Source organism: Macrotis lagotis, chromosome 2 (assembly GCF_037893015.1).
Source record: "Macrotis lagotis isolate mMagLag1 chromosome 2, bilby.v1.9.chrom.fasta, whole genome shotgun sequence".
Classification (NCBI taxonomy): Eukaryota; Metazoa; Chordata; class Mammalia; order Peramelemorphia; family Peramelidae; genus Macrotis; species Macrotis lagotis.
This window is the reverse complement of record NC_133659.1, coordinates 240,508,228-240,580,316: the sequence shown is the minus strand read 5'-3', so window position 1 is coordinate 240,580,316 and position 72,089 is coordinate 240,508,228. Positions and strand designations below refer to the sequence as shown.

At 39.1% G+C, this 72,089-nt stretch overlaps 2 protein-coding genes and 1 pseudogene across 6 annotated transcripts; 1 reads left to right on the top strand and 2 right to left on the bottom strand.

Moving 5' to 3' along the window:
- The first annotated feature begins 17,481 nt into the window (after positions 1–17,481).
- ACHE (acetylcholinesterase (Yt blood group)) lies at positions 17,482–33,322 on the top strand. Of its 3 annotated transcripts, none has more exons than XM_074225382.1 (5): positions 17,482–17,667; positions 19,824–20,887; positions 21,232–21,716; positions 22,255–22,424; positions 33,063–33,322. In XM_074225382.1, exons 1-5 carry the CDS (start codon positions 17,598–17,600, stop codon positions 33,077–33,079), a joined length of 1,806 nt encoding a protein of 601 aa, XP_074081483.1. In that variant the 5' UTR covers positions 17,482–17,597; the 3' UTR covers positions 33,080–33,322. The 3 variants fall into 3 exon arrangements, with proteins under 3 accessions (XP_074081483.1, XP_074081482.1, XP_074081481.1); XM_074225381.1 differs by lacking the exon at positions 33,063–33,322 and adding an exon at positions 23,196–24,604; XM_074225380.1 differs by lacking the exons at positions 17,482–17,667; positions 33,063–33,322 and adding exons at positions 18,090–18,240; positions 23,196–24,604.
- On the bottom strand, positions 24,636–58,761 carry SRRT (serrate, RNA effector molecule). 3 transcript variants are annotated; one of them, XM_074225376.1, is made up of 20 exons: positions 58,704–58,761; positions 50,510–50,660; positions 35,068–35,196; positions 33,855–34,001; positions 33,425–33,613; positions 31,520–31,689; positions 28,656–28,834; positions 28,415–28,513; positions 28,184–28,301; positions 27,884–28,053; positions 27,662–27,723; positions 27,469–27,547; positions 27,129–27,317; positions 26,618–26,791; positions 26,364–26,517; positions 26,026–26,219; positions 25,467–25,623; positions 25,140–25,262; positions 24,916–25,048; positions 24,636–24,829 (listed from the first exon to the last, which is right to left on the bottom strand). In XM_074225376.1, the coding sequence occupies exons 1-20, from the start codon at positions 58,738–58,740 to the stop codon at positions 24,754–24,756; spliced, it is 2,730 nt and encodes a 909-aa protein (XP_074081477.1). In that variant the 5' UTR covers positions 58,741–58,761; the 3' UTR covers positions 24,636–24,753. The 3 variants fall into 3 exon arrangements, with proteins under 3 accessions (XP_074081477.1, XP_074081478.1, XP_074081480.1); XM_074225377.1 differs by having other exon boundaries at positions 25,140–25,226; XM_074225379.1 differs by lacking the exons at positions 50,510–50,660; positions 58,704–58,761 and having other exon boundaries at positions 33,425–33,638; positions 35,068–35,156.
- A 4,508-nt stretch (positions 58,762–63,269) lies between these two features.
- Positions 63,270–63,886, bottom strand: LOC141512139 (armadillo repeat-containing protein 7-like; annotated as a pseudogene).
- Positions 63,887–72,089: the final 8,203 nt, after the last annotated feature.

The following is a 72,089-nucleotide window of genomic DNA, read 5'->3' as shown; positions in this document are numbered from 1 at the left end:
GGGAATGGTTTAACAAACTGTGGTATATGTATGTCATGGAACACTATTGCTCCATTAGAAACCAGGAAGATGGAAATTCAGGGAAGCCTGGAAAGCATGAACTGATGCTGAACAAGATAAGCAGAACCAGAAAAACACTGTACGCCCTAACAGCAACATGGGAGTGATGATCAACCTTGATGGACTTGCTCATCTCTTCAGTGCAGCAACCAGGGACAATTTTGGGCTATCTGCAATGGAGAATACCATTTGTATCCAGAGAAAGAATTATGGACTTTGAACAAAGACCAAAGACTATTACCGTCAAATTAGGGAAAAAAAGTGTTATATTATTAGGTAATTTTACTATCTCATACTTTATTTTTCTTCCTTAAGGATATGATTTCTCTGTCATCACATTCAACTGAGATCAATGTATAACATGAAATCAATGTAAGCACTAACAGAATGCCTTCTTTCTGTGGGGGGGGGGAGCAAGAATGGGGGGAAAATTGTAAAACTCAAAATAAATAAAATATTTCTTTAAAAAAAGAAAAAGAAATAATGTATGTGATAAATCTCTCTCTCTCTCTCTCTCTCTCTCTCTCTCTCTCTCTCTCTCTCTCTCTCTCCCTCCCTCCCCTTCTCTTCCTCTCTCTGGACACATTGTTCTAATGCCAAATAAAGTAAGCTTGCCAAAAAGACTATTTTATGGAGAACTCACATAGGGAAAGCATTCACAAGGGGATCAAAAAAAGTGATACAAGGACACTCTCAAGATCTCTCTTGAGAATTCTGAAATCAATTTAGCAACATTGTAGACCCATGCATAATGTACCCTTATCAGAGAGATTGCTCTGTGCTCTATGAACAAAGCAGAAATGAAGTAGCTCAAAGGAAATCAGATAAACTATTAGAGCATTCTGGGCTTGTATTGGTCTGATCAACCACAGTCAGACACACTGTAAGACTAACATAGTGATGTCATTATGGTCCTCTTCAAGAAGAAGGACACCAACCAACCAACCAACCAACCAATGAGATAAATACAAGAGATTGAGAGTGATACAAGTAGAATCAAGAAACAATATGAACAATGACTACAATCACTAACCAGATACAACAAGAGACAGAAAGAGAAATCCCATTCAAAGTAATGGTAGACAACATAAAATACTTGGAAGTCTACCTACTGAGGCAGACTCAGAAACTATATGAATACAATTATAAAACACTATTCACACAAATAAAATCTGATCTAAATAACTGGGCAAATGTCAATTGCTCAGGTGTAGGCCAAGCTAATATAATAAAAATGACAATTCTACCTAAATTAAATTACTTATTCAGTGGCATGCCTATCAAACTTCCAAAAAAACTATTTTATTGGACTAGAACAAATAGAAACTAAATTCATATGGAGGAACAAAAGTACATCTAGCCATACTAGATCTAAATATAATATTATAAAGCATCAATCATCAAAACTGTTTGATACTGGCTAAGAAATAGAGTGATGGATCAATGGAATAGACTAGGTGCAAAAAAAAAAAACTGTAGTAAATGACTATGGTAATCCACTGTTTGATAAACCCAGAGATTCCAGCTTCTGAGTAAGAACTCATTCTTCTCTAAAAATTGCTGGGAAAACTGGAAGATAGTATGGTAGAAACTAGTCATAGATCAACATTTTACACCCTAGATCAAGATAAGGTTGAAATGGGTACAGGATTTAGACATAAAAGGTGATAGCATAAGCCAATTTAGGAGAACAAGGAATAGTTTATCTGTTAATTTATGACCAAAGACAAAATGGACAGTTTTGATTACATTAAATTGAAAAGTTTTGCACAAACAAAACCAATGTAGCCAAGATTAAAAGGAATGGGTAGGCGGGGCCAAGATGGCGGAGAGAAGACAGGCACAGTTCTAGTCTCCTGATCTCTTCCCCATCTATCACATGAAACAAACCTCTTAAAAGAAATCCAAACCAGGAAACCCAGAAAGAAAAGCCAGGAGAGGAAAATCTACCTCAGGATTCGTCTCCCGCAGCAGCCTTGGCTGAGTACCAGCAGGTGAGTCTGAGCTCCCAGGGAAGATCAGCCAGACCAACAGCTGAATCGGAACCGGGAGTCTGAGGGCCCGAGAGCCAGACCTGCTGGATCAGCGGTGGGGCTGGACGAAGGGGGCTTGGGTCCGCGGGGAAGCAGAGGCGCTGGTGTTGGGGCTGTCCCCCTGGAGCTTGGGGAAGGGGCTGCGGGAAGAGGTCTGGTGCAGGAGAGCTGTGGACACCATCCCTGGGCTCCTCAGGTCTGAGAAACTCTGAGGCCACGCCTCCATTGCACTGAGGTCTCCTCCCAAACAAATGCAAATTATTTCTGCCTCAGGCCCAGGTGTGTGAGCAAAAGAACCAGCCCAGCTGAGGAATCACCTCAGGCCAGGGTAAAGCCCACCATTGATTGAAGGCAAAAGAATTCAATAGCTCCAATTCCCTCCCTCAAGCAAAGGGAGGCCTCCCAACCCAGGTCACAGACACCCCAGAGAGGGCAACCAGCACCTCCTACTGGCCAGCCAGAGAAACTGCACTCAGTAAAGCCTTTAGAGATCCCAAGCCCAGGTGAACCAGCCCCACCCAACTCAAGGTCTTAGCATAATGAAGAAGGGTCAGCAGAAAGGTGGATCCAAAGAAAAATTCCTGGAAGGGAAAGACCCCACCTGGAACCTCTGAGGAGAATACAATCTGGTCTCCAGCACAGAAAGACTTCCTTGAAGAAATAAGGAAGGAGTTTAAAAATCAACTGGAAAATTTGGGGGAGACAATACCTTGCAAAATGAGAATAATTCTCTCAGATCCTCAAATGAGCAAATGCAAAAAGAAATTAATTCTCTCAAAACCTCAATTGGTCAAATGGAAAGCTCTTTCAAAAGTAGAATCGACCAATTGGAAAAGGTTAATGAAGAAAACTCCTCTCCCCCCCCCAAAAAATGGAGTCTACAGAAACTAATGACTCCACGAGACAGCAAGAGTCAGTTAAACAAAATCAAAAAATAGAAAAAATGGAAGCAAATGTGAAATACCTCATCAACAAAACCACTGACCTCGAGAATAGATCGAGGAGGGAGAACCTGAAAATTATAGGACTTCCTGAAAACATTGAAGAGAAAAAAAGCCTGGACTTAATATTACAGGATCTAGTGATGAAAAACTGCCCTGACATCATGGAATCGGAGGGCAAAGTAGTTATTGAAAGAGTACATGGATCCCCACCAGAAAAAGATCCTAAAAGGAAAACACCAAGGAATGTTGTGGCCAAACTCCAGAACTATCAGATAAAAGAGAAAATCCTGCAAGCAGCCAGAAAGAAACAATTTAAATATCGAGGAGCCACAGTAAGGATCACACAGGACCTGGCTGCATCAACTTTAAGGGATCAAAGGGCCTGGAACGAGATATTTCGAAGAGCACGACAGCTTGGAATGCAGCCAAGAATCTACTTTCCTGCAAAGCTGAGCCTTCTCTTCCAGGGAAAAAGATGGACATTGAACAAAATGGAAGAATTCAAAAAATTTCTGATGAAAAGACCAGAGCTAAACAGAAAATTTGGATATCAAACAGGAGGTTCAAGAGACACATGAAAAGGTAAAAAAAAAAGGGGGGGGGCGGTAAAAGGAAAAAAAATGCAATCCAGCAAGTTGAAACTGGCTATATCCCAGCATGGGGGGGGGGGGTAGAGACTCTCATAAATCCTGAGAATCCTGAGAAATGTAACTCTAACAGAGAGAATATACCTAGCCAGAAATGCTGGACATCCATGACCTATCCAGGAGACTGATATCTAATGGGATGTAACTGACTTTAACTCCACCAGGGAGAAAGACTCTAATAACTCTCAGGAATTTGGACTCTATTCAACAGAATATACTGAACTAGAAGGGTCAGACACTCAGAATTTTCTATGACTTAGATAGAATGATCTAAAAAAAATACACTACCTCCCTAAAAAGGGAGACAGGAAAGAGACGGGAGGAGGGAGGGGATTGAATGGGGCAAATCTCATTACACTAAGAGGTACAAAAAACCTATGGTAATAGAGGGGAAGAAGGGAGTAGAGGAGAAACACCTGAATCTTCTTCTCATCAGACTTGGCTTAAGTCAACCTACATATACTCAGTTAACTTATAAAACATCTAACCTTTCAAGAAGTAAAAGGGGAAAAGGGGAGGAGGGACAGAGAAAGGGAAGGGGAATGGAGGAAATAAGGGGAAATAACAAAAGGAAGGGAAGGGAACAGGGAAAGGGGAAAGAAAGGGGAGGGAGTGATATAGGAGGGCAAACACACTGAAGGGGTGGTATTCAAAAACAAAATACTGGGGAATATGGATAAAAGGGGGGTAAAGGGGGAAAAATACAAGCAGAGGGAAGATAGCACAGAGGGCAATAAAGAATTAGTAATCATAACCTTAAATGTGAATGGGATGAACTCTCCCTTAAAACATAAGCAAATAGCAGAGTGGATTAAAAAACAGAATCCTACAATATGCTGCTTACAAGAAACTCATTTGAAGCAGAGAGATACATATAGAGTAAAGGTAAAAGGTTGGAGCAAAATATATTTTGCTTCAGCTGAAGTAAAAAAAGTAGGGGTAGCAATCCTTATCTCAGACAAAGCAGCAGCAAAAATAGATAGCGTTAAAAGACATAAGGAAGGAAACTTTATCCTCCTAAAAGGTACCATAGACAATAAAGTCATTTCAATATTGAATATATATGCACCCAGTGGGACAGCACCCAAATTCTTAGAGGAGAAGCTGAAAGAATTACAGGAAGACATAGACAGCAAAACTCTACTAGTAGGAGACCTCAACCTCCCGCTATCAGATCTAGATAAATCAAATCATAAAACAAACAAGAAAGAAATTAGGGAGGTAAATAGATTGTTAGAAAAATTAGATATGGTAGACTTATGGAGGAAACTGAATGGGGATAGGAAGGAATATACCTTTTTCTCTGCAGTACATGGAACCTATACAAAAATTGACCATGTACGAGGACATAAAAACCTAATGATCAACTGCAGAAAGGCAGAAATAGTGAATACATCTTTCTCAGATCACAATGCAATAAAAGTCATATGCAATACTGGGCCAAGGAGATATAGACCCAGAGCAAATTGGAAACTGAATAACCTCATCTTAAAAAATGAGTGGACCAAAAAACAAATTCTAGAAAGAATTAACCATTTTATCCTAGATAATGATAATAATGAAACAACATACCAAAACCTATGGGATTCATTCAAAGCAACTCTCAGGGGATATATTATAGCTCTAAATGCTTACATGAATAAATCGGAGAAAGAGGAAATCAATGAACTAAACATGCAACTAAAAAACTTAGAGAAAGAACAAATCAAAAATCCCCAATCAAATACCAAATTAGAAAGGAGAAATTAATAAAATTGAAAGCAAAAAATCTATTGAATTAATAAATAAAACCAAAAGTTGGTATTATGAAAAAACCAATAAAATTGATAAACCTCTGGTCAATTTGATTAAAAAAAAGAAAGAAGAAAACCAAATTGCTAGTATCATAAAGGAAAAAGGTGAACTCACCACCAATGAGGAGGAAATTAAAGTAATAATTTGAAATTATTTTGCCCAACTCTATGCCAATTTGATAATCTAAGTGAAATGGATGAATATTTACAAAAATATAAGTTGCCCCGGTTAAATGAAGAAGAGCTTAAATACCTAAACAACCCTATCTCACAAAAAGAAATTCAACAAGCAATTATTGTACTCCCTAAAAAAAAATCTCCAGGGCCTGATGGATTCACAAGTGAATTCTACCAAACATTTAAGGAACAATTGGTTCCAATCCTATATAAACTCTTTGGAAAAATAGGGAAAGATAGAACTCTGCCTAACTCTTTCTATGAAACCAATATGGTACTGCTACCTAAACCAGGAAGAGTTAAAACAGAGAAAGAAAATTATAGACCTATTTCCCTCATAAATATAGATGCAAAAATCCTAAATAAAATCTTAGCAAAATGACTACAACAAGTCATCCCTAGGATAATACATTATGATCAAGTAGGATTTATTCCAGGAATGTAGGGTTGGTTCAATATTAGGAAAACTGTTAGTATACTCAATTATATCAATAACAAACCTATCAGAAATCATATGATCATATCAATAGATGCTGAAAAAGCTTTTGACAAAATACAGCATCCATTCCTATTAAAAACACTAGAGAGTGTAGGAATAAATGGACTGTTCCTTAAAATAAGTAGCAGTATCTATCTCAAACCATCAACAAGCATTATATTCAATGGGGAGAGGCTAGAGGCATTCCCAATAAGATCAGGGGTTAAACAAGGGTGCCCATTATCACCACTACTATTCAATATTTTATTAGAAATGTTAGCATCAGCAATTAGAGAAGAAAAAGAAATTAAAGGAATTAGAATTGGGAAGGAAGAGACAAAACTCTCACTATTCGCAGATGATATGATGGTCTACCTAGAGAATCCCAAGAAATTATATCAAAAACTACTGGAAACAATTAGCAATTTTAGCAAAGTTGCAGGTTATAAAATAAACCCCCATAAATCCTCAACTTTCCTATAGATGACTAGCAAGAAACAGCAGGAAGAGCTAGAAAGAGAAATTCCATTCAAAGTAACCTCAGACAGTGTAAAATACTTGGGAGTCTATTTGCCAAGACAGACTCAGAATCTTTTTGAAAACAATTATAAAACACTTCTCACACAAATTAAATCAGATTTAAATAACTGGGCAAATATCAACTGCTCATGGATAGGTAGAGCTAATATAATAAAAATGACAATTCTACCAAAACTAAACTATCTGTTTAGTGCCCTACCAATCAAAATTCCAAAAAATTACTTTAATGAACTAGAAAAAATTGTAAGTAAATTCATATGGAGAAATAAAAAGTCAAGAATTGCCAGGAGCTTAATGAAAAATAAATGCAAACGAAGGTGGCTTAGCACTACCCGATCTAAAATTATATTATAAAGCATCAGTCATCAAAACTGTTTGGTATTGGCTAAGAAATAGAGTGGTGGACCAGTGGAATAGACTAGGTGTAAAAGCAGGAAAGGATTATAGTAATCTGCTGTTTGATAAACCCAAAGAGTCAGGCCACCAGGATAAAAACTCCCTCTTTGATAAAAACTGCTGGGATAATTGGAAATTAGTATGGAAGAAACTTAGATTAGACCAACACCTCACACCCTTTACCAAGATAAGATCCAAATGGTTACAGGACATAGACATAAAAAACAATACTATAAGCAAATTAGAAGATCAAGGACTAATCTACCTGTCAGATCTATGGAAAGGGGAACAGTTTATGACTAAGGAAGAGTTGGAGAACATCACTAAAAACCAATTAGATGATTTCGATTACATTAAATTAGAAAGGTTTTGCACAGATGAAACCAATGTAATCAAAATCAAAAGAAAAGTAGTAAATTGGGAAACAATCTTTACAACTAATGATTCTGACAAAGGACTCATTTCTAAAATATACAGAGAACTGAGTCATATTTTTAAAACAAAAAGCCATTCCCCAATTGATAAATGGTCAAAGGATATGCAAAGGCAATTTACAGATGGGGAGATCAAAGCAATCCATAGCCATATGAAAAAATGCTCTAAATCATTAATTATTAGAGAAATGCAAATTAAAGCTTCGTTGAGGTACCACCTCACACCTCTCAGATTGGCCAGTATGACCAGGAAGGATAATGATCATTGTTGGAAGGGATGTGGGAAATCTGGGACACTATTACACTGTTGGTGGAGCTGTGAACACATCCAACCCTTCTGGAGAGCTATCTGGAACTATGCCCAAAGGGCAACAAAAATGTGCATACCCTTTGACCCAGCAATACCACTACTGGGTCTATACCCTGAAGAGATGAGGAAAAAGGGTAAAAACATTACTTGTACAAAAATATTTATAGCAGCCCTGTTTGTGGTGGCAAAGAATTGGAAATCCAGTAAATGTCCTTCAATTGGGGAATGGTTTAGCAAACTGTGGTATATGTATGTCATGGAATACTATTGTTCTATTAGAAATCAGGAGGGACGGGATTTCAGGGAAACCTGGAGGGATTTGCATGAACTGATGCTGAGTGAGATGAGCAGAACCAGAAAAACACTGTACACCCTAACAGCAACATGGGAGTGATGTTCAACCTTGAAGGACTTGCTCATTCCATCAGCGCAACAATTGGGAACAATTTTTGGCTGTCTGCAAAGGAGAGTACCATCTGTATCCAGATAAGGAGCTGTGGAGTTTGAACAAAGTACAAGGACTATTCCCTTTAATTCGGAAATAAAAAACCCAGATGTCTTATGGTTTGATCTGGTTACCTCTGAGAATTCTGTTCTCTTTAAGGATATGATTTCTCTCTCATCACACCCAATTTGGATCGAGGTACAACATGGAAACAAATTAAAGACTGACGGAGTGCTATCTGTGGGGTGGGGGGGGTGGGGGGAGGGAAGCAAGATTGGAGGAAAACTGTAAATCTCAAATAATATCTTTAATAAACATTCTATTGCTTTAAAAAAAAGATTAAAAGGAATGCATTAAATTGGGCAACAATTTTTACAACTAGTGTTTCTGATAAAGGATTCATTTCTAAAATATATGGAGAACTGAGTCAAATTTATAAGAAAACAAGTCATTCCTCAATTGATAAATGATCAAAGGATATGGAAAAGCAATTCTCAGATGAAGAAATTAATGCTCTCTAAAGTCATATGAAAAATTGTTCTTGAAGTACAATATTAATATTTGTGTAACCCCTGTATAAAGGAAGTCCTTGACACTTTTCTGGGCCCTAAGAAACTCCTCAGTAATACAAATTTGGCTAGGCATCTTTGGATCTGTGAACATTCTGATGGGACCCAAATGGTTGACCCTGGGGGTCACAAGATATACCATAAATTTGTCTGAGACTCACAAAACGCTCTTTTTTGCTGTATCTGCAAAATTCCTGCTTCCTTCCAAAACTGCCTCCCCCTTCCCCAGATGCAGCTGGAACCATAAGATAGTAAACTTCACTGGACTCCCTATATCACAGGAAACATGTTACAAGGAAATAAATCTAACTTCTATCCCTGCTTCTGTACCCTGCTTGCTCACAATACCCACCCCCTCAAAATACTACAAAAGCCTCGTCCTCTGAACACTCAGTGCTGTGTGATTTGAGGTAATATAACTTCACACAGTCAGGTAATAAACTCTACTCCCAAATTTCATAGTTTGATCTCTGACTTGCTTCTTGAGGTATAACATTCTAAATCATTATTGATTAGGGAAATGCAAATTAAAACTTCACATCTATCAAACTGCTTAAAATAACAAAAAAGGAAAATAATTAATGCTGGAGTAGATGTGGGAAAAGTGGGACACTAAAGCACTGTTAGTGGAGTTGTGAACTGATCCAACCTTTCTGGAGAGCAATTTGGAATTATGCCCAAAGGGAAATAGAACTGTGCATTCTCTTTGACCAGCAATATCCCAAAGAGATCAAGAAAAAGGGTAAAAAACCCACATGTACTAAATTATCCATAACAAGCTCTTTTCATAGTGGCAAAGAATTGGAAATTGAGGGGATGCCCACCATGGGGGAATAGCTGAACAAATTGTGGTATATGAATGTGTTGAAACATTGTTGCTCTATAAGAATTTATGAGGGTAAGGATTTCAGAAAAGCCTGAAAGGACTTACACAAACCAATGCTAAGTGTACTGAGCAGGATCAGAACATATGCACTAATAACAACAGTGAGTGATGATCAACTCTGCTGGACTTGTTCATTTCAACAGTGCAATAATCAAATACAATTCCAAAAGACTTGTGATAGAAGATGCCATTCATAGCCAGAGTTTCGGAAACTCTGGAGTCTGAATGCAGCAAAGTTTTTTATCTTCAATTTTTAAAAGTTGTCTTATGTATTATTTCGTTATTAATCTTTCTAATCTTTTTTCTTCTGTGTGGATTTAATTCTTTCACAACAGGATTAATGTGAATCTATGTTTAACACAATTATACACTTAAGAGAGAAGGAAGGAAGAGAAGGGAGAAAATGTAAAAAGTCAAAACCTTGAAAAAAAGTGATTGGTGAAAACTATTGTTGCAAGTTGTTGGAAAAACAAAATTATTTTTAAAAGAATGACTATAACAATGTAAATGGCAAGAAAATCACACACAGAAATAAAGTGAATGGTGCAAAATTATAAAGATCATGGCACAAAAGAAGAGATAAGAGAAGCCACCCCTACTCCTTTGCAGAGATAGGAAATTCACAAATGCTATACATTGTACATATTTTCAATCTTTTTTGATGCATTGATCAGTTTTGCTGATTTTTCCCTCTTTTTCTTTCTTTTTTTTGCCTTTAAAAATATTATTTGTTATTTGAAATAGCTCTCTGCAATGAGGAATATAGGAGAAAGAAAAGAAGAGGAAATTGTAGTGATGTAAAAAATCAAAAGACATCAATAAAAACTTATTTTAAAAAATTATTGCTATCTAACTAGCAAAACTAAAGAATAGGCAGATCAAAGAACAAATCACAGAAACCCAAATAATTTCTTTAAAGATAATGACAATATTGAGGCATTATACCAAAATTTGAGGGATATAGTCAAAATGGTTCTTAGGGGAAAATTTTATAAGTCTGAGTACTCATTTGTCAATCACCCCTCCCCCTTCTCAAATAAAACCCTTGTATGCTAACAAAGAAGCCCAGTTAAGCAAAACATATCAATATGTTGGTTAAGTCTGACAATAAGAGTAGCTAGATGGCCCAGAGGATAGAATTCTGGGCCTGGAGTCAAGGAACTGGACTCTATTTGGGGTTGTCTTGTACAAAGTTATTGGAGCAGTATTTCCTTCCCCAGCTCATTTTATAGTTGAGGAAACTGAGGCAAACAAGGTTAAGTGACCTGCCCAGGGTCTCATACCTAGTGTCAGGAAGAGGAGTCTTTTTGCCTATGCATTATGCACCACCTGGCTGCCCTCAAGTAGTGACAATCTCTGTAAACCTCGGTTTCCACATCTATAACATGGGAATAATAATAGTAATTATCTCCCCAGGGTTATTGTGAAGATCAAATGGGATATTATTTGTAAAATGCTTAGCATAAGGCCTGGCATATAGTAGAAACTATATCAAGGCTAGCTATTAATTCTGACAGAGGACAAAAACATGATTGATTACTAGGCCTTAGGTAACATGATTGGTGACTGCCTTAATCAGAACTCAGATGTCTTACGATGTCTCCTTGAAGACACACCTGTGTTGGAACTGAGACTATTAACAAGAGAGTTTGCAGAAACTTCTGAAGACAGACACCAATAAAAGGAGAGAAAGGAGTTCATATCTTCCATCTTGCTGTCATATGAAGAGTTGATTGGTTCCCAAGGGTTTTTTCCTCCTCCCTACACCTAACTATGCTCTTCAGAGAAGATAACAAATCACAGAACTGCAATTACTATTTGCTTCCTTGTATATAAGCTGATACTCTTTAAGATGGAATTAATACTTCTTGAGCAATATATTCTGATCAGAAGTTTGTCTCAGCCTTTAACTAAGGGCTAAAAAAATGCAGTCTGCTATGTAAGGTTTTTCTGCATGTTGACTATCCCTTTGCCAATACTATCTGGCTATCACAATGTTAGTACCTTGATTTAAGATAAGAGACATACTGGATGAGCAGAGAGAAAATTCTATTGTTGTTTGTAAATATTTATTCTTCAGCATAAGTGGAATTCTTTCTTGTCAATAGGAATTTTCAGTAAATATTGTAAGATTTGAGAGAAATGGTTGTAAAAGCACGTCATCTATGTGAAATCTCATTGATTGGCCACCTAAAATTTTACTGCTCTTTGTCTAAATTGTATAAAAATTCCCTGAAATGTTGGGTCAATGTTGGTTAAGGATGCCATCCACCCATGGGTTTTGGCAAGATCCTAGAGATTTAGACTTCATTTATAAAACTAACTTTGTTGTTCCATTTTAGCCAAAGGCAAAGACAATCATTAATGAGATAAACCAGTGTACTTCTCAGAGAGCTTACTCTTCTCCCCACCTTTAAGTCAGGGGAAAATGTTACCCTTCTGAGTAATTCTTCAAAGATCCTTCTCTCTATTCTTCCCACCAGGGGGAAGGAATTTAAGCAGGAAGTCTGATTTTTGCTGCCACTAACAGAAGCATCAAATGCTTGCCTCTCTAAGTCCTCCAAATGGTATTCCATTCTTTTGTTCTCTTTCCCACTGCTTTATCCATTATCCATATATATATATATATGAAAGAAAGTAAAGGCTATTATCCTTTGTGAGGTCAATGCTAGCATCACAGTTAGAGGAGGTTAGGGATACTGAGAAAATTGGAAGACTAAGTCCATCTCAACAAAAAGGTGTGGGAGGAGGCAAGTAGAGTAGTGATATCACACACATCAATCTATGATTGTATCATTAACTAGCTTAAAGTTATGAAAGAGTGTAAACCAAGAGAGATTAATAAGAAACAAAATAAAATCCTCTTGAGAAGATAAATCTTGGAGTGCAATCACAAGTCAATCAAGGACAAAGGGGATGCTTTATTACTCTGGAGAAACATTATTATGCCTCTTTACATATGGAGAGCTAATCTCTAAACTAACTTCCATGGTCTTCATATAGTTTTTTTTCCTGGTTCTGCTAGCTTCACTCTGCCTAAGTTCATGTCAGTTTTCCCAAGGTTTTCTAAATTCTTAATAGTTGCCTTTTTCATTTTTTTAAGATGGACCTGTGGTTGCATCTGGCTAGGCACAGCTCCCAGTGAGGACCTTCTTCTACCAATGCAAATTATTATCTTCTCATGCAGTTTAATGTTGTTTCATTCTTTTCATATACCACAGTTTGTTCAACTGCTCTCAGAGAATAGATCTTTTTTTTTGTTTCTCGTTCTATGAAACCACAAAAAAAATTACTATAAATATTTGGACAAAGATGGACTTTTTCCCTCCCACCTTTGACCCCTTTGGTGTATATGCCTAGTAATGGTATCACTCAGTCATTTTAGCTATTTTTTTAAGTATAATTCCAAATAGTTTATGGTTGGACTAAAGTACAGCTCCATCAACAATGTATAATTTCAGGCAGCTAGTGCAGTGGATAGATCACTGACCCTGGAGTCAAGAGGACCTGAGTTCAAATTTGACCTCAGACACTTAATAATAACCTAGCTATGTGACCTTGGGGAAGTTACTTTAACCCCATTGCCTTGCAAAGAAAAATAACAACAAAAAAACTCCAATGTATAATTTCATTTATAGTGCCTATAATAACATGCCAAAGAAAAACAACTTGGAAAGCTTTTGACTGACACAGTGATCAATCGGGAATTCAGAGCACTGATAATGAACTTCCTGATTGAAAGGCGATGGACTTAAGATGTAGAATGAGATATATATTTTCATACATGGCCTATGTGTGAATTTGTTTTCCTTTACTATGCTTATTTGTTACAAGGGAGGGTTCCCCCCCCCCCCTTTTAATGGCATTCGTGAAATTTGAGGGGAAGTAAATGATGTGATACTCTAAAAAAAGAAGAAAAATGGAAATAAAGGTCATTAAAGTATTTATTAAAATGCATTAAAACACCCAGGAGAAAATAGAAGGAAGTTCAGAGGAAAATAATTAGGACAAAAGTTCTGAACTTACAGTTGATCAGATATCCACTTCAAGTCTGGAACCAAAATGGTAAGCCACTGGGAATGGAGGGACACCTAGTTGCCTAAAGATAAGTGAATTAGTACAGATTCTTGACCTTTTTTTCCCTCCAGATAAAATTGGTTATTATTTTGTCTAATTCTATAAAGTTGGTATGGCACTAAATCTAAAAGTTAATTTAGGTATTATCATTTTTATTATAGTGGTATGGCCCCACCATAAACAAGAAAAATGCATCCAATTATTTGTCTTCCTTTATTCATTAAGTAAGGAAGCATGCCAGGAAAAGACCTGGGTTCAAGTCTTCTCTCTAACACATAATAATTCTATGACTCTGAGCAAGTCAACTAATCTCAGTATTTTAAGCAACTTTCAAAATTGCAAAGAAGGTGACAACCTGCATGAACAGAAAATTTACTTTCTTTGGGGTCCCTCTATCAATGAAATAGCATAATTTCTGTAAAGATCATTTTAAGATTATACTCCTATAAATCCTGAATGCATCTTGATAGTTAATTTACATGATGTTATTACTTAGAATATATATGTCTTCCTCCCATTTTTTGTAATTGTGTCTGAGCACTTCTGAGATGAAACCTTTTAAGGAGCCACCATTGATTGGGTGAGCTGTTCCAGGGAGGATAAATAAGTGAGGATAAATAAATAAGAACAGTGAGATTAGTGATCTAATAGTGATAATGATTAAGAGAAAGAAGCCCCTCCTCAAAATGTACCAGAGCTTTTTGTATCAGAAAAAGTTAACAAGGGTAACAATAGTTAAGATAAAAGTCTGCCTTTTTAGAGATATAAGCTACTTTAAGTAAAGCTAAGAGGTGCACTGGGATATAGCACTAAGTCTAGAGTCAAGAAGACAAATTCAAATCTGGCTTCAGATACTAGCTGTGGGACTCTTGGTGAGTCACTGAACCCTCTTTGCCTCAGTTTCCTCAACTGTAAACCACTCCAGTATCTTTGTCAAGAAAACCTTAAATGGGGCATGAAGATTTGGATGCTACTTAAAAGTAGCAACTGCACAACAAACTAAATGGGAATTAGAAGTGCACAGAAAATATTTATGTTTATTTTTTTAGGGTTTTTTTTGCAAGGCAATGGGGTTAAGTGACTTGCCCAAGGCCATACAGCTAAGTAATTATTAAGTTTCTGAGGCTGGATTTGAACTCAGGTACTCCTTACTCCAGGGCCAGTGCTCTATCTACTGTGCGAAAATATTTATATTGATTGAAGAAGCACAAAGTTCTACATATAGTCCAAAGGTAAAAACCTTATTACTGAATGTGGGGTCATCACAAAAGTAGACAAGGGGAGAAAGAGTATTTTCAGATGTAGGGACTAGTATAACCTTGGGGCAAATCAGGTATATACAGAGCCTGGGGGAACAGATAGTAATCCAGTTTGGCTAGGGAGTAAAGTATATTGGAAAGCAGCAGTATGAGATAAAGTTGAGAGGTAAAGGGATGCTAAATTTTGAAGAACCTTGAATGAACTTTGACCTTTATTCAATAGACAATAGGGAGTCATTAAAGAATTTAGATAATTAGCATTTATGATTAAACATATGCATTTTTTAAAAGGAGAGACGACTGATAGTGATGTGGATTGGCAAGGGGAGAGAGTGAAGTTGGGAAAACCTGCTTAGGTGCTAATGGAAAGAAAAGAGGGACAGATGAAGGATGTTTCAGAGAAGGATTTAATAGCTCAAGTCAATAAACATTTATTATACCTGATCTATGTGCCTGGCATTTTGTTAAGTTCTAGTTTTAACAATATAGATTATAAGAGGTGAGAAAGAGAAAAATGAAAGAAGTAATATTAAAGTTACTAATGTCCAAAGTCATCATTATGAAATCAACATCAGTAAGAACTCAACAGAATAAAAATGGTTTTTAAAATTAAGAACCCAAAAGAAACAATAAAATAGTTGTTTTTTTTAAATCATCCTTCATCAGGCTTCTGGAGCACTCAAAAATATATGAGAACCTTCCAAAGACTGCCCAGACTAGGTAGGGGACAACTCCAATTACCAGGACCTGGGACCCCCTAAAATGAATATCAGCCCCAGGTCACTAAAATAATTTTCATTTACTCAGGCAGAATGTCTGGGAAGGGAACATGGAGCTCATGTAGTCCAACTTCCTTAATTTTATAGAAGAGAAAACTGAGGTTGAGGAACTTGACTAAGGCCACAATTAACATCAATAAATAAAGCCTCTTCCTCTACACCCTTCCCATACATACTTTTTATTTTATTTTTCATGCAAAATTTAGCTTTATTACCCAAATAACTAATTTTAATAACTGATCAAGATTATATTTATGTTCCTAAGGGGTTAAGTAATGTATGTCGAAGTAAAAAGAGGATTTCACTTATAATCAAAGATGCTGGATTCCGGTCCTAGCTCTGCCACTTTCTACCCCGGGCAAATAGCTAGGCTTCTCTGGACCCTTGTTTCTTAATCTGTAAATTGAAAGACTAGATAATCTCTCAGGTCCTTTCTACCTCTAAATCTTATAATCTGTTTCCCAGCATCTTATAATCTATATCCAGCATCAATCCCTGTCCCCTTAGGAGATGGGAATATAGGGGGCAAGCGACAGCAAAACAGTAGGAGGAAAAAATGGAGGTCGAACCTTCAAAGCTTCGAGGTTTTTCCACCAGAGCCCCGAATCCCATCTCGAGCCAGAGTATTGTGCCGCTGGTGCCACCTGGAGGTCTCCACTGCCTTACAAGGAAGGATAGAAGTGAAGCTGCATCTTTGAGCCCAGGCGGGGGATGGCGTGGGCATGGAGTGAAGAAGGGGAAGGAGTCGGCACAAGAACCCTGCACCTGGGCACGACCAGGGAGGGGACCCCAGGGTCGTACTCCTGGAAAGGAAGGGGATGGGATAAGATGTGATCTCTAAAACGAAAAACAGTGACAGACCTGAGATAACCTTCTGAGGCATTGCCTGGACTCAGCCGGAGTTTCTAACTAGGTTAGGCTAGGGAGTGGGTGGCAAGAAGCTCAGCCCATAGCCAGAAGGACCAGGAAGGGAAGGCAGGAAAGGGGATTAGAGAGGAGGTTCCCATTTTTGAAGGAGCCGGGGGGCCCATTTTAGAGGGTTCCTAAGTTGGGAAGAGCAGGAGACAGATAACGACTTCCCCCTTCTGCCCAAGGCTCTCCAGCCTTGCCTTCACCAGCCTCCCGTCTCCCCCGCCCCTGGCGCATCCCCACCGAGGGTACGGAGATTGCCAAAGAGAAAGACTGGGAGCAAATCGGGAATGGTGGCCTAGGTGTGAAGTGACTGGCAACATCCCGAGTGCCTCCAGGGACGCCTGCATCCCATTCCAGAGGCTCCCATACAGAGCACGTGGGGGCTCTCCCTCCAAAACAAGTGGTTGCCCCAAGACAAGAGAGGCGCGTGTGGAGAGGGAGGGTGACGGCAGGACCGATGAGGAGGGGACCCCTGCCCATGGAGGCCCCCCCCGGGGCCTTCGTGTGGCACGGCTGGGAGACAGGCGGGGAGCGGAGGGAGAGGAGAAAGTGTGAGGGCAGAGAGAGAGGAACCGGGAGACAGAAGTGGCTCGGGCACGAAGAGTCGGAGCTCACCAACTGCCGGTGGCATGGGCCAATGAGGACCCGTTCTGGTGATGTCATGGACCAGCAGGTTTCTGATTGGTGACTAGGGTCCCAGAATATTCCCGCCCCTTCCCCCAACACACACGTTCTGGGGGAATCCAAGCCAGCTGCCTCAAGGAGCCTCCTGAGGTTGGCAGCGTTGGGTGGGGTTGAGGCACCCCACCCCAAGTCCTACTAAGCAGTTCTCCTATCTCTTGTGCTGGTCCTTCCCCAATGTCCGCCTTTATCCCTCTTCCATGGGTTTCCTCAGTCCTGTCTTTCGAGAGTTCACTCCGCCCTCAAGGTATATGTGGCGGGGCACCTAGGGGAGCCGAGAATTTGGGGGATGGGATAGGAAGGCCTGACCTCCTGCTGACTCAGAAGGACATGGGATGTGCGGGCAGACGTCCGCCCAGTCCTGGGTTCCTGCACCACCTGGGCCGGACTGGATCGCCCGGTCCCAATGTCAAGCGCCTGTGTATGTTGTTAGAAGGTGGGGGTGGACTGTCTGACACTAGGTTTCGGTGTGTCCATCACTGTGTCTGCATCTCCTCTGCCACACTGGGGTGTTCTTTGTGGGCTGATGTGGGCCCATCCGCTCTTTATGGGTGTGTGTCACGTCTTTCTCTAGGACCGGGGCTGCCCCCTCCCGTGTGTCGGTGTCTCTGTCACTGTAAGTGTGTCTAAGTATGTCTCTCGGCGTCTCGCCGAGCGGAGGGGGAAGGAATGGGCGGGGGAGTCGGAGCCCCAGCGGCCCCTGTGGGGGGGTGTGTGCCAGAGGCTGGGGGCGGGGAGGAGGCGGCGGCGGCTGTCAGAGCCGGCTTAGCCTGCGTTGGGGAAGCTCCTCCGCCTCCTGCTCCCGGCCTGCCCGGCCCAGGTAAGACCCCGGCCTCTCCACACTAGTCTTGCCCCTCATCTCCCATCTGAGAAGGCGCAACTCGGGCGTATGCGTGCATCCATAGGCGTCCGCAGACCCCTCATACATCCCCTGCCAGCCCTCCACCTTAATACACCGCTCCCCCTCCCCCAACACGCAATCCCTCCTCCTCACACAAACCCCCTACCCCTCACCCCAGGCCTATAGCATCACCGAGACTTCCAAACACCCGGGCCCTCACCTCGGGCGGAGAGGGAGGAAATTCAGCGCTCCTCCTGCCCTGCAAAGACCTGCACACACACTTCACTCGCACTGCCCGGCTCACTGGGCTTTTCATTGCCCCTGCAGTCCTTGAGAGGCCGCCACCTCCCAGGGCCAGAGCATTTTATCTCAAGTCTATTGGGTCCCTGGGGTGGGGCCGGGGCTTCCAAGGGGGCTGCCGGGACCTCCCACCCCAATATCCCCAGCTTCCTTTCCCCCAGTCTCCTGATCCCGCCTGGGTTCCCTGCCTCCCCACCCCCAAGGGAAATCCATCTCTGTCCTACTGCTGGAGAGGAGTGTGGAAGGGAGGGTAGTGCCAGCGGAAGCCCCTGGTTTATAATTAGCCCCTTTCCTCGTGTTTCCTAGTTAATCCTCCTCTCCCGCTACCCCCCGCCCCGCCTCACCGCCGAGGCTCAGAACCTCACTGGGGATCCTCCAGAGGACAGCGAGGATGGGGTGGGGGGTGGGGGGGGAATTTCCGTCCTGATCTGGGGAATTTTGATCCCTGGATGGAAATACCGGAACAACCGCAGCTGCTGTCCCCAAAATAGAGGCCGGCTGGCTGGGCGTTCCTCTTTCCCCAACACCTACCCAACCCCCCGATCTGGGGACCACGACACCTTAGTGACCCCGGTGTCTCGTGTCCTCTTGCCTAACCTTGCGCCCCTGCCAAAAGCCGAGGATTCCCCCGCCCCGCTCCTCCGCTCCTGGTTTGGAGGTAGGAAGCGTGGAAGGAGATGAAGAGAGATGGGGGTTGGGGAGTAGGGGAAAGTAGGCTGATACACTTTTCTCAGTGGCTGCTGACTCTCCCTGGTTGGATACTGGAACTGCAGTCCCAACGCACAGTGTTGTGGAAGTGGGGAGGGTGTGGGAGTGGGGGTGAGCTACTGAGGTCCGCTGGTTCTGGGATAGAGCACAACTGCGGATAGGAACCATCCCAGAGTTCGGCTTCTATGCCAGGTGACAGGCGCAGATCAGGGCAGGGTAAGGGTAGGTTCCTGACTCAACCCCAGAACTGACCCAAGGGCAGTTTTCTAAGAGCCCTTTCTCTCATCTTGTACTCCGACTTCCCCAAATTCTCTTAAGACCTCACCCTCCGTGTACTGTGGGTTGTGTGGACTGAGATGTGGAGGCTTCCAAAACCAAAAAGAACCTTCTGAACATGAAACAAAAGGGCTCTGTCTCTGGGGCTTTCTATCTGCTCGACCCTCCTGTTTCTCCAGCATAACTACTACGTCAAAATTCTGATCTCCTTGCTTTCTTTCTCCTCCCTCTCCTCCTTCCTTGACCATCTCACTTCCTGTCCCTCTTTACCCTTGCAGGCACCAGTATGGCTATTCGACTCTCTCTACTGCTTCTTCATAGTCCTTCCCCACCTCTTCTTCTCCTCCTCTTCCTCTTCGGCAGGTGGGTAGAAGCTGAAACTATTGAGGATCCTGACCTGCTGGTGACAGTAAAAGAGGGCAAGCTTCGTGGAATTCACCTCAGTGCCCCAGGAGGCCCTGTTACTGCTTTTCTGGGTATCCCCTTTGCTGAGCCCCCAGTAGGACCTAGGAGATTCTTGCCTCCAGAACCCAAACGGGCATGGAATGGGGTCTTGGATGCCACATCCTTCCAGCATGTCTGCTACCAATACGTGGACAACCTGTATCCAGGTTTCCAAGGGTCTGAAATGTGGAATCCTAACCGGGAGCTAAGTGAGGATTGCCTATATCTCAATGTGTGGACACCTTCCCCCCGACCAGTGGTTCCAGCACCAGTCCTGGTCTGGATCTATGGAGGTGGCTTTTACAGCGGGGCTTCCTCCCTTGATGTTTATGATGGACGATTCCTGGCCAGGGTTGAGGGCACTGTGCTTGTTTCCATGAATTACCGAGTTGGTGCCTTTGGCTTTTTGGCATTACCAGGGAGCCGGGAGGCACCAGGCAACATGGGGCTGCTGGACCAGCGTCTAGCAATGCAATGGGTACAGGACAATATAGCAGCCTTTGGAGGGGACCCAAAGTCAGTGACACTCTTTGGGGAAAGTGCTGGAGCTGCCTCTGTAGGCATGCACCTGCTTTCACCCCCAAGTCGTGGATTATTCCATCGGGCAGTGCTGCAGAGTGGGACTCCCAATGGACCCTGGGCCACTGTAGGGGCAGGTGAGGCTCGTAGACGGGCCACCTTGCTGGCTAGGTTAGTGGGCTGTCCCACCGGCAGCAATGACACTGAGCTGATAGTCTGCCTGAGGACCCGTCCAGCTCAGGACCTTGTGGATCAGGAATGGCAGGTGCTGCCCCAACAGAGTGTCTTCCGTTTCTCTTTCGTTCCTGTTGTGGATGGAGACTTCCTCAGTGATACTCCTGAGGCCCTCATCAATGCTGGGGACTTTCATGGCCTGCAGGTAACTGTGGTTTTGGGCTCCTCATTCATTAATCCCCCAAATTCACAAATTCTCTTTCACCTCTCATTTCACTTGACTTAACTTTGAGAGTACTTAGATCTCAAAATAGCTTACTTAGTAGGGAAGGGAAAAAAAAGGAATGGAAATTAATGTATTTTTTTTCTCCTCAATCTTACAAATTTTCTCTTTTGTTCTTTATATTTGTCCTATTTGCCTCTTTTGGACTCTATTCCTATCAGCCCTGGTCTCTCTTTTCATCTTTCCCCATCTCTTGGTTTCTGTTTTTCTGTGTATCTATCTCTCTGTACTTGACTTTTTCCATCTTTTTGACATGTTTTTCCTAGGTGCTGGTAGGTGTAGTACAGGATGAGGGCTCCTATTTCCTGGTCTATGGGGCCCCTGGTTTCAGCAAGGATAATGAGTCTCTGATCAATCGGGCCCAATTCCTGGCTGGAGTGCAGGTTGGGGTTCCTCAAGCAAGTGAGCTGGCAGCAGAGGCTGTGGTTCTGCACTACACAGACTGGCTACACCCTGATGACCCTGCACGGCTTCGAGAGGCCTTGGGTGATGTTGTGGGTGACCATAATGTGGTATGTCCTGTGGCCCAACTAGCTGGAGGACTTGCTGCACAAGGTGCCCGTGTTTATGCCTATGTATTTGACCATCGAGCCTCTACATTGTCCTGGCCTCTCTGGATGGGTGTCCCCCATGGATATGAGATTGAATTTATCTTTGGCCTTCCCCTTGAACCAACACTCAACTACACTGGCCCTGAGAGAATTCTTGCCCGACGCCTGATGAGATATTGGGCCAACTTTGCCCGTACAGGGTCAGTTGGGTTGGGAAAGTAATGGGATAATAATAAGATTCAGGTGAAGAATAGGCAAGAAAAGTGGAAAAACAAGGAAACTAGGGGAAGAGCATCCTAAATAATAAAGGGGTAATTGGGGATGATGGAGATTAGGTGGAAAGATGATGAAAAGGGATGAAAGAATAATGAAAAGAGAAAGATGACTGTGAAACTGGAAAAGGAAACATGGCTGAGATAATGGGAGACAGAGATAGAGAGGGAGGAGAGAAGAGATGGAGATCAAAAATTCTGAACTGAAAGATCCTCATTTTAGAGATGAAGTAACTGAAGCCGAGGGAAGTTGCTCAAGCCCACACAAATAAGTAGCAAAGATGGGGTTTGAACACATATCCCCTGATTGCAGATACAAAGAGAAGACAGCAGTCAATAAAAGCTAGTTTACTGTGTGCCAGGCACTCCGTATAGGGGGAATGGGGATGCTATGCGAAGAGGGAGAAGGGAGGAGGCGCAGCTCCTGGAGGGCCCGGCTCTGATTCTGTCCTCACCCTTCCCCCAGCGATCCCAACGAGCCCCGGGAGCGTGAAGCCCCGCGCTGGCCCCCCTACACATCGGGGGCTCAGCAGTACGTAAGCCTCAACTTGCGGCCGCTGGAAGTACGGCGAGGGCTACGCGCGCAGGCCTGCGCCTTCTGGAACCGATTTCTGCCGAAGCTGCTCAGCGCCACCGGTAAGCAGACCGCTAGAAAGGAGGGTAGGGGGCGAAGGACGCGAGGAGGAGGGCCCCTGAGCCAAGGGCAGGGCCCAAGACGGCAGGCCGGGGCAGACCAGGCGGTACGTAGGGTAGCAGCCAGGGATGTGCAGGAGCTCGGGGGATGGTGGTGCTGGGAAGGCGTCTCGGGGGCCCCATCTCTCCATCCATCAGGGTGTAACCCACGGTCTTCTTCCCCCTCCCGCCCTAGTGCCCCGGCCGGAGGTGGGGCCGCCCCAGGGCTCAGCCTTGGCCGCTTTGTCCTTCCTCTAGTGGCCCCGAAAACTCACTTGTCACCCTCCTCCCCATGCCCCGGGTTACTGCGACTTTCCAGAGGCCACAGGGAGGGGCCGCGATTTCAGGGAGCTCCAGATTCAGCGCTCCTCCACTCCACCCCGCCCTCCAATTTTCCTTGGAGATAGTGACCTACGTTGACACTTTCTCTGTTCTTTACATGAAAAGGCAAATATTTGTTGTATCCTGAACATGAACATAGAGGAGGGGCTGAGGTCTCCTTGCGAGTCCCAACACCACCACCCCACCCTTAACGCGACTGTTCTTAACTATCTCTTCTCTTCTCTCCTCTCCTCCCTGTCTAATGCGGCTCCTTGTCTCCATCACTCCTGGGCATCTTCTGTTGCATCTCTTCCGCTTTCATCTTCATTGTCCGGTTCCTCCCCTCGTCCCATTTCTCCTCCCTCCGATGTCTTCCTTGAAACCCCTCCTCCCCGGCCCCCGGCCCCCTGGCAGATAGCCTGGATGAGGCGGAACGCCAGTGGAAGGCGGAGTTCCACCGCTGGAGCTCCTACATGGTGCACTGGAAGAACCAGTTCGACCATTACAGCAAACAAGAGCGCTGCTCCGACCTGTGAAGGGATACGGATCCTTGGATCCTCTGACACTCCAGGAAGCCAGCCTCCCCCAAATTCCCCAGCTCCACAGCAGTATATACTATTTCTAGGCTGGGATATAGAGGATAAAGCCGCGGGGCTAGCCCCGTCCTCCAGGGTTCTCTCCACTCCCTGCATGTCCCGGGCTGCGAGTCCCCTCCCCCCGCGGTACCTGCGCCCCTCTGGGTCCCCAATAAAGTTAGTCTCAGAGTTTGTGTGAGCCTGGTGGGGGGAAAAGGGAGAGGGACTGGGAAAAGCCCGAGGTTCGGGAGATAAATGAGCGCGTTAGCGCGTCTTTGGCGCCCACGTTATAGTGAGCTCCAGCAGTACTCAATCGGTTGGCGCTGTACAGTGAGAACGCGTATCTTAAGAGGTCCACTTTACTTAAGAGTCAGCTACCGAGCAAAGTCATGGTCATTAAGGCACCCATAATCTTGTGAAGCCTCAGGGTGACCAAAGTAATTTTCTAATATGCAAAGAGCTGCCTACGGCAAACTGCAAAGAGCAGCAAGCTGCAGCAGAGAAAGGTTAAGGAAGGGCCCTGCATAAAAAAACAGCTATCGGGTCCAAGGCAAAATGTGCCATTATCCGAACCCCTTCCATTCATCAGTGTCCAACAACCCCCAAAATCTGCAGTGTGCTAACTCAAATTTAGTGCTCTACAAACAATACAACTTGGCCTTGCTTTTGGATGCACACCTGAGCAAGGGCCCAACCTGCCTGAACACTTCTGGGATGGGCTATGGCTGTGGGTATAGGTCAGTGCAACATGGTATTCCATAAACAGGTTTCCAGAATCCTACATCAAGGTCCAATAGAGATGAGAGATAAAAACTTCTGACTTTAAAAAAGTTTGGATAGTGCCTATCCACTTAGTAGATAGAAAGTGTCTGTTAGGAGGGCAAGAAAGAAGTTCAGAGAATTGTGGGTGCAAGGGGACCAAGGCCAAAAAAGAAAAAAAGGCCAAACCGTTTCACTGGATAAAGGTTGGTTGGATGAGCTGGCAAAAAAAAAAAAATAGGCACAGCTATTGACTCCCATTTCTTCAACTCCAGTAAACGGGTAAAAACTGACCTTTGAGGCTAACAAAAAATGCTCTATCTGGTCTTAAATACAGTCAGTGTTGGCTATATACCCAACATACTTAAACTTGTGAAAACTAATGGCAAAGACTATACATTAAAGAAATCTGTAACATGTAATTTTCCCAACTTCAGAAGGATAAAGTAAATAAAAATGAGTCTTATCTGCCATAGGCAGATAATGCTACTTTGGGACTCTACTCTGCACACTCAGTTGCCCCAGTCATGTGGAAAGCTGTTTATTGGCAGTACGGCTAAACATACAAAAAAATTATTTTGGATATGAAAAGGGGAAGGGAATCATGAATACAGAAGTTGAGGGGAAGGACAATGTGTTCAGAAGAAATCGACATCTTCAGGGGCATCCAGGTCACGATATTCCACAATTGCCCGTGGGTCACCTCGAACCATACTGTGAAAACATCAGAAAAGATGATGTTAGATTTATTAAAGCTGGGATGGAAAGAACATCTGATGGCTAGAAATCTCGGATCTTACCGGTTTCGGGGTTTCCCTGGATAACCACCCTGGCCCCGGAACGAGTCATAGTTGCCACGGCCAGCACCATAAGGAGCATGGGGGCCTCCATATGGGGGTCCTCCTGTAGGGACTGTGGGACGGACAGCAGCAGCTGGGAATGAAACATGTTTAAGGACATCTATTGTTTCTCCAATTTTCTCCCAGTTCCCCCAAAATGATCCCAACTCATTCTTTACACTCACCTCCATAGCCAAGGATAGGTGGTCGAGGCTGACCATAAGGCATCAGGCCTTGGGGTGTCTGGTGTGGGTAGGGGAGTCCTGTCAGGCCTGGGGGGAGTACAGCACGGACCGGAACATGAATTACTGCGTAAGGGGGGGAGGGGGATAAAGGGAGGATGGATTCATGGGAATGAGTGTCCTAGAAATCTTGTTATCTGGGTCCTAAGATTCTTGGAAGGACTAGGAAAGGTAAATGACTACTTTTAAGAGCACAACAGGCTGGGTAGTGTTAGGAGTCACAGTTGCCTAGAGCAAGGTTAATTAGAATCTCCATGAAGCACTTCTTACTTTGAGCAGGACCAGGTGGTTGAGCTGGCTTGACCTCAGGCAGTGCAGGGCGCTTGGCATCAGTGAGGAAATTGTTGAAAAAGGCCACCTCCTTCTTTACTTCCTCAATTTTTTCAGCATGCTTATTGAAGATATGCTTACGTACAAACTCGGGGCCCTAGGCCAGAAAAGACAGGTTAAAACATAGCTCCCTTATTTGCCCAAAAAACATTAGGAAGGACAAATTGTTCAGTCTCTTCGTGACCCCGTGGAGCATACCCTCCCATGAGGTTTTATTGGCAAAAGATTTGCCCAGAGTGACACAGAAAGTGACTGAGGCTGGATTTGAACTCAGATCTTCTGGATTCCAGGCCCAGTGCATCAGTTATCTGTCTCTAGGAAGGACAAAAACAGATTTACTTTGCCCTACTTCTTTGTTCCTTGGATAGCTTTCAGAAGGTGACTGGTGTATTCTTTCATATTTTTACTCTTTTGATCATTGTCTCAACTATTCTCCCTTTCAAAATCCCCTAAGACCCCCCCCATAACCCTTCACCCTAGTCTTCTCATCACTCCTAACCTTGAATTTCTTGCCACTGAGGGGGCATAGCCACTTGTCTTTGCCCAGCTCCTGTGTGTTGGAAGTGACAAATTTTTCCACCTCTTGCTCAGGGTCTTTGCGTCCCATTTTCTGGGCTTCATCCTCTGACAAAGACTCCCGAACACTCAACAAGGGCGTCAGTTTTTCCTCAAAAGTCTTCTGCCATTCTACCACTGTTGGAAGAGAATACTAGGGTGAAATACAGAACCAAAGGAAAGATAAGAAAAAAAATCACAGATGAGGGTAGTGAGAAGTAAATACTAAAGAGGAAATGGGGATATAGAAAAAGGAACAAGGGCAGATACAGGATGTCTTGCCTTCTCCGTGGCTAATGCGGTTTGGGGGTACAGGTCCTCGAACATGAATGATGCCACACCTGTTGGGCATTTCATCCTCATTGGGATATTCACAGGTATTGTAATAATCCAAAGAGTGCACAATACGTAAGTACAGGAGTAACTTGTCAAGAACCTGTATAGATAATATGGTATCAAGAGACCCTATACTCATGCCTTTACAATAGCCTCTTCACCTCTCCATACCCCTATTGATATAGTTAACTCCCCCTCACCTTGAGCAGCTTTTCATCTCGTTCCACATTAATTTCAGCTGGATTACCCTCCTTGGGAGGCTCCTCAGGGGGTCCTCCTCCACTGTTCCCTAGCAGCTCTTCCTCTTCAGCACTCACTTCCTCAATCAAGTAATCAGTGATATTCTTCAGGATTGGGTTCTGAGAGGGCAAGTTCTGAATGGGGGGGGGGGGAGGTTTAGAGTGAAAGAGGGCAGGTGGGTTATTAGAAAATAAAAGGTACCAGCCAAAGTTGGTTGAATTGGGTTGCTTACCACATCTGGCTATGCTAGCTCAAAACCTCCCTATTCAGGAAGGCAGAATTTGAAAGCTGAGGCAACAATGATTCCCCCACACAATTTAATAGTACTGAGAATAGTGACTTTAGATTGGCAATGCCTTGACTTTTGCCTAACCTACATAGGCTTCAGGGAAGGAGGGAAGGTCGGCAATGATGACAGAGGAGTCATAATATCACAGGAAAAGTAAGTTATAATACAGATGAATCACTGACCGTGGGCAAGGGAGGGGTCCCAGACTCGGCCCCCCAAAGTTGGGTCCTATCATCCAGAGTATGAATCAGCTTGGCAGCCAGCTTGATGTCATTGCGTACAATCTGTTTGTGCTGAGTGATGCCATTGACATTGCGGACCCGTCGAGTTAAGTCTCGATTCACACCAGGGCTCAGCTCACATTCTCGAAGCTATTAGAATAATTAGAAAGCTACTACTTCAATTCAATTTGTCCCTGAAGGAACAGAAAAGAATCCAGGATACCCTGAACATGTCCAGTGGATTCCATGGTAAAGCTTATATGATCACAGCTCAACAGATCATTACTTCTATGGTACTCACCCTGATATTCTGCAGATTCCAGCAGATTTCCTTGATGTTTACACTTCGATCAAAAGTCACCCAACCCCGACGGAAAAATCTAGGTAAAGGTGGTAATAGATATGTGAAACTTCATAATAATCTCAATCAAAACTACCTATCTAGCCCATCTAGTACCATTTGGTACCCAAATATCCCGTCCTTCCCAGCTCACCTCCTCTCAGGCTGGGGTTCTGACAAAGCCACCCGCATGAAGCCTGGGTATTTCTTACACAACTGGGAGGTAAAAAGAACACAAGTTATTTAGAATTCACATTTCTCTTCACAGTCCTGATCTACTTAGATGAGGGGTAAAGGAAAACTTTCAGATATATATGTGTATTGTGTATCAATACAAATACTTCCCTGACAAATAAGGTATCCCCATCTCACTTACAGAGATTATCTCAGCTCGAGGAATATTAGGTGCAATATTGCGCATGAAAAGGGAACAAGTCTTGTGTAGAGGTCGGGGTTTGAATTCAAGTCCAAGTGTTTCCTTGGGTTTCTCTTTAGGCTTTTCTCGATCTTCCTCTTTGGGTTTCTCCTTCTCCTTGGCAGCTTCTTCTGTGTGAGTTGGGAATTGGTGGAAGGAGAGGAGTAAGTAATTTCATGCTTCTCCCTCCCAACTCTCATCCACCTAAACGCACCCCCTTCATGAAAAAAAAAATTAGATTATAAACAGGACTAAACCCACCAGCCTCATCCTTCTCCTCCTCAGCCTGGACACTCTCTGATTCAGATTCAGACTCAGAAACACTGCCTTCATCAAAGCTATCATCCCCACTGTGCTTCCGGTTCCGCTTCTTACTGCTCTGTAAGGAATGGGAGGTGTGGTTGGAAAAGTCAAAGAATGAGCAAGAAATCAGGGATCAACCCCTCTCCAAAACCCTAAGGCTCACAGTCCTTTCACCAACAGGCCCACAACCTTCTTAGCTTCTTTCTCAGGCTCTTCTTTCTTCTCATCTTTCTCCCCATCACCATCAGGTTTTTTTGCTTTATCATCAGACATACTATCATTCTCAGTCTACAAGCAGAGAAAAAACATGGAGGTGTTATATCTCCCACACAAGTTACATTGGCCCTTTTCTCTATAAAGGTGAGTTCAGAATTCCTATCAGTACCACTCCTACCCTTTCCCACATCCTAGGAGCCCCAACATTCCCAACCTGTTTGCTATCATCTTTGTCATCCTTATCAGTTTTTCTTTCCCCATCAGTAAGTCCTAAGCCCCCTCTTCCATCTTCTTTCTTGCCAGGTTCTCCGGGTTTCCCTGACTGCTCATCCTCTTCTTCCTGGTCCAGAATCCGGAGGTCATGTTCTGTGCCTCCTTCCATCTTAATCACAGCTGCAGACAAAAGTTAAGAGATTACAATCCAAATGGAAATTGAAGTACCTACTATGGGCAAGGCACTATGCTAGGGGACACAAAAAACAGTCACCTTCCTCAAGCAGCTCAAGTTCTACTTGAGAAATAAACATATCATTTGTGAAAATTTGAAGAGATGCATATGCATTGAGCCTTGATTATCCAGTTAGGGGAAAAAGGAGTAAGTAGGTTTAACTGGTATATAATAAAAAGAAATGGGAGGCATGAAAGAGAGTAATAGGGAATGAATTCCTGGGGGACCCACACTGTCTACTGCCAAGCTAAAGAGTATTTTATCCTGAAAGCAACTGACAGATTTTGAAAAGGGAAATGATCTGTGGTTTTATAAATAACTGAATAGAAAAAGAATTTGAGAGCTGGTACAATGTTGAAGTCAAAGATGTCAGGGTTCAGTACATGGATGATGATTCAGTAAAAGATATTGAAGATGCTGAGTGAAATGAGCAGAACCAGAAGAACATTATACACACAACATGGGGTGACAATTTTAAGGGATTTGTGAATCCATATCTAAAGAAGGAACTGCAGTTAACAGGGAAGATCAAAATACAAACTCTGAAGACAACAAAGTCAAAATGCAAATTGGTCTCAAGAGATAGAGGAAAAATTGAAAGAAGAAAAAGTTAGTAAAAAAGATATTGAAGAAAATAATTCCTTACAGATTAGAACTGGCCATGAAATTATCAAGGTAAAATTATTAAAGTCAAATTCCTGAAGTACTGAGGTAGGAAAGAACAGGTAAATTAAAAGATAAATAGGCAAGACAAATCTTTAATAAGGTTAAACTGTTTAAACTCCTGATACTATAACTCTTAAGAACACATGTGAACAACTATGCCAGGATATCTAAAAATATAAAATTAACAGAGGAAGGGAGAGGTAGAATGGAGTAATTCTCATGTAAAAGAACCATAATTTTTTTTTTACTCCTGTGGAGAGGATGGTGGCAAACATGAACCTAGCCCTCCATCAGAATTGGCAAATGAGCCATATACACATTCATGTGGGTAAAGAAGACAGGGTGGATGGGGGAGTCAAGTCATTTCCCAAATAATAAATGGTCAAAGCAGTTTTTAGTCATATGATTTAGAGCCTTTCAGAAATGCAAAATAAAACTCTGAGGTACCACGCTAATGACAGAAAAGGAAATGGGGACACTGACACACTGGAAAGCAATTTGGAACTATACTCAAAGGGCTAGAAAACTGTGCATATTATTTGATGGAACAATACCACTACTAGGCCTGTAATACAAAGAAAGGATCTACATATACAAAAATACTAGGGAATGGCTGAAGTTTTGTGATACTGTAATGCTTCAAAGAAACCTGGGCAAACTTACAATAGTATATACAGCAAGAGCAATAACGTACAATGATCAATTGTGATGACTTAGCTTTTCTTATCAAAACCAAGATCCAAAGGAATTGATGGAGAGTTTGAATGTAAATCAAAGCATGCTTCTTTTTGTTTTTTTTTCCCCTCATAACACTGTTTTGCATGACAATACACGTGTAATCTTTATCAAATTGTTTGCCTTCCCAAAGTTGTTGAATTTGAGTGAGGCAGAGCTATGCAAAATCATTTCTCCAGAATCATTTCATTTGGAGTCTAGTGGCAAGACTTAGGTCAAAGTTGCCTCAGTTTGTCTGAGGCAAGAAACAATCAGGGAAGGGAAAATCCTCAGAGTTTCTGGCCAAAACAGAAACAGTTACTATTTACACTCACTTCAAGCCATTAAAACACCAACAGCAAGCAAGTGAAGCTTGGGCTTAGACTTATTACTGGATTTAAAGACATTTGAATCTCAAAGGGCTTCATCAAAGCCCTCTGATTTTCCAGAGCTATAATTCAAGAAATCATAAAATGAAAACAATGAAACAATAGAGTTAATTAACTGTTCCAGTCAGAAAACTAAAAAAATTGAAATGATAGAACAGGGAAGAAAAAAAAAATCTAGCCCTAAACCCCAAGATACCTTGGAAAGTATATGATCAAAAAGGAATATAAATTTTGATCACTTATAACAGAACCCCAACATGTAAGGAAAAGAGGAAGAGGTGGAGGAAAAGGAAATAGACCTAACTAGACCCGGCCAGCTGAGTCTCCAGGGGATAGTTATTACTATTCAGGTCTTCTCAATGAGGGGGGAAGGTGAGGAAATGAATCCAGAACTCAAAAGCATTTGTACCCTTTACTAGATTTTTGGGGTGAACTAAAGTTTCTTTATTTCAGAGTGATAGAAACCCTATTCATTCCCAGAACAAGAAGACAGCTTATCACTATAAGTAAACTGAGAGGAAGGAAAGATATACAATACTCATTACTAAGCTCGAGAGGACGGTAGGGTCGAATGGAGATCTGTGCACATTTGCAGGAAAGAAGAAAAAGTAAAAGAATGAAGATTAGGGGCAAGAGAGGCAAGGGTACAAATAGAGGAATTGACATTTTTTTAAATCACAGACTGTGACAATTAGGAGTAAATGGAAAATGATGTTGAGGAGTAATGAAATGGCCTCTATTTTTTCAGGAGGCTTTCTGCTCCCCATCCCCTACTCTAAAGACCTGGATATACTGGCCTCTTGCTCTCTTCAGACCCTGAACTTTCAGGGATAAAGCCATCTATACTCTATAAACCCACACCTGCATCCAGCATCTTGATGATGGCATCAGCCTTGTCAATGTCCAAAAGGAGATTATCAAACCAGCCACTATCCATCAAAGATAGGAACACCTGAAGTCTGTTCTGTAGGGCTCCTTTGGCCTCCTGTCGTCGCTTCCCCACCTCATCAGGGTGGTATTTGGACCGAAACCTGAGAAAGGAAATGGGAAGGGGAAAAGACAAAAATTGTCACAAGTAGCCCAGGTCATAGATATGAGAGGGAATCCAAGAAAATCATGGTATACCTCCCCCTCCTCATAAACCCACAAAAAATGGTTAAGAACAGGAGACTGTGGGGAGGGGAACACAAAGAATTATCATGCCACCCCAAACAGATCAAAGAGATTGGCTCTAGGTGAGAAGATTTGGGTAAATCCAGGATCAAGGAACTCTGGGTTCCAGAAAAATGGAGAGACTAGGGAAGACTGGAGTAACTGAGGCCAGCTCCCTTGATTCATTTCCCTAGGTTTCTGGAATATTAAGATAAATGGGGTCAGTGTTGCCAGGTCCAATAGAGATAATATTATGCCCCCAAAGATATCCCTTCAAGAATTAAAAGGATTATTACCCCCAATCCCTCTAGGTTTGGGAAAGGACCTGACACACACCAAGAGGGGTCAAGAAGGACCTGATACTTCTATCTCCCCTTGGGAAGACAGACAAAAATGGAGATAGGAAGTGGAAGAAATGACTGTCCCTTATAATTTAGGCACTACCTAGGGGATAGAGAAAGAGAGAAAAGTAAGAAGTTGGGGGAGGGGGTAGGAGAAAGAAAAACAAAGTGCTGAAACAGAAAAGAAAATTGAGATGCAGATATTGGGAGGTAGGAGGGGGGTGGAGTATGAAAAGCTGAAGTAGATTCAAAAGGCAGATAAGACAGGAAAAGACAGGGTAAAACAGAGAAGGAAACATGGACCAGAATGGGGAGAAAAGGAGATACAGAAATATATGAAAAGGAGAAAAGAGAACCAAAAGTTCAGTGTGAGAAGGAAGGAAAAGCCGCAGGCGTCGCCTCCAGGGACTTTACCTTGGCTGCTTGGTCAAACAGAGCTCAAGATTTAACTAGCCAGGCCGACCCGTGCTGGCTGGTGGGCCTGGGCCGGCTGGCTCCTGGCTGGGGTGGGCTCCCGGCCCGCTGCCCCACCCCGCATGGCTTGGCGGAGGGGGCCCTGACTGACTAACTGCCTACGAAATCACATTCATCTAAGCCACTGCATTGTGCACAGTGGTGCCCTTTCTCTCTGCCTGGCGGGGGGGAGCACAGCTTGGCCCAGGGGGGCTGGTGTATGGGCTGGGTGTGGTGGGGGTGAGATGGGTTTGCTCCGAGCTCCGGCGATGGGTGGGTGTAGTTCCCGGTTCTGGCTCTTTTCAAGGAGGAGGAGCAGGAGGAGGGGGGAAAAGATGATTGATTAAAATCAAAACATCCACAAACGGAAAAAAAAAAAAAGAATCAAAGGTTTTTTGGGGGGTTTCTTTTTGTTTTTCTTTAAAGATGACCTCAAGATCTCTGCTTTTTTTGTTTAGAGTCACGTCACTTTTAGGAGACCATGAGTCACAAAGGGTACAAAGACTGGGGATGACACAGCCCTTGGTTCTCTCTGTGCCAGCAAAAGGAAAGAACAGCTTCTCTACCACCCACAGGAGAAAGACAATGCTGGAGGGCTCCAGCCAGCTCCCTGAAGGTAGTGTCTAATTCATTGAGGACAATGATATTGGGGGTGGAGGTGGAGGAACACAGGAGTCTTTATACCTAGGAGATCACAACAATGTTGGGCACTTCCCCAAACCCTCAGGAACTCCAGGGTACATAGGGCTTCGGGTTCCACCTCCTAGGCCAAGGGAAACATGCCAAGGGAAAGGAATATGGGTAAGGAGGGGGCACTCACCACTCCTCATCTTTATGAGCCAGGAAGAAGTCCTGCATCTGCTGCCTTCGGAACTCCAGCTTGTAATCATTGTAGCGCTTAACAGCTTCTGTCTCATCCACGGAATCATCCAGTGATAGCAGAAACTCCTTAAAGGTCTTCATGACAGGTGGTGGAACACCCAGGTCGATTTCTGCGATGCTGCCCAGCCTGGGGGGGGGCCCGGTCGGGGGGTCTTGGTTTGGGGGGAAGAGGGTGGGGGGATGGGGGGCCAAGGTAGCCAACAGCCCCATTCCTCACCCAACATGGACATTAGTCCATGTATCAACTAGTGCCCATTTCCATTTCCCACAGTCTCTAGTTCCCTATTAGCCCCTTTTTTCCCATTTGAGGTACTAAATAACCACAATCTTTTCTCCAAAACTTCTCTAATTTTTCCGTGGGTCTTTACCTGGCCTGGATAGGTAGTACATGATGTTGCATAATGTGGACATCAGGATGGCCCCAGGGCTGAGGAGGTCCATAAGTTGGGCCTCCACCTCCCCCAGCGTAAGGCATCTCATAGCCACTGTGGTATGGGTCAGAGCTGTGCTCATCCCTGAGAGTAAAGAACATGAAAGTCAGAAAATGAGAATTCTGAAGAACAGAATAAAGCATGAGGAAGCTAGAACTATTCAGTGTTAGACAAAGATGGCTTGGTGAGAAAGAGATTGACAGTGCAGAAAAGAAAGTTTACAAATGAAGTGGATAAGAATGATGGATTTGGGGAAAGAAACTCCTCAGTTGGAGTCTGACAAAAATATGGTAGAAAACCTCTGGCATTATTGGTAGAGTTATGAATTAGTCTAGGACTTCTTAAAAGCAATTTTGGAACTATGCCAAAAAAGTCACTAAACCATGTGACACAAAATAGTAATATAAGACTATACCCCACCAAAGATTTAATTAAAAAAAAAAGCAGGGGCGGCTAGGTGGCGCAGTGGATAAAGCAGCAGTGGATAAAGCACCGGCCCTGGAGTCAGGAGTAACCTGGGTTCAAATGTGGTCTCAGACACCTAGCTGTGTGGCCTTGGGCCAGCCACTTAACCCCATTTGCCTTGCAAAAATCTTAAAAAAAAAAAGTAAAAGAACCATTTGGCACAATAAAAAACAATTTAAACAACTAATTTTATGGTGGCAAAAAACCCCTAACAAGCAGTAGCTAAGGAGTTTCCACCAATGAATAGCTGAATAAATTATAGTAATACAATAATATTGTGCCATAAGAAATGACAAAAGATAAAGTTTCAGAAACATAGGAAAATCTTTATGAAATGGTGCAAGTTAAAAGAATAAGAGCCTGATTTATACAAAACCACTATAAAGAAACTTGGAACAACTTAACAACTCTAATCACTATAATGACCAATCAAGATCCCAGAGGATCAGTAAAGCATGCTAGACAATTTCTGAGAAAAGGGACAGACAGATGCAGAATGAGATACATTTTTGGATATGACCAATGAAGCAATTTATATTTTTGCTTGACCGTTGTTTATTTTTTAAAAAGAATTTTCCCCTACTTTGGGAGGTGGAAGGAAAAAAATTAATGAATAAAATGGTAATTTAAAAAACAAGCAAAAATCAAAGCAAGAAAAAGCAAAGTTAAGCTCTGGCATCCTTACCAATCTCGTCTCATTCGTTTTTGGGGAGGACTAAGTTCATGGCGTGGTGGAGAAAAGCGTTCACGCCGATTTCTATCATAGTCACGATACTCCCCCCTGCTCCTCCGATCTCGTCCACGATCCCACTCTCTAGAATTGCAAAAATAAATTTATTCAATAAGTATTTTTTAATCACCTAGGATGTGCCAGGAACACTGCTAGATGCAAGGAATACAAAGACAAAAAGAATAATGACCATCCCACTTTGAATTTATAGTGTATCAAGAGAGATATTATTTAAGCTGATATACACAGTGGTGTCAGGAAAAACCTGAATTCAAAGCTGCAAATCATTTAATGATTGCCTCAGTTTCGTCTTTTGCAAAATGAGGATAACTGCACTTAATCTCCCATGGTAGTTATATGGATAAAATGAAATAATATTTATAAAGCCCTTTGCTAAATATATTGGTAGGAGATGTTTCCTCATCCTGCAGTTCCCTATACAATGATCATTGATCTAGTCCTTATCCCTATATAAAATACAAAGTAGTATTAGGAAGAAGGGCCTAGGAAAGGTGGGAGAGATTAGGAACATTTCATGCCGAGTCTTTAAAGAAAAGAGATTATTTGAGGTAGAAGAGAAAAGAGTGAATTTCAGGGTTTGGAGCATGGAGATCAGAGATGGTCTTTAAAGAACAATAAGTAGAGGAGCTGGGAGGTCAATTAGAAAAGACTAATGCAAAGTTAAGATCATTGTAAGAGTGGAGAAAGGGGCAGAATCAAGAACTATTGTTCAGTTGGAAACAAATTATTTTCAATTCAATGGTTAGAATGTGAAGTAAGGGACAGTGAGGAGTTGAAGATAAGAGGGAGACTTAAAGGATGGTGATGCCCCTGAGAGAACTAGGGAAATTCAGAAGCAGAACAAGTTTGAGCAAAAAGATGAGTTGTTTTGGACCTGTAGAGAAGAATTTGAATTGTCTATGGGACATCTAGTTTGAAATGTCCAGTAGGCAGTTGGTACTGTAGCTGGTGCCCAGGAGAAAGGGCTAAGGCTGGTTATATAGATTTCAGAGTCATCTAAATAGAAATAAGGTCACTACAATAAAAAAAAGAACAACAAAAAAATACTGACCTGATAAAGGTGTGAAGAATAGAATTGGGGGATGGGGTAGAAAAGGAAAGAGAATAGCTTCTAATACCCAAACCATTAGTGGTAAAGTTTAAAAAAAAATAGACCAATACCACTAAAATTATTTATGTAAAATTTATTATAGACATTAGCAAAGCAATTATAGAAACATATAAAAGATTATTCACTTTGATCACACTGAATTTATACTAAGAGTGCATGGATGGTATTATTCTAACAATAAAACCCTACAGATATAAAAGATCACAATATCAAAAGCAATAAAAAAATCAGAGGATCAATAGATGCAGAAAAAGCTTTTGTTAAAATAAAACACTCATAAACACTCAAAAAATGAATTAACAAGACCTTTCTACAATATGATAAATGATAATTACCTAAAATTAGAGCTTTCTCAGTTATCTAGAAAAATTGTAAATCTCTCTAATAAAAGATATAGGGAGCAGCTAGGTAGTGCAGTGGCCCTGCAGTCAGTAGGTTCTGAGTTCAACTCTGACCTCAGATTCTTAATATCTACTTAGCTGTGGGACCTTGAGCAAGTCACTCCACCCCACTACCTTTCAAAAAATAAGGGATGTCTACTGTCACTATTGCCATTTGCTATAGTTCTAAGAGTGCTAACATTAGCAACACAAGAAAAAGAAACAAATGCTCTCTATTGGTCATTGCTATGCTTTACTTTGTTTAATGACAAAAAATTAGAATAACTTCAGAAAACAAAATAAACAAAAATCTTCAGCCTCTAGCTTCATGGGAAGCCTGTTGATAGAATAACCACAGCAGAACTAGCACCAGAATAAAGGAAAGAATGTCTCCAGAACACTGGAGGAAATACTGAAGGAATTTCCAAACACCAGGAGATGCCTATTTCACATAGGATAAGGATGGTTGATTAGGTTTATTTCAGGCAGGTGTGGCTTGAAAGGAAAAAATAGCACAAAGTGTTCTAAATTGTGATTCTTTTATGTCACTGATTGCTCAATTCAAAAGATTCATGCTTTTTGGCCCTAGAGAGGTAGGTTCTTTTTCTTTGGGGGGGGGGGGGTTGCAAGTGAATGGAGGGGGAGGGGTTAAGTGATTTGCCCAAGGTCACACAGCTAGGTAATTATTAAGTGTCAAAACTAGATTTGAACTAAGGTCCTCCTGACTCCAGGGCCGGTGCTCTATCTACTGCATCACCCACTTGCAACCCCCCCCCCCTCCACCAGGTTGGTTCTTAAGACAGCAGATGCTTAGTGGAAGCTCCTGAGAAGACTGACAAACTCTTGATGATCCCTCTGGCAATTTTCTTGACAAAGACACTGAAGTAGTTTGCAATTTCCTTCTCCAGGTCTAATTTCTGATTACCAATGAAAAGACCAGAGCACATTAGAAACTTGGAAATACAAAACCAAAATGAAACATAGATAGAAACAAAAAAGTAAACATGAGTAAGAAAATCATAAAGGACTAAATGAGGATAATCTATGTTATAATATGGGGAAATGATACATCAGGGATCACAGGAGTAGTCTAGTAAGTCAGAGAGCAGGGTGGAAGAAATTAACTCACATAAACTGGTCTTTTATTATCTGCTGTTATGCTTTATAATCAACGAAGATCAAGACATCATATGAATGATTATATTGATTATAGTGAAATTGCCTTTTCAAGAACTGTTATCACTCCAAGGACTGATTTAATAGGAAAATAGGACTTCTATTGATAGGTGATGCTAAGGGAGTCTTTGGTTTTATAAATATGGATCCCTCCCACATCAGCAAGATATCCAAATCCAGCAATGCCAGTCAAAACATTAGTGCATGATTTTCTGAAAACAAATAGGCAACAATACAATATATATAAACCTGTCTGAAGGGAAACATTTTACACCAGAACCTCATACTCATATTAACTGATCAAAGGAAGAAAGAATACATGTAGAGTTGGGTACAGAAATACATTTAATTAAACAAGATGGAGGGAGGGGCGGCTAGGTGGCACAGTAGATAGAGTACTGGCCCTGGAGTCAGGAGTACCTGAGTTCTAATCTGGCCTCAGACACTTAGTAATTACCTAGCTGTGTGGCCTTGGCCAAGTCACTTAACCCCATTTGCCTTGCAAAAACCTAAAAAAAAAAAGATGGAAGGAAAGGGTAGAAGGAGCAATACAAGGAAGGAGGGCATGTTAAGAGAGGAATGAGTGGGGGGGGACTTGGGATCTAAAGAAAAAATGTGAATTTTAGAAGAGAAGTATAAAAGAAAGGAACCTGTGAAGGGTTCTAGATGAGGAAAAGAATGAGGAAAGCTGGAGCAAACTGCATTAAACTTGGAGCTGGTGCTAAACACATTTAATTCTCTTTTCATCATCATCTTCCTAAGATGGAATAATTAACAATTGTGAATTTGAAAGAGATGAACTCAGTCATAAAATAGTTGAGAATAATGAGAATAGCAGAATGGATTAGAAAACAGAATCCCAACTATGTTGATTGCAAGAAATACACGAAGCATTTATAGTGTTAAAATTATGGGCTAGAGTAAAATTCGTGATGCTTCAGCTCAACTCAATAAACCACATGTAACAATCATGATTTCTGATAAGGCTACAGTAAATAAAGAAAAGTTAAAGGGAAAGAAATTACATTATCCCAAAAGGCACTTACTTTCGCACACACTTGCACTATAACATAGTATCTAAATTAAGGGAAAACAAATTAATTGAATTGGAGAAAGTACATCTATAAAAGTAAAGAACTGCAAGGTACACTCCCTTGTGGCTCGAGAAAAATCTAATCAAAAGATTAAAAAGTTAAGACGCTAATAAACTGAACAGAATTTTAGAAAAATTAGAGCTGACACTTCTTCAGTGCTTACTACATGAGAATAAAAAGGAAACTGCTAATCTGGGGAAAAAAACAGCAAAAAGCAACTATCAAAAGTGAAAAAGGAGAGAGCAACACAACTGAAGAGGAAATAAAGGAAATTAGGAACTACTGACTAATTATATAGGAAATAAAGGGAATTAGGAACTACTAATTATATACTAATAAGAAAAAATTTACAAGAAATGGATGCTTAACAACAATGTGAAATGCCTACCTTAACCAAAAAAAGAAAGAAAGAAACTAAAAAACTTAACTCAATCCTCAGAAAAATAAATTGCACAAGTTCTAAACTGACCATCCAAAGAGGATACGGTAAAGAGAAACCAGGATTGGATGGATAAATTTTTGTCAAACATTCAAATAACGATTGCAATATTACATGACTTGCAACAATAAGAAAAGAAGCAACCTTTTTATCATTTGCTATGATACAAATAGGATCCTGATACTTAAACTAGGGAAAGACAAAGAGAAAAGAAATCATACAACATATTAGAAAGATAATGTCCTATAACCAGAATGGATTTGTAATAATGAAAATATAGTGTAGGTTCAACATAAGGAACACCATAAATACAAGAATCATATTTATAAAAATAAAATAACCCAAATGGTATTAAACTACAGCAATAAGACAGAAAGAAAAATCAAGGGAATAAGAATAAAAGAAACAAAATTATTTTATTAAATAAGTGATATGATGATTTCCTTTGAATTATCTAAATAGCCAATCAAAAGGACAATAAAACAATTTAAAAACTCAGAAAAGTTTCAGGAAATCAAAGAAATTCACATAAATATTTGGTATTTCTACAAAAAAACTAACAATACTCAGTAGGAAAAATTGAAAAGAAATTCTATTCAAAATAACTAGAGGGTATGAAATATTTGTTAGTCTATCTACTAAGTCACAAATAGGAACACTACAGATCCATCTGTAAAAGATGGTTGCTGAAATAGATATCTAAATAATTGTAGGAATATTAACTGTTCATAAGTAGATCAAATCAATACAAAAATGATACAATTGCCTTAATTACTTATTCAGTGCTAAGGATACAGAAGATAAAAAAGACAATTTTGATGTATAAGATTAATAAGATTTTGCCCAAAAAAGCTTAATACAGTTAATATTAGAAAGGAAATAGTAACTGGGGACAAAATTATTTGAAGTTTCTCCAAGAACTCATATTCAGAACAAATTTAGAAGGAAATGACCTAAAGACTAAGTCATTCCCCAAATAGACAAATGGTCAAAAGATATTAACAGGTAGTTTTCAAAGAAAGATAAGCTATCAAAAATAATATAAGAAGCTCCAAATCATTAATAAGTTTAAATTTTTTTTTATTTAAGGTAATGGGGTTAAGTGACTTGCCCAAGGTCACACAGCTAGAAAATTATTAAGTGTCTGAGGGCAAATTTGAACTCAGGTCCTCCTGACTCTAGGGCCAGTGTTCTTTCCATTAGCTGTCCCCTAAATCACTAATAATTAAGAGAAATACAAATTAAAGCTACTCCCAGTCATCAGATTGACAGACGTGACAAAAAAAACAACAAATAAAGCCAGGGCTTTAGGAAAACAGTATATTAATGTAATATTGGTAAAGTTATGAATGCTCCAAAAAACCGTTTCAAACATTTTTACACTAGGCATATCTCCTTTAATGCACAGATAGTACTACCAAGTTTATATACCCCCAAAAGATGGAAGAAAGAAGAAAAAGATCCAAACACAAATTAAAGTAACCCCTATTTTCATAATAGTCAAAAAGTAAAACTAAGATCACAGGCATCAATAGGGAAAAAGACTAAACAATTTGTAGTATACAAATATAATGGAATGTTGTAATGCCATAAGAAATGAAAAATGAGTATTTTTGAGAGAAACTGGGAAGACCTTTGTCCTGCCCAGAAATTTCCTGACAAGTGGGATATTTCCCCCTGCCTGAAACCTGGGGGTCCAACTGATTCTGAAGAGGCAAGAGAGCTACAGATTGATTATATAGTTTAATAATCAAAGTGAAATATTCACATGAGGCAGTCTAGGGAGATGCCTAGACAATATAGTGGAATTCCCCTCAAAACTCCGAAGGTAAGTAGAGAAATCAAGCAAAGGAAGGAGTTATAGCATATGTTAGTGCAGACTGGCTGACAATCTTGGGTTAACTCTGTTCATCACACTACAGTTGGGTCCCAAATACCTGGGAGTCATAGCAGTGTTGTTTTCTTTTGAAATCCAAAGCATACAAGACCTTGTACTGGTCATATTGTCATGCTCCAGTTTTTTTTGGCTGACATTAATTTTGATTTACATTATTCCTAGTTTTCATGGATAAGGTCTCCATATTATTTATTAGTTTTCAATGATAGAAACTTTTGCTGGGAACCTACATTATTCATGACTTTACTGCTAGAGACTTTTGCTAGGAAATCCACATGATAGTTTTTACTGCTTCATGGTTTCCACCAATAAGAACTCCACAACCTCAATGAACTCATTCACAATGAAGAACTAGGAAAACAATTTTGACAAGAGTATATAGAACAACTTCGAAAGACTTTAGAATTCTTATCAAATGTAACAGGTCGAGAGAAAGGAAGATGAAACATATTCTCACATTCTTTTCTCAATTTATATTTAAGTTTGAATAAAAAAAATTACCAGACATATATGTATGTGATGAAACATTACTGTTCTATAAGAAATCATGTGAGATGGGATTTCAGAAAAGCCTGGAAAGATTTGCATGAATTGATGCTGAGTGAAATAAGCATAACCAGAAGAATATTATATACATTAATAACATGGGGTGATCAACCATTATGGACTTGTTCAATTCAATAATCAAAGATAATTTTAAGGGCCTTGGGATAGAAAATACCATCCATATTCAGAGAGGGAATTGTGGAGTCTAAATGAAGATCAAAGTTTATCATCTTCAACTTTTTTTTTTAGGTTTTTACAAGGCAAATGCACCACCTAGCCGCTCCCATCTTCAATTTTTAAAAGTTGTCTTATGCACTATCATTTTGCTGTTTTTCTTTCTTCCTTTTGGATGTGATTCTTCTCTCATAACACCCTCAATATCAATCTGTGGTTAGCATGGTTACAGATGTAAAGCCTCTATCAGATTGCTGTCTGTCAGGGGAGGGAGGAGGGAAGGAGAAAAATTGTAAAACTTGAAATCCTGCAAAAAAAAAAAAAATGGTAAAAACTCCCATTGTATGTAGTTGGAAAAATAAAATATTTATTATAAAAAAAATTACCAGGGGCGGCTAGGTGGCACAGTGGATAAAGCACCAGTCCTGGAGTCGGGAGTACCTGGGTTCAAATCTGGTCTCGGACACTTAATAATTACCTAGCTGTGTGGCCTTGGGCAAGCCACTTAACCCCGTTCGCCTTGCAAAAAAAAAAAATTACCAGATGGCAAAAATAATAATTAAAAGAACCCACCAATAACTTCCTGGGAAAAGATCCCAAATGAAAACTCCCAGGAACATTATGGCCATATCCCTGAACTCTCAGGTCAAAAGGAAAATACTGCAAGCAGCTAGGAAAAAAAATTCCAATATTAAGAAGCCACAATCATGATTACATAGGACTCAGCAGCTCCTGCATTAAAGGATTGGAGGGCTTGGAATATGATATTCCAGAACTCTAAGCTTGGATTACAAACAAGAATCAGCTATTCAGCAAAACTGTAAATATTTGGGGGGGGGGAATTGGTGAGGACTTTTGAAACATTCCTAATGAAAAGCCCAGAACTAAACAGAAAATTTGATTTTTCAAATACAAGATTCAAGAGAATCATAAAAAGGTAAATGGGGAAAAAAAAACAAGTTATTTAATAAGGTTGAATTGTATATAAACCTAAATGGGATAATGAGATGTATAATGCTTCAGAACTGTGTCTATTATTAAGGCAATAAGAAGTATACAGAGACAGAGGATGCATGTCTAAGTTGATTTTAATGGAATTAAAGAAAATTATGGAGAGAGAATTGCACTTGGAGAAGAGGGAAAGGGGAGGCACAGAATTAGATAAATTATATCACATGACAAAGGCATGAAAACTATTACAGTTGGGGGTGGGTGAGCATGTTTGAATCTTATTTTTGTTTTTTTGCAGGGCAATGGGGTTAAGTGACTTGCCCAAGATCACATAGCTAGGCAATTATTAAGTGTCTGAGGCCAGATTTGAACTCAGGTACTCCTGACTCCAGGGCTCTATCCACTGCACCACTGAGCTGCCCCTTGAACCTTATTCTTATCAGATTCAGCTCAACACACATTTAGTTGGTTAAGAAATCTATCTTATGGACTCGCTCATTCCATCAGTGCAACAATCAGGGACAATTTGGGGCTCTATCTGTGTTAGAGAATACCATCTATGTCCATAGAAAGAATTGTGGAGTTTGAACAAAGACCAAGGACTATTACCTTTAATTTAGAAAAAAAAAACAGATATCTTATTATGTAATCTTGCTATCTTGTATACTTTTTTTTTTCTTCCTTAAGGATATTTCTCTCTCATCACATTCAATTTGGATCAATATTATACCATGGAAACAATGTAAAGACTGGCAAATTAAAAAAAAAAGACTGGCAAATTGCCTTCTGTGGGGGGGGGTGGGGGAGGAAAGTAAGATTAGAGGAAAAATTGTAAAACTAAAAATAAAATCTTTAAAATAAAAAAAGAAATTTATCTTACTCTATAGAAAAGTAAGAAGAGAAGGAAAAAAGAAAATGGGGAGGTGGGCTCAAAGAAGGAAGGGCAGATTGAAGTAGGCAGTGGTCAGAAGCAAAACACTGGAGGGGTGAGGAGAGTATAAATGGGGGGTGGGAAATAGGATGGAGGCACATTTACAGTTAATAATCTTGTGAATGTGAATGGGATGAACTCACCCATAAAACAGAAATGGATAGCAGAATAGATTAAAAACCAGAATCCTCCAATATGTTATAGAGACACATAGAGTAAAGGATGGAGAAGAATATATCCTTCAGATGAAGTTAATTAAAAAAAAGTAGGGGTGGCAATCATGATCTCAGACAAAGCAAAAGCACAATAGATCTAATTAAGAGACAAGGAAGGAAACTACATCTGCTAAAAGGTGCCACAATGAAAAAAAGTCAACACTAAACATAAACCCCAAATGGTGCATCCAAATTTCTAAAAGAATCAATAATAATTAATGTAATGAAATATATAGTAAAACTATACTTCTGGATGACCTCAATTTTCTCCTCTCAGAACTCTAACCACAAAATAAGAAAGAAATTAAGGTGAATGGAATTTTAGAAAAATTAGGTATGAAAGACCTTTGGAGAAAATTCGAAAAAATTAGACCTTTTTTCTCTGAGATTCATGATACCTACACAAAAACTGATCATGTATTAAAACCTCACATTCACATGAAGGGAGAATTATTAATTTCATCCTTTTCTGATCATGATTGTGATAAAAATTACATTTAATAAAGGGTCATCAAAGGACAGATTAAAGTTAGTTGGAAATTAAATAATTTAATCCTAAAGAACGAGTACATCAAAGAACAAGTTTCAGAAACAATAATTTATCAAAAAGAATGACAACAATGAGAATACAACAAAATTTAAGGGATGCAGTCAAAGCAGTACTTAGGGTTATTTTTGTAACTCTAAACTCTTATTTCAATAAAATAAAGATGTATACCTTCTGCATGATTTGGTTATACTTTTTAAAAAACTAGAAAAACTACAAATTAAAAAATCTCCACTTAAAAACCAACTTGGAAGTCCTGAAAATCAAGGGAGAAATTAATAAAGTTCAAAGAAAAACCACTGGACTAATAAAACAAAAACAGAGCTGGTTGTATGGAAAAATAAACAATAAAATAAACAAAAAAAAACACTGGTTAATATATTGGAAAAATAGAAAATCCAGTATCAAAAATGAAAAGGGTGCAATTCATGCTAAGGAAGAGGAAATAAGACACCAGTTAGCTATTTTGCCTAATTGTATGCCAACAAATCTAATAATCTAAGTGAAATGGATGAATATTTACAAAAACATATATTGTCCAGAATGGAATACTTAAATAACCCCATTTTAGAATAATAACTTGAAAAAAGTCATCATTGGAATTCCCTAAGGAAAAAATCCCCAGGGTCAAATGAATTCACAAGTGAATTCTATCAAACATTTAGAGAATAATTAATTACAATACTGCATAGGCAATTTGAGAAAATAGATGGAGTACTAACATATGACACAAACTATTATCTAAAGCAGTAAGAGCCAAAAGAAATTAAGAAAATTACAGACCAATTTCCTGTATGAATATTGATGAAAAAATGTTAAATAAAATATAGCAAGGAGAATACATTATTACCATGATCATATACTATGAGCAGGTGGGAATTATACAGGAATACAGGACTAATTCAGTATTAGGAAAACTACCAAATAATGGGCCATATCAATAATAAAACAATATCATGGGGCGGCTAAGTTGCACAATGGATAGAACACTGGCCCTGGAGTCAGCACTGCCAGAGTTCAAATCTGGCCTCAGACACTTAATAATTACCTAGCTGTGTGGTGTTGGGCAAGCCCCTTTAACCCCACTGCCTTGCAAAACTAAAAAAACAAGCAAACAAAAAAAAAAATCATACCATTTTCTCAATAGAAGCAGAAAAACTTTTTTGACAAAATACATCACCCATTTCTATTCAAAATATTAGCCAGCATAGGAATAAATGGAGCTTTCCTTAAAATAATAAATGCTATCTATCTAAAACCATTATCTGTAATGGGGATAAGCTAAAAGCTTTCCCAGAAAGATAAGGCGTTAAAGCAAGGATTCCCATCAACACCACTATTATTCAATATTTACTAGAAATATTAGAAAAAGAAATTAAAGGAAAGAAAACCATCACTCTTGGCAGAAGATGATGATATTCTCGAGAATCAACTAAAAAACTTCTTGAAATAATTAGCCAAGTTGGAGAATGTAAAATAAACCTACCTAAATCATCATTTCTATTAGAAGTATCTATAGGCAATATAAAATACCCGGGAGTCTACCTGCCTTCCAGATAAACCCAGGAATTCTATGGACATAATTACAAAACACTTTTCACACAAATACAGACAGATCTAAACAATTGGAAAAATATCAGTTGCTCATGAGTAGGCCAAGTCAATATAATAAAAATGACAAATCAACTTAAATTAAATTTACTTATTCAGTACCATAATCAAATCACCAAAGAACTATTTTACAGAGTTAGAAAAAATAATATCAAAGTTCATCTGGAAGAATACAAGATCAAGAATAATATGCAAGAGAATTAATGAAAAAAAAAATACAAAGGAAGGTAGCCTAATCACAACATATCTAATATTATATTAAAATGCAATAATTATTAAAACTATATAGTGGGGGGGAGCTAGGTGGCATAGTGGATAAAGCATCGGCCTTGGAGTCAGGAGTACCTGGGTTCAAATCCAGTCTCAGACATTTAATAATTACCTAGCTGTGTGGCCTTGGGCAAGCCACTTAACCCCATTTGCCTTGCAAAACAAAACAAAACTATATAGTGGGGGCAGTTAGGTGGTACTGAGATAGAGAACCAGTCCTGAAGTCAAGAAGATCTGAGTTCAAATTTGATTTTGTACATTTGACCCTGTGTGACCCTGAGGCAAGTCACTTAATCCTATTGCCTCAAAACAACAATCCAAAAACCCCCTTCTACAACACTAGTTAAAAAACAGAAGTAGAGGATCAGAGGAATAGATTAGGTAAATAAGACAGTGGTAAAATGACCAGAGTAATCTATGGTTTGAAAAATCAGAAGATTCCAGCCTTTAGAACCAAAAAGCTCATTATTTGACAAAACTCTGGAAAACTGGAAAATAGTATGGCAAAAACTAGGTATAGACCAACATGTTAGACCATATGCCAAAAGGTTAAAATGCGCATATGATTTATATATAAATGTGATACATAAATTAAGGAAGGAATAGTTTGTCAGATCTACAGAGAATGGAAGAAATTTTGAAAAGTAAAATAGATCATTTTGATTATATTAAATTAAAATTTTTTGCACTAACAAAACCAATGCAACCAGGAAGGAAAACAAAGCAAATGGCTCTGATAAAAGCCTGACTTCTCAAATATATAAAAAATGAAATCAAATTTATAATCCAAGCTAATAAATAATCAAAGATATGAATAAACAATTTTCAGATGAAATCAATGTATAGTCATGAAAAAATGTTAGAAACCATTACTGATTAGAGAAATGTACATTAAAACTACTCAGGTACAAATTTACATCTATTAGATTAATATGACAGAAAAAGAAAGTGAAATTTATTGGGGAGGATGTGGGAAAATTGGACACTCATGGAATTGCAAACTGATTAAACTATTCTTGAGAGTAATTTGGAAATATGTCAAAGAGTAATTAAATTGTGCATACCATCTGATCCAGCAATACCACTACTAGGTCTGTTTACCAAAAGATCTGTATACCAAAGAGATCATAAAAATGGGAAAAGGAACTATTACGTACAACCATTTTTATAGCAACTCTTTTGTGGTGGCAAAGAATTAGAAACTGAAGGTTATGTCCATCAATTAAAGAATGGCTGAACAAGTTATGGTATATGAATGTAATGGAATACTCTTGTGTCCTAAGAAATAATGAGCAGAATTTCAGAAAAACCTAGAAACTTACATGAATCGACACAAAGTATTCATGTAACAGTAGCACTGCACAAAGATTAACTATGAATAACAATTCTTCTTAGCAATATAATGATAATGAAGATAATTCCAAAGGACTCATGGAAAATGCTATTTACATCTAGAAAAAGAATTGATGAAGTCTGAATGCAGATCAAAGCATATTATTTTCATTTTTTTCTTTTCTGTGGGTTTTTTCCCTTTTTGTCTGTTTCTTCTTTCACAACCAATATAGAAATGTTTTACATGATTGCACATATATAATCTAAATTGCTTAATGTTTTAGAGAAGAGGGAAGGAAGGGAAATAAAATTTAGAACTCAACATTTTCCAAAAATGAATGTTAAAAGTAGCCTTTATATATAATTGGAAAAAATAAAATGCTATCTTATTGCAAAAAAAAAATTTAAGTCAATAAAAAAATTAGTGAATTAGTGATCAGCTAGTGCCTAAACTGAGAATTCTATTTTAAAACTTTACAGAGGCACCAAAACATCAAAGTACAGGTTCTCAACAAGCTGTGGGAGGCTGTATCACTGGCAATGATTTTTATTAAATCTTGACTCCATATATGAATCCCTAAATAAGCAATAATATATTTTGTACACAAAATAACACGTTCATTATACATGACTTTTCCCTAAAAAATATAGATGTATTTCCCATTAATGAAATAAAAAAATTAGATTTACAAAACTGAATTCATCTTATGTGTGCAAAGCACTTTAGCTTCTACCAATCATATTTCATCTTCATAAGCAGCATTATCAATTAGCATCCTTGGAGCTAGAAGGTGGCTCATCAAATATAGCATTGGGATTTGAATAAGGAATACTTAAGTTCAAAACTACCTTCAGATGCTTGATAGCTGTATGACTCTGAACAATCTCTTAACCTTGTTTGCTTAATCTACTGGAACAGGAAATGCCAAATCACTCCAGTATCTTTGCCCAAAAGGGGGGGGGGGGCAGGAAGAGTGTGATAACAACTGTATTTCAATTGAATTATAGAACCATGGATCTGTACCCAAGGAGATCTATGTATTATTCCATTTTTGCCACTTAACTGACTTTGGGAACTTGAGCAAGATCCAGTTTCCTCATTCATAAAATGAAGACAATACCTTTGATACCATCACTGGAGGTGATGAAATAATGTATTAAATACAATATAAAAGTCAGTGGTCTTTTGCTGATAAGGAAACTGAGACCCAAAATGGTTAAGAAATTTGCCCCAGAAGCCCGGAAGGATTTGCATGAACTGATGCTGAGTGAGATGAGCAGAACCAGAAGAACACTGGACACCCTAATAGCAACATGGAGGTAATGATCAACCTTAACGGACTTGCTCATTCCATCAGTACAACAATCAGGCAAAATTTTGGGTATCTGTGATGGAGAATACCATCTATATTCAGAGAAAGAATTGTGGAGTTTAAACAAGGACCAAAGACTATTACCTTTAATTTTTTAAAAAAGTTATCTTACTATGTAATTTTGCTATCTATTATACTTTTTTTTCCCTTAAGGATATGATTTCTCTCTCATCACACTCAACTTAGATCAATGTATACCAAGTAAAGACTAACAGACTGTCTTCTGGGGGGGGGGGGGAATAGAGATTAGGGGGATGAATTGTAAAATTCAAAATAATTTAAAAAAAAATCTGCTCCAAGTCACACAAATTGTCTCTAACAGCTAAATTCTGATCTTAGGTTCAGTGTTCTTTCTACCTCAAGCTTCAGATTTTCTTCTAACCTATTTGAAAGATGTGTTCAGATCTAAAATATGGAGCTAACAGGGGTAAAAAACCAAAATAATTATTTTAATTTATACTCCAAATCACTAATAATTAAGAGTAGTACAAATTAAAACAACTGATTTTTCATCATATATCCATCATATTAGCAAAGATGACAAGACAAAATTGATAAAAATTAAAAGGGTTATGAAAGTGCACTTCTACTTTTTGGGTCCTGAAAAGATCTGTTATTGGATCTCTGAATCTGTTCAACTGTTCTGTAAAATAAATTAGAATTATGCCCTCAATGTGCTTGATAAATCATACCACTATAGACATATACCTTCAAAGGGAGCATAGAGAAAAATTACCAAATGTAAAAAACATTTAACAATTTAACACCATTTTTGGTGATAGAAAAACAAATGAAAGTCTTAACTGAAGAATGAATAAACTGCAGCATATCTATATAATGGAGTATTATCACACTGTAAGAAATGATGAATATTAAAATTCCAAAAATCTTAGAAAAGTTTGTATGAACAGTTAAAGGGAAGTAAACAGAACCAAGAGAACAATAACATAGTAAACAAAAACAACAATGAAATGTCTTTAGAATTCTGATCTTTACAGTGATCAATCATGACTTCTGAGGACTGGCAATGAGCTAGAATTGGACATACATTTTCAGAGATATTCAATGCTTTGTTTGATTAGGCTTATGTTACAAAAAAGGGCTGGGAAAACTTAAATGGGAAGTGCCTTCCAAAAGAAAAAATACACACACAAAACTTCAGACAGTCCCTCAGAAAACACTAATTTGTTAAACATATTTTCAAAAATAATCAAGCTATGTAAGAAAAGTTTACTTTAATAATGTTTTTGTTCTTTGTGTTTTAATGGGTTTTTGATGATTAAATTCATAATCAAGAAATATTTATTTAAAAGAATGGGGTTTTTGTACCGATCATTCCAATCATCTCCCCTCCGTCTCTCATCTCTCTCCCTGGAACGATCATAATCACTCCGTTCTCTTCGAAACTTGTCCCTTCGCCTACGGTCATATTCATCATCGCTGTCACCCATAGTAGAGGCTGTAAAGTGATCAGAAGCACCTAGTAGTAAACAAAGGGGAAGGAAACAAGCTTTATATAACTCCTACTATGTGCCAGGCACTATGCTAAATTCTTTACAAATATTATCTCAACTGATCCTCACCACAAACCTTGGAAGTAGGTGCTATTATTAGAGGGTCACACAACTAATAAGTGTCTAAGGTCAGATGTGAACTCTATTCCTGAATGCAGGTCAAGTACTCTAGCCATTGAAAAGTCACTCATTTTGTCACAAGGGAGAAGAGAATAACCTGTGTCAGCCTCACTATATCCCCTCCATTAAGGGTGCCACTGTTCCCCTACATAGCTAAGTTTCCTTGTTCCACTCAGCCATCTTATCTAAAAGGACAATTTCTCCTCCCTTTCCTCCCTCTCACTAGGAAAGACTTTTATGTTTCTACTGTTTTCTAATAATATTCTCCCCCATGTTCAAGAAAACCTGCCAATGTCTTACTACCAACAAGCTACCCTTGGATTCTAAAGTCCTTCTTTCACCAGAACAAAAATAAAACAAATGATTTTATAAAGCCTTTAAAGTTTGCAAAGTACTTACTTTGACAAAGAACGGCTAAAAAGGAAGAAACTAAGCCTTCAAAATTTGGTCCAAAAACTGTTTTCAATATCACATTACCCTCTAAATAGAACTAGTCTTTCCTTTCTACCCTCAAGCCCTAATACTGGTAAAAATCATTGGTTTATTATAGATTTGGAGCTGAAAGGACCCAGAAGATTATTTAGCTCAACTCTAATTAAATCATTTTTTAAATCATAAATTTAGAATTGAAAAGGATTCAGTAACAAAAGGATTGCGGAGATTATCTAGGCCAATCCTCTTTTGCTGAGTCCAATACCAAATTAATCCTTATCATGGCAGACACAATGAGAATTCATGTCTTTCAGTGTTCCATTCATTTTACAGAGATGTCTATAACTAAGGCCCCTTAATTATTCCTCCCCCTCCTCCTAAGAATTTAAACTAACTCTGGATACCCTTTAACCCTCTGCAAGATGAGTCCCACTCAAGAGTTTCCAGTGACCCTCTGCACATGTAAGGTTACACACACACACACATACACACACACACACACACGCACGCGCTGCACCCGCACCCCCCCCCCAAGCTGTGCTCTCGGCTCTAGAACCTGAATAATATTCAGGACATAACCACCCCCAGTTCTGAGCCACCAACCATAAAATATTTATAAAAGTAGCCTTTAAAGTTTGCTCAGAGAGCGCCCAGAAAGGGGGGGGGGGTGTTGGATCCTGAAGTATCTCCCATCTTCTGGGGCCTGTAAAGAACATTAAAAGCTACAATCTCGCAACGAAATAGGAAACTGAGGCGGGGGGGGGGGGCGGAAATGAAGAACGGAAACGCCCCACCCAACTCAGGAACTGCCTCGGTAACCCACCCCGTCCTCACCTCAGGCCCACCTCAGACCAGGCCTTGCCTCTCGCGGCAGCAGCGTCGAGTCTTTTATCTTTCTACTGCTGAGGGAGTTGCAAGGGCGGAAAGCGAAATCCGAGCGGGTGTGCGTGTATCTGTGAACAAAAGGGGGGGGGGGGGGGTCCTGGGCAACCCGGGGAGGGGGTGGGGAGGAATGTAGGAGCAGTACTAGGATGACAAAAACAGCTCACGGGCCCGAGTCCGCGCGCGCCGTTGCTTCTGCAGTGTCTGCTGGGAGCGACTGTGGCGTTGGCGTCGGCGCCTACGTCGGCGCCTGCGCCGCTCCCGATCCGAGTTTGCGCACTCCCTCGGGAACTGGGGTAAAAGTTCCCGGATGGACGGAAGCGGAAATACTTAGAGAGAAGGCAAAGGGGGGAAGTGAAGTGGCGACTGGCATTTCTATATTTCGTTCTCTCTTGTTGTACGAGACTCAGTGCGAAGCTTATTGAGAACAAGAGATGAGAAACACAGTTCCTGACTTCAACTACGATATGAAAGGGGGGGGGGGGGAAGGACCGAACGCTTACTAAACTGCTTATTGGATGCTAGCTAGGCAGGGCCCAGTGGATAAAGCACTGGGCCAGGAATCAGGAAGACTCATCTTGAGTTCAAATTCTGCCTCAGATATTACCTGTGTGGTCCTGGGCAAGTCACTTATTCCTGTGTTTCTTCATTTGAAAAAGAATCTTTGCCAAGAAAACTCCAAATAGGGTCTCGAATAGTCAGATTGTCGTTGCTGAACGGCAGGACATGGTGGTTTTTACAAATATTTAATTTGCTGGAATATTGGTTACTGGACCTACATCCATCTCTTAAAAAAATGAATTGAATTCAATACTTATAAGGTCCTTCAAGTCTCCACCCTCTTAAAAAAGGAAGTGCTTAGATTAATTCACCTATTGCCATTATATATGGTATCATCTATGGATCTGCTAGATCATCATACTAATGGTCTCCCAAAACCTAACTGTGAATTGTTACTATCTCCCAGGACTTTGACATAATTCTTTCATTGTCTTCCTAATGTCAATATTATTAATGTTTAGGTCTATCCCCAAATCAGGAGGTTCCTGCAAGTTTTCAGTTTAAAAGTAATTATTGTAGTTTTCATGCAAAGTAAAATAGGTTAAGAATGACAAATACTAAATTTTTCGCTTCACTAAAAAAGGACATACAATGCAATGCATGGAAAGAACTCTAAAGATTAAGGGTGTTGGAGTCAGGAGTACCCAACCTCAGACACTTAATAATTACCTAGCTGTGTGGCCTTGGGCAAGCCACTTAACCCCGTTTGCCTTGCAAAAAGAAAAAAACTTAAAAAAAAAAAGATTAAGGGTGTCATACCTATATGTGAATGGAGAAAGAACTTTTTTATGACTGAAAAAAAGCTTTTTTTTTTAGGTTTTTGCAAGGCAAAGTGTCTGAGGTTGGATTTGAACCCAGGTACTCCTGACTCCAGGGCTGGTGCTCTATCCAAAAAAAGCATTTTTCACTAAAAATGGATGTTCCCAGACAATTGAAGGGTGGTATGAGATACCTCAACAGGAAGAAAATATAACCCAAAGCAGTTCTCTGGAATTTTAGAATGATTAAAGAAACTTTGAGTTTTGTCTTATTTTTACATTTTAAATTTGGCATTTGAAACCAAAGTTGTAGCACATGGATTTTGTTGTGATTCTTTGGAGTAAGCAATTGGAGGAGACACTTTAAAGGACAATGCCATATTCTCACCAGGAGCCCCTGAGACATTTCTAGAATTGGGGATATAGACAAATGAGCCTATGAGGAATCATTAATCAGACTTGGGAAAGCAAGTGTGGAAATAAATTTATTTAAAAAGTTACAAGACATAGAAAGGGCTAGGGAGAGAGAGAGAGAGAGATCAGAATAGCCAAGCAGCATTGGCTGGGCTGTAGCGAACTCCCTTCCCCTCTATTGGACCTGGAATTAGGTAGAGTAAAGCCCAAGGAGATCAGGATAAAAATTTTACATTAACAGTGGATCAATGGTACATCAAGAATGGGGATCTTCAACCCTGATGGCCTTGTTCATCCCTTCAGTGCAGCAACCAGGGACAATTTTGGGCTATCTGCAATGGAGAATACCATCTTTATCCAGAGAAAGAATTATGGACTTTGCAACCCCATTGCCTAGCAAAAAACAAAAACAAAAACAAAAACAAAAAAAGAAAAGAAAGAAAAAAGAGGGGAATTACCTAGCTGGGTGGCCTTGGGCAAGCCACTTAACCCCATTGCCTAACAAAAACTAAAAAAAAAAGAATTATGGACTTTGAACAAAGACCAAACACTATTACCATCAAATTAGGGGGGAAAAAAGCATTATATTATTATGTGATTTTACTATCTCATACTTTATTTTTCTTCCTTAAAGATATGATTTCTCTGTCATCACATTCAGCTGAGATCAATGTATAACATGGAATCAATGTAAACACTAATAGAATGCCTTTTGTGGGGGGTGGGGGGAGGGAAGCAAGAATGGGGGAAAAATTGTAAAACTCAAAATAAATAAAATATTTCTTAAAAAAAAGAATGGGGATCTTTATCCGATTTGAGCAGCCTTTAAGATTACAAATTGTTTCTGATACAATCATAATTCTCTGCTTCTAGTCAATTTAGTCAATTTACATCTCAAGAATAGGTGGTAGTCAATATACAACTCCACCCAAATTCTTTCTGTTACATTCACAGTTCTCTTCATCTTTCCCCTGCATCATCCCCCCCTCAAAATTAATCAGGACCCAGATTCTTCTGGACCTTTCAGAGTCCATTTGAAGATGAATGTATTACAGCAAGGACTTCACTGAGGCAGGGTCCAGAGAATGAATGACTGGCACAGCTGGTTGGCATCCTGCAGAGGCTAGTCTTGGAGTTATACAGCTAAGAGAAACAAAACTCAAGGAAAAAACTTGAACAAGCAAAAACCAGAGATATTGTAACAGAGAAGGTTATTTAACAGAGGTCCAATAATTAGGGAAAAAACTGGAAGATCTATAAGGGGCAAGAATTATACTTTATGATCCTAAGCCAAGATAACACAGATTCATTCATGAGTGCCATATAAGTTGTAAACAAAAACTCAAAAATAGTATAAACAAATCTATCAAAAAAGCATTTGTATAAGAAATTAAGATTCTTATATGAATAAGTTTCCTCGAGCCTGTATGAGAAAGTGTCCTGTCCATGAACTCACCTTCACCCCCACCCCCACCCCGGGAAAATGTCCTATGTGATTCGGCCGAGTTCTTAGAGTCACATAGGACATAAACAGTACTGGGAAGAACTGGCTATTCTCACGGTGCTGACCTTGATAATGTTGTGTACGGCAGCCCCATATGGCATCTCCCTAAAACCGTTACCCACTAAATTCTTGCATCTGTGTTAAGAACTCTGGGATCCCTCCAAGTGAATTAGCCACGAGCCTTCTTTGTTTTTCCCTAATAAATATCCTGAGACTCCAATCATTCAGTAGTATGAAGATGAAGATGAAGAAGAAGGAGAAGAAGCAGAAGGGAATCCTACCCATGGAGAAGACATTCTGCCTTTGACTCCCATTCAGGACTAGTGGCTGTTGAGCCAGAATTATCCAGCCAAACTGATTAAGAGTTGGTGCTCCCCCGAATTGGTGATGTTTTATTTATCTTCCTCTTATATTTTGATTATAGTATTAATAATCCTTTGACTTTTATGTATTATCTGCTGTATTGGATGCTATTGTAAGCAATCTATTCCTTGTATCGTATAATTAAAATACTTTCATTTTTAACTGAGTGAGAGCGTCATTTACAGGAACAAATCCAAACCTCATTAAAATCACAAAACAGCATTTTAAAACTGCATGTGTCCAAAAAGTAATTTGCAACAAAATTTTCTATTTTGCTTTGGCCACATTTAGAACAAAAATTCTAGTTGAAGAACGGATCTCTCCTTTAAAGCAGTTAAAAGGTATACTAGTAGGCATTATCCTGATCCACTGGCTCACTCTCATAATTATAATGCACCTCGAATGATCATAGCAATTTTCTATTACAGAATAGAGAGAAGGACACGAGGACATGTTTTATGAAGTCATACATACAATAGTTTTCAATGAGCCAGGTTCAATGAGGGGTTCCTTTAAAGAGAATCCTACCCCAGTTGAGGCTAGGGTCGTTCTTTCAAAGGTCACTTACTCTATCTGCAGCATTTAACATCAAACCCCATAGGGCTAAATGGCTTCATTGGCATATTATTTTTCTATTTTTAAAATACCTGATGTCAGATCAATTATAAATACATTGTAATATAGCAGTTACTTATAACCAGAGCTTCAGGTGGCTTGAGCACTAAGGAGAACCAAGAGTGTGCCAGGCTATAATTTGATATAAGGGGTCCAGGAAAAAAAGTCATAATTCAATTGTTACTCAAATGAAATGCAATAAACAGATTTTGAGATGTAAAACCCAATCATTCTAATTCATATTTTTTAATAAAATCTTTAAAGTAACTAAACATCTCCTGGCTAGGAGGTTGCCCATCATCTCCATACTTCTCACATATTGGCTAGAAATTGCAGCAGAGAAATCTCAAATCATTATTTTATCTTCTTCATGTTACATAGGTGCTTTTCCTCTCAAAACAAACAAGCAGTTTACCTATATATAGCTAGAAACTTTTATACATAAATTTTTAACTCCTAGCCATCTTCAAAAATACAAATTATTACTTTCAGAATTCTTTAAAACCATTGGGGTGACTAGAGGGCGCAGTGAATAAAACACGGGCCCTGGAGTCAGGAGTACCTGGGTTCAAATCCAGTCTCAGACACTTAATAATTACCTAGCTGTGTGGCCTTGGGCAAGTTACTTAACCCCATCGCCTAGTAAAAACTAAAAAAAAACAAAAATCAAACCATTAGAACATCTGCGGTAACTTTAAATTTCTAACATTTGTTATTGATTCCAATGCAATAAAAAGATAGTTAAAAACAACCAGGCATTCAAGTCAATTAACAACTTGAGTTTTCAATTTTACAAAATAATATTTCCATTATATGATGCATGAATTCACAGAGGTATCCCAGAAGGGGGCCATAATGTGATATTTCCCTTACCACCCCTTCAAAGCAATCACTTGTTAATTCCAGGCTTTAACATTACAGTATTCAAATAGCTTACAAGTTCACAAGAGAACCAAACACTATTAATATAATTTCTTTGAAGTTATAAAAGAATATCACATAACCAATAAATATATATGTATATCCCTTCCGTAAACATGTGTTGATAGATGATGAGACAAAGATTACAAATTTTCTTCCTTTACCAAAAGACCTTCTGAGATTGACAATTTATCAATATTGATTTAACATCAAAACAAATCAGATTACAAAATTTAGTACAATATTTATCTTTCCCAAAAGAAATCAGTAAATTATATGATTCACTATTCCCAAATTCCTTGACATACAATTTATCCCAATTATATTTTCCTTCTTAATAACACATATAAATCCTCAAGACTTGTTACAAAATTTTCAAAGGTTACTAAATTACTCTTTTAGCTTTCAGCTAGTTGTTTTTTTTTTAAACACAAGGTGGTGACCTTTTCCTATCAAAGACCTTCCCACCCTCTTTTCAAAGCCTCTTGAGGGCAGGGAGTCTACATTTACTAAACCTTAAAGTTTCAATTAACCTAAGTTGAATACAGCCTTCAATTAATATTAGGTTAACAAAAACTTAGCTCACAGCTGAAATAATTTCAAACTTTTCCACTTACAAACTTTCAAATGGTATAAGCAGATGGGTTTAGATCCCAACTTCGTTCATGCCTTAATTTTAAATTAGACCTATTTTTTAAGCAATTAAATTGAAAACCCAAATTAATAATTGTAACTATTTCAGATATGAATTATACACACACAGACATAAAGGAAACAACTCTTTTGTCTAAAGATTTCAAATTTACCAAGGTGAGATTGGCTACCCTGGCCAGTTCCCAATCTCAGAATATAGAAACATTTTCCTACCTCCAGATCAGTGGAGAGATGTGAAACCGTCCCATTGATGTTTAAACACACACACACACACACACACACACACACACACACACACACACGTATATTTAATGTGCCAATTAAGACCAGTCAAAAAAAATAACTTTTAGAATCAATCAGAATTTCTTGAGGAACTATATATATGTATATATATAATATTAAGATTTTGAAATAGCCAACCAATAGTTAAAATTCAATGCATTCTTAAGTAACTTTATATAAAGTTCAGTTACTATATTACAGAAATATTAGTTATTAGCACAGGCTTAAAAGATGAAATCTGAATTTCCTAGTCCCAGAAAAAGTCTTCCCCTTTTTTCCTTAACTAATTGACCACAAGGCTTCCCAATCAATCTGCCCATTTCCCTTCCCCCTCCTAAGGGTGGGACTTTCTAAACCCAGCTAAATGTGGCTTGGAATTGATACGTGCATAGCCTAAGAAAAATGTGTTTATTTTCCCCTCTCCTCCTAAACCAGGAAGAAGGCAAGGGAATCCCCTATTTTAAACAAGGAGGCCAAAATAAGTTTTTTTGGTGGGGTCTTACCCTTCCTGCAGTGAACCATGCGTTCCATCTGAGACATAGGTTTGAATTTCGAAGTTCTAAAAAGGAAGATTTCCCTTCTCCCTTCTCCCTCCCCCTGCAGAGGGTGGGGTCAGACAGAGAATGAGACAGCATTTCAAAGAGAAAAAGAGAAAGAGCACACCCAAAGATAATTTCTAAGGAATGTTAGGGAGTACTATTATTCTTTAAGAAATCAAGAGTGGGGGGCAGCTAGGTGGTGCAGTGGCACCAGCCCTGGAGTCAGGAGTACCTGAGTTCAGACACTTAATGATTACCTAGCAGTGTGGCCTTGGCTAAGTCACTTTGACCCCATTGCCTTGCAAAATAAAAACAAACCTAAAAAAAAGAAATCAAGAGTGGTAAGACTTTAGAGACATATGGAAAAACCTGCATGAACTGAGGCTGAACGAAGTGAGCAGAACCAAGAGAACATTGTACGTATTAACAATAGCATTATGAGATGATCAACTAAGATGGATGATGCTCCTCTCAGCAGTTCAGAGATCCAGGACAATCCTAAAACCTGATGCAATCCTCATCCAGAGGAAAAGCTATGGAGTCTGAATGCAGAGCAAAGCATACTATGTTCACTTTTTTAAAACTTCCTTTATGTTTCTCCTTTCTTTCACAAGTTTCTTTTCCCTTAGACTTACATGACTAATGTAAAAATGTTAAACACAATTGTACATGTACAACTTTTACCAGACTGCCACCATGGGGAGGGGAGAAGAGAAGGGAAGAGTGGTAGAAAAATGTGCAACTCTTTAACTTAAAAATGGATAAATTTTGAAAAACTACCTTTGCATATAATTGAAAAAGTTAAATTAAATTTCCAATTGGAAAAAAAAGAAAAAAGAAAAGGAATCCTAGCAAGTGACCTTGCTGTTTCTTTAAAAAAAAAATTTCAATATTCATTCTTTTGCAAGCTTTTGAGTTTCATATTTTTCTACTATCCTTCCTATGGCAGTAAGCAATCTGGTATAGGTTGTCCATGTAGTATAATAATGTTTAAGTCCTTGCTGTTTCTTTATTTTTTTTAAGTTTTTTTTTTTGGCAAGGAAATGGGGTTAAGTGGCTTGCCCAAGGCCACACAGCTAACTAATTATTGAACTCAGGTACTACTGACTTCAGGGCTGATGGTCTGTCCACTGCGCCACCTAGCCACTCCTCTTGCTGTTTCTTGAAGGAGGCACTCCATTTCTTGATTTTAGGCATTTTCTTGTAACCTCCAATTTTGCATCTTCAGCTGTCTCTCAGACACTTCAAGCTGGATGTCTATTAGACACCTTAAATTCCAAAACAGAACTCATTGTCTTTTCCCTTAAATGCTTCCTCCCTGGCTTCTTTTAAGTCCCAATTAAAAATCACATATTCCAAAGGAAGTCTGCCCTAATCCCTCTTAATTCCAGTGCCTTCCCTATTTTGTACATGGCTTGCTTTGTATATAATTGTTTGCATGTTGTCTCCACAGATATTAAGCTCCTTGAGTTCTGGGACTTTTTTTTTCTCCAGCTAGGTGGTGCAGTGGGTAGAACACAAGTCCTGGAGTGAGAAGGATCTGAGTTCAAGTCTAGCCTCAGACATTTGATACTCACTATCTCTGTGACACTGAGCCAAGCTGTTTACCTCCAGATTGCCACACACACACACACACACACACAAATAAATAAAAAGATAATTTAAAAATTGTCATAGAGAATTCTATAATCTGCAGCTAAGTGGTACAGTGCATAAATAACTGACCTTGGAGTTAGTTAGGAGGACAGGAGTTTGAATCCAGCCTAAGACACTTGCTACTTACTAGCTATGTGACCTTGGGCAGTCACTTAACCTGATTGCTTTGAATATAGGGTCAGCTCCTGTGGTCCTGATTCATATCTGGTCACTGGACCTAAATGGTTCTGGAAAAGAAAGTCAGGCTGGTGCCTTAGCACAGCACCAGCTCCTCACTCAAATTTGTTTTTTATGGTATCACCTCCCTGATCTCATGGTCTTCAAGAATGAAGGACAAATATTATCATCATCATTGTCATAGTAAAAGTTAAATAAATATTGATCAACATTTTTTAAATCAGCCTTCTTAACCTCCCATCCTGACAAATTGAGAACACACAAAAAAGCCATTACAAATACATATAATCATTCAAAACAAATTTCTTCATTAGCCATCTCCAATTTCTTTTTTGTCTCATCTTGAACTCTGAGACTTTTATGTCTCATAATGGTAGGAAGCATGTTTCATCATGAATCCTCTGGAATTACAGTTGGTCATTATGCTGATAATTTAGCACAATAGTTTATCACATTTATATATCATTTAAATATATATCATTAATTGCCCAATCACTGGTACCTCTTCAAATTTTCATTTTTTTTGCTACCTCAAAAAGTGCTATATTTTTGTGCATTCTTAGAATTTTATTTATTTATATCCTTTCTTTAATCCTGCCTTCTCCCCTTTCACTGCTGTTGATCTAAATATATTTCTGAACCCAGGGCTATGTATTTTCCTGCCTTTGATCAATTCAAATTAAATATCAGCAGCTACCCTCCACCTCCTCCTCTTTCTTTGTATAGCTATCCACTTTATACCCTGATTATTATGTAAGATAATTTGCTTAACCTTCTTTTTCCTTCCCCCCCATACCAGTGATAGTGATATCATTTTGATAGTGATATCATTTTGGTTTAGTTCAATAATGAAGGACAAGAACCATAACCAACTATACCAAGACATAACAAAACCACTCCTGATGAGGTGACCCACCTCTTGATGAATAAATAAAAAAATAAATAAATCATGAATCAATAATTGTCCAGACTCCCAGGAAACAAGATAAGCCTTCTATCAAGACAATAACTTCCTGCCAAGCCCCTCCCCCAGCAAGACTTCCTACCCAAGGTAAGCCCCTCCCCCCCAGTCAGCAAGATAGTAATTTCTTTCCCCACAGAATACCTCTCTGAGCTAATGCTTCTAATGACCTCAACTTTCTGCACCTTTACTTTTAAAAAAGCTACCCCTCTCCTCAGGTGAGTGCTTATTTCCCTTTGGAGAGGCCAGTTCATTTTTGGGGAGTGTGATCCCCAAAATAAGGACTTTACTTCGAACAGGAGGTCATCTGAGTCCAAATTATTTTAAGAGATGATCTGCATCCTGAACCTCAACATTCCCCAGGTTTTTTCTAATTGAAATTCCTATGAATCCTAATGATATTAAGAGTTCAGAAAGGATATCTCTTCATATATGAGTGTAAGCAGTTTATCCTTGTTCAGTCTTTTATCATTTTTTATCCATGTTTTACCCTTATGTTTCTTTTCACTCTTATTTTTGAATTTTGTAGTTTCAATATGGTCTGATCTTTTTATCAGCAATACTGGAAATCCTCTATTTCATTAAAGAATCATTCCTTCTTCTCTAGTATTAAAATTTGTAGGATAATTTATTTTTGGCTATAGACCCATATCCTTTGCCTTCTGGAATATTGTATTCTAAGTTCTTTACTTCTGTATAATAATGACTGGTATTTCAGTGTCATCTGACTGGCTTTTGAATGCTTTCTTTATGACTGTTTATAGTATTTTTATTTTAACCTGGGAGTCTGTATTTTGATTATAAAATTCCTGGGAATTTTCATTTTGGGGTTTCTTTCAGGAAGTGGCTGATCAATTCTTTTTATTTCTGCTTTGCTTTCTGATTCTATTTTTTTTTAATAAAATTTGTATTTAAAGAAGAGGCAGAAATATACAACCACCCATGGCCTCAAACCTCACCACCAACAAGCACAGGTAGTAATTATGCAGCAATATGTAGCAATCCATTCCAAGTGAAGGTCTTGTATGTAAATATGAACTTGACAGCCTCCTTTCCTGAATGTCTCTGATGCCCATATGAGCTTGAAAGTTTAGCCATTCCGAAGGCCCTTTAACAAAGATGATTTTACATCAAGCTGAGAGTAGCATAAACTGCTGCTATGATACCTGATCTTCCCTACTCTTGAATGTGTGCCCTGGAACACAATCTTATTTGAATTTTACAATGACAATCATTATATTCATTTTGTACATGGAAAACTTTAGACTCATGGATGTTAAATGTCTTATTTAACCAAGATCACAAAGCTAGTCATCAGGCAGAGGTAGCACTAGAATTCAGGAGCTAGTTGGTCCCTTATCTTTTACCCTTTATCACTTCTGGTTATTTGATAGTTGCTGTATGGCATTCATTTCAGTGCTTTGTAGTTAGACCTTGGACATTTTAAGGAATTCTATATATTATGAACCAAATCCTGCAGCCTGAAAGGCACAAAACCCTGGCCACTTATCTGCTGCCAATAGCACCACATCTCATCTGAACAGATTGCTCTTCCAAGGCCTCCCCTTCAGAGCCCCAAATCGGCTTCATTACTGGATAACACACTTCCCCCCCCTGCAGAGTCTTATGACCTTTCTTTCTTCTAGTCCAATTTAAAGTGGTCTAACGAGCCTCTCCAACTGGAGGCTGATAACCCAGCGTTCCTGAGAGTGGGCACAAACCTTCCTGGTACAGTATCAGTCTTTGGGGAGTGGGACGCCCACAGCGATATGTGCACTCAGATTCTGGGCTTCTTCCACCTGGCTAGGGGAGCAGTAGTCTTCTAGGAAGATGGTAGCCAAATTGCTAAGTCTCTTATTTGCGGAGAGGGAGAAGCGTAGCATGCATTCTACCACAAGCAGGGCAATGAGCTCCTGGATGGATTGGGATGTGCTCAGGTATATGAGTGTTGTGACTGCAGACACGACTGTCTCCTCATTGGAGCTGGACAGGCAGTTGATGATGGGTTTGATACCTCCCATCTGCAGAATATACTCTGTTGACTTTACCAAGGCACAGGTTGCAGAGCCCACCGATGGCAAATTCCACTAAGGTATCACTGTCCTCGCTCAGTACATCAAGCAATAGGTCCAACACTTGCAGGTCTCATAGATACTGGCAGTTGTTGGAGTCATAGGCGAAGTTTGCTAGATTGGCCAGGACCTGCTCCTTAGCTTCTTATTCTCCGTGAGCTCATGGGTTGAGGTCCCCGGGATCTGTGGCTTCGGGCCTGGTAAGCCCCCACAGGGTCCCCCGGAAACACTGCCCCAGCCTCCGCACCTACCACGACCCCCTCCACTCCATTCCCTCCCATCTCCTGATTCTATTTATTTTTAACAAATTTTAAAATATTCTAAGCTTTTTTTGACAGAGATGGGGGAATTTGGGGAGTCCTATCTTCTATGTTGTCTTTTAAATTTGTTTCAGCATTTTTGTTTTAATATTTTTTTATTGCTTAATGGAATTTTTAGCTTCAATTTCTTCCATTCTAATTTTTCAGGGAATTTGTTGTTTAATCAAGGTTTTGTACCTCTTGTACCATACTGTTAATTTTTCTAGAGCTCTCATTTTTTCCCCTAATTTTTTTCCCCTCCAGTGTTCTCTTTCATTTATAAGATCTTCATTGATAAACTTGCATCATCTCTTCCAGGAATCCTGATGGATTTTTTTTTAATCCAAGCTGTGGTTTTTCACTGAGGCTTTGCTTGTAGATGTTTTGGAGTCATTATTATCTTCTAGGTTCCTGTGGTGAGCTTTCCTGCTCTTAATGATCTTTTTGTTTGCTTGCTTACTTACTTGTTTTTTTCACTTACTTCCTATCAGGCTTAATTTCCTTCAGACTTGATGGATTCTGTGACACTTTTAGAGGGAAGATCTAGACTGCTGCTACTTTCTTAAGATATTGAGTGTTGTATTACTCCAGGACCTCAAAGACAGTTTGGGGACTGTAAGCTTTCATTGCTCCCAAAGAAGTCAGATCTGGGGAAAAGTCTAATTGCTGACCTCTAATCTGAACTCTGTAAATTCCTAATCTGTTTGCAATTGAGCAAGCTCAGACTACTACTGGATTCAGCCCCTATCAGCCACTTGGAAAGCTGTTATTTCAGAATGGCAGAAATGTAGACTCCACTTTGGTCTGGGAGTCTTGTAATCTAGAAATGAGCTGCTGCTCAGATCTGGGATCTGAGCCACAATATTTCTGAACTTCATTTTTAAAAAAGTACACTGTACCAGAGAACCCCACCCTAATTTCCAATTCTCTTTTCAGTCCATCCTGGATCTATGACCCAGAACTAAGTAGTAGGCACCAAAACTGCCAGTTTGCATCTATCCCTGTTGCAGTGACCCAATTTAGATCTGTTAATGTCCTAGTATACATCTGGGACCTCTTTCTTGCCCTGGTACACAGCATCTCCCTAAGGTACCAGTATTGCATGCTCCTGGCTCAACCTCATCCCTTATGCCTGCAATTCTCTCTTTCTATCCCCAATGTTGAGTTTAACTCACTGACATTTTCTGGATTTCCCCATTTGTTCTGATGCACTTTTTAGATATGTTTGGAGGAATTTTGAGAAGGGGAGTTCAGCCATATTACTTCCAATTATTCTATCAGCTCGGCTCTTGGTTAGGCATTGTCCCTGGTGTCTAGAATTTTCCATCCTCAACTCTGCCTCTTGGCTCCCCTTGCTTCCTTCAGGTCCCAACTAAAATCTCATCCTCTTCAGGAAACCTTTCTTTATCGCTCTTAATTGCAGTGCCTCCATCTGTCAATTATTTCCACTTCTTCCTGTACTTCTTTTCTTCTTCATTAGATTGTGAGCTTCTTAAGAACAGAGATTATTTCACCTTTTTTTTAATATACCTAATATTTAGCATAGTGCCTGACACACAGTAGGCACTTAATTTATTTCCCACAATTTATTGACTGAATACACATATACAGAGATGGCAATAGTTAATTCAACTGAGTGATGCTCTTCACTTATCTCAAGTGATTTTTTTTTCTTGCCCTTAATAATTTCTGACATTTCATCAATTTTTATAAAAGTATCCTGTGAAACAGCATTTGACAGGGGGTGGAGAGTGAGGGACAGGAAGAGATCTGACTTTGAATCCCATGGACAAATTATTTAATCTCTCCAGGACTCAGTTTTCTAATTTCTAAAATTACAGGTACGAACTAGATAGTCTTTTTAGTTTTAAATACTTGATCCTTTGATACAAAAAAAAAATCTTGCTCTTTAATATCTCCATTGCATAGTTGCAATAAATATATCAAATCGAGTTTTTCCTATACTTGGTTTAAATCATCTTATTAAAATTTTTGTTAAATTTGTTACAGTAGGAAAGAATCACATTAGTTACCTATAATCATTTTTTATATTTCATTTAGTATTTCCATAAAGTACTTATATATCATACCATTAGGTACATATATATTTAATATTCATAGTTTCATCATTTAAGGCATTTAAGCATTAAAGGCATCTTTTCATTATTTTTATCTCTTCAGAATTTATTTTTATGCTTGCATCTTCCAAAGCATATGATCCTATGTTTGCACCTCTTCTTTTTATGGATTTATCTCAAGCAGAATAATTTTATTTTTATATTTTATCATATTATTTTATTATGTTATGTTATTATTATATTATTATTAATTATATTTTATATTTAATTTTATATTTTCACTTTAATTTTTTTATGTCTTTTTATTGAAGTATGATTTTTATGTGCTGCATATTGTTGGGTTCTATTATCTAATACATTTGCAACTCTCAATTTTTATAAGTGAACTAACCCATTAATATATAAGGTTATAGTTCTTATGTTTGTTTTTTCCTCAATTAAGTCCCATTGGTTGATTTTACCCCCCAAATCAACCATAAGTGTTTGTAATTTGTTTTGGTTAAAACAGTTCAGTTCTAATTTCTCATATATATACATATATATATATATATATATATGTATATATATATATATATATATACAGACACACACAATGCCCCTAACTAGTCAACCCAGAAAAGAGCAGTTTTATGTGTCACCATGATTTTATAAATAATAAATTTTTCTCTTTCTCCCTTCTAAGGAACTTCTGTCTAAGGGGCAGAAGACTGTCTTCACGTGTTTTCCTTTGTTTCCTTAGTGTCCCTCAGACAAAATAGGGCTTCTTTTTTTTGGGGGGGGGTTTGAAAGTCAGTGGGGTAAAGTGACTTGCCTAAGGTCACACAGTTAAGTATTAAGTGTCTGAGGCCAAATTTGAATTCAAGTCCTCCTGATTCCAGGTCTGGTACTCTATCAGCTGCTCCTCAAAGTAGGACTTCTAAGGGACAATATTTTTGTCTCCTCTTTGCAGCTTGCAGATTCATTGTCATGTAACTTTTTTGTTCTATTTAGAATTTATCTGCTATGTATAAAGTTCAAAGGCATCATTTATTTCTAGTTTTCTTTGAATATATGCTTGAAAGTCTTTCTGTTCAGGGTTTATATTTTTCAACAAAAGAGTATGTTAGCATATGTTATCCTGTGGTGGGAGAAATTTTCCTTTATTACTTGGTATAGAACATTCTTGAGTGTTTTTTAAGTTTCCTATTGTTAAAGAGTCCCCCAAAATGAGGATGGTTCCTCATAGAGTTTTAACCTGTTGAAAATAAAAAATGTGTTAACCTTCCTAGAGTCTGTCCTAACAAGAGTTTTAGCCTTAAAAAAAGAATAAAACATGCATATTTATTGATATTTCTCCAAGTCGAAGACCACAGAGGCATGAGTAGGGCAATCTGGTTGGAGAGTCAGACCCTAAAAACAGGGTTTGAACTATCAGAAGGGGAGAATCTGAAACATCACCTCTAGCTTGTCCACTCAAAAAGGGTACAACCCCCCAACTCAGGATAGGATGGAATAACTCAAGATGGGGGGGGTAGGAGGAGGACTCAGCATATCAGACATTTCAATTATAAGACTGCCTTATCAGTTGTTCTAAAGAAATGGAGATAGCTATATCTTGGTGGCATTAAGCTAGGGAGTGTTCTATTTACAACTGTAGGAGCTTTCTCAAAAGCACTCTTTAGGGGGCAGCTAGGTAGTGCAGTGGATAGAGCACCAGCCCTGGAGTAAGGAGTACCTGAGTTCAAATCCAGCCTCAGACACTTAATAATTACCTAGCTATGTGGCCTTGGGCAAGCCATTTAACCCCATTACCTTGCAAAAACTAAAAAAAAAAAAAAATTACTCCTTACAATTGCTAAATTGACCTGTTTACCAGGGAGCTTTAATATCTATGTGAAAGGTGACTTTACCCACTGATTATTCTTAAAGACCCAGAACTTAGAGGTCCCCAGAAATATCTCTGAAAACAACTGCACAAAATCCCAGAAATCTGAGGACCGGGTGCCCTCCACCCTAGAATCTTACTGAAATAGGAAAATGACCAAAAACAGCAAAAAAATAACAACTTGATCATAGAAAGTTACTATAGTGACAAGGAAGATCCAAATACACACTCAAGAATTTAACCAAGTCAAAGCCTCCAAGAAAAATAAGAATTGGTCTCAGGCCATGTTAGAGTTCAAAAAGGATTTTGAAAAATTTTTGAAAATATTTTGAAAAAGAAAAATTGGGAAGAGAAATGAGAGTGATGCAAGAAAATCACAAAAAAAAATGAGTCAGCAGTAAAGGTAAAGGAGAAACAAAAAAAAATACTTCAGAAAATAATGCCTAACAAACTGGACAAGTGGTAAAAGATGTTCAAAAAGTCAATGAGGAGAAGATTGCCTTAAAAAAAGCAGAATTGACTAACTAGAAAAAGACGCACAAAAATTCATTGAAGGAAAAAAACTACTTAAAAAGTAAAATTGGCCAAATAGAAAAGGAGATATAAAAGCTCACTGAACAAAAGAATCCTTTAAATATTAAAATTGAGCAAATGGAAGCTAATGACTGTTAGGTGCCTGTCAGCTAAATTGTACTTTATTCCTTACCTATATTTTATTCAGGTGAACACTGTAGAGCCAAGAGACAAGGATGGCAAGTTCTCTCTTTGTTTTACAGAAAACAAGTGCTTAAATACCCCCTCCTTGTCCTTGGTTTTCCCCTAGTACTTCCATACAATGTTGCTAATCAATAGTCTCTTATAATCAAACAAATGTTTACTCCCTCAGGCTAGTACTGACATACAATGTTGCAACAGTCTCTTACAAATCCCCCTTTTTCATTTTTTCAGGTGAATTCTTCCCCTTCAAATTATTCAGGGCCAGATTCTTCGGAACCTGAGACCATTTAGAGATTAACGTATTACAGCAAAGGTGTCACTGAGGCAGGGTCCAGGGAATGATTGACTGGCATAGCTGGTTGGCATCCTGCAGAAGCTGGTCTTGGAGCTATACAGCTAAGAGATGCAAAACTCAAGGGAAAAACTGAATAAGCAAAAACCAGAGCCACTGTAACAGAGGCTATTTAACAAAGGTCCAATAATTAGGGAAAAACTAGAAGGTCTATATGGGGTAAGAATTATACTTTATGATCCTGACTGAAAAAAGCATTTTAAAAGTGCCAAAAAGTAATTTGCAACAGAATAAACAAAAATTATAGTAGAAGAATGGGTCTCTCCTTTAAAGCCATCAAATATGCCAATAGGCATTATCCTGATACATTGGCTCACTAATTATGATGCACCTGGAATGATCATGGCAATATGCTATTACAGAGCTTCAATGGGTCAGGTGAGGGAATCTTTAAAAGAATCCTACCCTAGTTGAGACTAGGGCTGTTCTTTCAAAGGTCTGAACATCAAACCCCATAAGGCTAAATGGCTTCATTGACATATTGTTTTTCTATCATACCTGATGTCAGGCAGATCAACATGTTGTAATATAGCAATGATATAACCAGAGCTTCAGGTGGCTTGAGAACTAAGGAGAACCAAGAGTGTGCCAGGCTGTAATGTAGTATTAAGAGATCCAGGGAAAAAAATCATAATTCAATTTGTTGCTCACTTAGTGAAGGACAGAACCCATTTAGTTATTAACTGTTTAAAATAACTAAACATCTCCTTCTGGCTAGGAGGTTGCCCATTATCCCCATACTTCTCACTCACATAAAAATTGGTTATAAATAGCTGTACATAAACTTTTAACTACTAGCCATCTTTAAAAATATATATAAATGATCACTTTCAGAGGGTTTTTTTTTTGTAAAACCATTAGAACATCTTAGGTAACCTTAAATTTCTTTTTTTTTCTTTTTTTTAGGGTTTTGCAAGGCAATGGGGTTAAGTGGCTTGCCCAAGGCCACACAGCTAGGTAATTATTAAGTGTCTGAGACCAGATTTGAACCCAGGTACTTCTGACTCCAGGGCCAGTGCTTTATCCACTGCGCCACCTAGCCGCCCCTGGTAAACTTAAATTTCTAACATGTGTTATTGATTCCAATAAAACAATAGTAAAAAACAAACCAGGTATTCAAGTCAATGAACATGAGTTACTAAATTTTACAATAATATTTCCATTATATTATGCATGAATCCACAGATTCATCCCAGAAGGGGGTCACAATTTGTGATATTTCCCTTACCACCCCTTCAAAGCAATTACATGTTAATTTTTATGTTTTAACATTTGCATGTTAAATGTTCACATGTTACATGTTCACAAGAAAACCAAACACTGTTAGTATTTCTTTGAAGTTACAACAGAACACATAGCTGATGAATATATATTCCCTTCCATAAACATATGAGATAAATATTATATACTTTCTTCCTTTACCAACAAAAGACCTTGTGATATTGTTGACAGCTATCAATATTGATTTAACATCAGCTTACAAAATTTAATACAATATTTACTAAACCTTTACTGATCTAAAGTCTCAATTTACCTCAGTTTAACACAGCCCTTAATCAACACTAGGCCAACAAAAACCTAGCTCACGGCTGAAATCATTTCAAACTTTGCCACTTATAAACCTTCAAATGGTATAAACTGATAGGTTCATATCCCAACTTCATTAATTACTTAATTTTAAATTGGACCTTTTTAAGCAATTAAATTCAAAACCCAAACCAAAAGGAGCAATATTAACCCAGGTAATTGTAACTACATCAGATCCGAATCACACACACACACACACACACACACACACACACACACACACACAAAGACACAGGAGTTTAGACACAGACACAACTCTTTTGTATTAGATTTCAAATTTACCAAGGTGAGATTACTGGATATCCCAGCCAGTACCAGGTCTCAGAATAGAGAAACATTTTCTCACCTCTCCAGGCCAGTAGAGAGATATAAAATGTCCTATAGATGATGAAATATACATGTACACACATGCACACACATATATTTATATTTTGACTGGTCAAGAAAAATAACTTTTGGAATCAATGAGGATTTCTTGAGGAACCTCTTAAAGATTTTTGAAATAGCCAATCAAAGAAAACTGAATACATTCTTAAGCAACTTCTAAAATTCAAAGTTAACTACTCTGTTACAAAGATCTTCTTCTTCTTCTTCATGATGTTGATTCTCTCCTTTAATGATAATGTGGGCATTCCTTTCAGCAACCAAGATTTTTCCATTTCCTGTGGAAATACAAACATCCTGGCCCTCAGATTATTACCTGGTTGGGTCCTTTCCACTTTCCTTCCCTATTTTTCCACATTACTTTTTCTTGCATAGGTATTCATACTGACCCTCTTGATTTTATTTGTATCATTCAGTTCCCCAAAATTTCATAGCTGGAGTAAGCCAATTGGAATCAAATTTCAAAAAATTTATGGTATAAATTGCATAATTTAATCTATTGGCAGGCTTATCATATATTACCCCCTCCTTTTTTTTTTAGATTTTTCAAGGCAATGGGATTAAGTGGCTTGCCCAAGGCCACATGGTTAGGTAATTATTAAGTGTCTGAGGCTGGATTTGAAGTCAGGTACTCCTGACTCCAACCCCTTTTTGTTTTTGAAGCACAATTTTAATTGTCTGGTTCATTCTTTCAACCATCCCTTGCTCCTGTGGATTGTAAGGAATTCCTGTACTATGTGTGATAGCAAATTCTGCACAAAAGTTTTTAAGCAATTGAGCCAGATAGGCTGGACCATTATCAGTCTTCAAAGTCTTGGAAAGTCCACCAAGAGAAAAATAATTCAATAAATGAGTTCTCACATGTTTAAAAGCCTCCCCAGTTTGTGGAGTCACCCAGACGAAGAAGCCTGAATAGGTATCAATGCAATCATGAACATACTTCAATCTACCAAACTCAGATTCATGAATGACCTTGTAATGATCACGCTGACAGATGTAATTTATCATGAGCCCTCATAGCTTCAAAAATAGGAAAAGTTAATATAGCATCAGCAATAGCATTTCCTTTAGCTATAAGGACCTGGAGTATCAGTAAGCAAATGAAGTATTCTTATTCTGTGTTGGTCATGAATCAATTGCATAATGGTCTGAATGCCAGACTTTACCTCTGCAGTCCATTTCTTCTTTGATAACAAATTCTTG

Excerpts from the sequence above, each read along its gene's own strand:
- ACHE (XM_074225380.1), top strand. The coding sequence starts at position 18,090 with ATGGGCGGGGGAGTCGGAGCCCCAGCGGCCCCTGTGGGGGGGTGTGTG. Across the intron at positions 20,888-21,231 it reads GGGACTTTCATGGCCTGCAG|GTGCTGGTAGGTGTAGTACA; the intron begins GTAACTGTGGTT and ends TGTTTTTCCTAG. Across the intron at positions 22,425-23,195 it reads GAAGCTGCTCAGCGCCACCG|ATAGCCTGGATGAGGCGGAA; the intron begins GTAAGCAGACCG and ends GCCCCCTGGCAG.
- SRRT (XM_074225376.1), bottom strand. The coding sequence starts at position 58,740 with ATGTCTCAGATGGAACGCATGGTTCACTGCAGGAAGG. Across the intron at positions 27,318-27,468 it reads GGAATCTGCAGAATATCAGG|CTTCGAGAATGTGAGCTGAG; the intron begins GTGAGTACCATA and ends TTATTCTAATAG. Across the intron at positions 25,263-25,466 it reads ACCACCTGGTCCTGCTCAAA|TAATTCATGTTCCGGTCCGT; the intron begins GTAAGAAGTGCT and ends CCCCTTACGCAG.